We start from the raw sequence: 72089 nt of genomic DNA on the forward strand, positions 1-72089 counted from the left end.
TTTCTGTTGCTGAGGAGGATGAACTGAAGTGCCAAACTCCAAAATTGTGGAGATCTCTCCCTATGTGACCTGTATGCAGCTTATGTATTTTTCTTTCACTCCAAAAGGCATAATTTTTTAATCTTTGACCTAAACATAGCATTGTTTAATTTAAGTTTAATTAGGACCCTTTTTGGCAGTAGTTAGCAGATAATATATAATATCCTGGCCCAGGACCGTATAAAATACAGAAGTAGTTACACTGTTAAACTACAGCACATCCATTTTAAAATATTGCCTGTTCTCTAATCACCACAGGGAACAGGATACAGGAACAGAAATTTTCTCTCTCCTATTGACTACAAGCTGGAGATACAGGCTTGTGTGAACCTCATGAAGTTCACTGGGGCCAAGTGCTGCACCTAGGCCAGGGAAATTCCAAGCACATATCCAGGCTGGGTAGAGAATGGATTGAGACTAGCCCTAAGGAGAAAGAGTTAGAGGTGGTGGTGGATGAGGAGCTCATCATGACCTGGCAAAGTGCACCTGTGGTTCCAGAAAGCCAGCTGCATCCTGGTCTTCACCAAGAGAAGTGTGGCCATCAGGTAGAGGAAATGTGATCCTATCCCTCTGGTCTGCTCTCGTGAGATCCCACCTGCAGTGCTGTGTCCAGCAAGAAAGGCCTCTGTAAGGAATCCAGAGCAAAACCATTAAATCACAGGCCTGAAGCACCTCTGCTGTGAAGACATGCTGAGAGAGCTGGGGCTGTTCAGCCTGGAGCAAAGAAGGTTCCATGGAGACCTCTGAGTACCTTCCAGTACCTAAAGGGCTAAAGGAGGCTGGAGGGGGACTTTTTATAAGGACACGTGCAACAGGACCAGGAGGAATGGCCTTAAGGTGAAGTGCACAGTCCCCGTGTTCAATGTACACACATTCTTTTGGCTCTCTTGGCCTCACCGAATATATTAATTCCTCTTGTGGAAGAAAGGGTCAAAGTTTGGAAGCTGCGCTTGTCAGCTGCCAGCAATGAAAACTTTTAGTTGGAATCTGATAATGATCTTCTGAAGTTCAAGATAAGAAAGACTCTGGCTCAAAGAATCAACATCTACTACCATTTTAATCTGATAGAAAGGCTGCAGAGACCATGAGAGAGTTCAGGGGACTGTTCAGCTGGCAAAGTCAAAAGGAAATTACTGATTTGAAATTGTGGTTGAGCATTCCCCTGTTGCCATTTTTCCTGCCAGAGATGTCTTTCCCACTGCTCAGGGTCCCTTGATCCCTCAAGCCACAAGTTCAGCCTTTGGTCAGGCAGTAGGTCAAGCAGCTCAACAGTAGTGTATCTCTCTTGCTGAATATTAATATCTATCTTGCTGATATTAAGCTTTAGGGTCCAATTACAGCAGCTACAACCTACAGTTCACAAGCCCTGGCATTCATTCTGTGTTTCATGTACCACTACTGGCTTTACTAATTGGCTGAATAGCAGAATTATGCATTCAACACACAAATGCATGCTAGTTTTGCATTTGGCATGTGTATCCTTGCCATTTTTGATCTTTTTTAGTTTACCAAGGATTTATGTGTTTTAAGTGAGTAGAGTATATGTAGCTACATGCAAGTGCTCCTAGCTTCAGCTGAACCTCACTCTTGTTTTCAGTGTCAGAATGAGTAATTCTCCCTATCCCTGAACTCAGCATGAGGCATATGCAGTAGTTAATAATTTTCACTACAATTCTAATATATACTAATTTAAAGAAGTACTATGTGTTCAGGAATTTATGGTTTGGACCCTTTTTTCTCACCTTGCTAAGAAAAGGAGTCCTTTTACCCTGTAATCTTTTCATAGTTTGTTTTGCATAATTTCTCTGACTACCTTGGGTTGGTCTTACATCCTTTCATCCTCAAACCTTTGATTAAACTCAGACTGAAGTGAATATTTTCAAAATTGAGTAAAATACTCAGCTATTATCAGCAATGCACTTGCAGAGGTATCTCACAGTGGCAATATCTTAGTTCTAGCTGGAAAAGCCCCATGTAAAATAACAGGGATGTGGCCTTGATATCACCAGGAAAGGACTCAGAGAAAGATGAGTCTTTTGGGCTACTGATCATCTCAAGAGCTCTGAGGTCTCTCCTGGGCTATGAAATGAGATGATCAGTAACAGCTGAGGGTGAGATAAGGTTTGGGTTGGAGCAGCTTCTTCCACCTTCTCACATATGTGACTTTGCATTCCTGACATGCTTTATTTTGGATCTCACATGTCAGGATCATTCTTCTCTGACTCCAGTTATTCTGAGGTGCATTTGTAAGACTTCATACTATACCTTTGGCTTTATGATTGAGTAACATGTGTGTGTGCATGTGTATTCATGCAACCAGACCTCATCTTGCTTCTGTTTTACCTGGGTGAACGATAGCTACTTAGCATGTGATAGAAGACAGATTTATATTGTACATTATCCTTGCATTTAATTGTAACATAATATACTCCACTTGTAGCTAATCCATGGCATGTAAGAACATGTCACAACTAATAACTAATAGTAAAAGGAGTATTTTAAGTGATAGAAGCCATTTGGCTGCTGCTTGTTGTTCAACCTCAGCATTGCTAATACCCGTCACTTTTCACATAGAAATAAATGCATTTCATGCATTCTTACTGTTGCTATTCTTACCTTCTTCCTCCACTGATGTTATTATCATGTGAGGTCTAATTTTCCAAAAGCCCTTGTCACTTTACTGTCTATTATGTGCCAGTCATACACCTGGGGTGCTATATAAGTGCTAATAATACATCAATATGCTCATTCTTTATGAGTTCTGTAGGTGGAATTCCATCTGGTTTGTGTGTGTCAATTCAGATGCTGGTGTGAAATGTCATTGCTGTTCAGAATTTGTGATGGTTTATGAGCAGTTGGGAAATGACAGGAAAAAAATCACAAGACTGGACCTGCTTATCATTTGAACAAAGACATCCAGCCCTGTGCTGGCTGTGACTGGTGTGGAATACCCAGGTGATGTAATTTTTCCCTGAAAAGCCTTAAAGTAATTAGGACATTAACCAATCTCTTCTGCTTTTTCTGAATATTTTCAGCTCATCATAATGTATTTAAGAAAGTTCTGATACTCAGAGCACTGACATTTCTTTCACAAAATCTATCTACTTTGGACTTTGGGAGTGAGTGATAGGAATTTGAAGCTTGCCCAGGCTCCCAGAAAAGCTTCCCTGCCTTCAGCCATATAAATCAAATGGGCTAGTCCTCAGTTCCAGCAAGATCAGTCTTGGCTTCCATGTAGCCATGATGGAACTCATCAGCAGGGAATGAAGTGCAAGGTCAGAGTAAGTTTGTGCAAAATATGGATGTATATTTTTGACTATTCCCTGGGCTGCAGTTGTTTCCTTTCCCATGAGATACTGATGGATTTGGCTAAATTAGGCTAGGGAAATTTCATCTTAAGAACCCTGTAATCTTAAATGCAAGTAGCTAGAGAAATAAATTTGCAAGTTTTCCTTGTTGCAAATTGGATAATGTCTGGAAGTGTTCTTACTGGCCAATCTAAATTATGTTCTCAGCTTCTCTAAGTATACATTCCTTGCTAAGGATTAATATTACCATGGATTAAAAAGGGAAGCAATTCAGTGTTCCATTAGTAAAGAGGAAACAAGTTTTCCCTTAATTTCGTCTCTTGGCCACTTCCACTGGAACAGGCTAAAACAGGAACTTTCAAAACCAGAAAGTTGTAATAATTAGTAGATATTAGCATCTTAAATAGTACACGTACATTGCTTGGTGCACAGCCTGGATGCATATTTGTTATAGAGATACACACCCAGCTACACAGGGGCTGCCTGGTGGGGTGAGACTGAGAAATGGGAGAGTTTTACTGCGCTCGGAAAATCGTTTTATCGCCATCACCCAGGGATTAAGGCTGGTTAGGCAGCGTGAGAACCGAGCAACAAAGAATGCAGGAGGAGCAGGAGCAGGAGGAGGAGGAGAGGAGGAGGAGGAGGAAGAGGGGGAGGAAGGCAGCTGCTTGCCATCCCCCAGAGCCTGCCAAGCTCCGGCCCGAGCTGACCGCATGGCCGGGGGCAGGAGCAGGATCGGGAGCAGGAGCAGGAGCAGGATCGGGAGCAGGGCCACCCTCCGTGCGTGGCTCCTGTGCCCTGCGCTGCTCGGCTGCTTCGTGCTGGGCTTCCTTACAGGTGAGTCCAGAGCCGGGGCTCAGCCCCGCTGCCTTCCCCTGCGGGGATTGACTCACCGGCAGGAGATGATACTGCTTCTAGGGGAATGGCAAAGTACTCGTCCCACTGCGTAGATAAGCTTTTCTGTCTGGCAATTCCAGGCTTCAGGGAGTGAGGAACAGAACAGCTCTCTGCTTCAGCTCAGGACAAGCCCTGGTGAGCTGACAGCTTCCCAAAACAGGCAGCCAGCATTCAAAGAGAAAGGATTCATACAAGAGTTTGAGACTTCAGTCATTGCAAGATCTCCAAGATTTTTTTTTAATCTTTATTTCCTGTTTTTTACTGAAGATATTTTTAAATGCTCCTGTTCAGTTGCTATTTTAGAAATTAAGGGTGGATTGTGGAGGAGTTTGACTGACAGCCAAGTAACTGAAGTTTTCATATGCACACGAACTTTACTAGAGATTCTTTTCTGAAGTCACAGCATTTGATTTGAAATTAAAATTGCATGTCCTTTTTAAACTTGTGTTGTAGAACAAACCTAAGACTAAAGCACGAAAGAAAAATCCATGAGGACTATTAAATATATCAAATATTAATTTAAGAGATCCCTGAGCTGCTAATTTCTGGTGCTTGTGCTATGCTTGTACATCTCCCTGAACATCATCTTTTGGCCCTGCTCCAAAGCAGGATACTGGGCAAGATAACTTTTGATCTGATCAAGCACCGTTGTTCAATTCAGAGTGTTACTACAATTGTATTTAAGTGTAACAGGTCATATATAGTGTGCATGTGACAGCACATGCATTTCTCTTTCTTATGAAAACTTCCCAGTTTGGGATTGTCTAACTATAAAAACAAAAGGATGGTTTTGTTGTTGTTTTTCTTAAGACAAATTCATATAGTTGATATACCCTCTCCTGCTGCTATTTGTGGCTACTGAATAAACATGTTAAAACTGCTTTGGGTGACAGTTAACTTTATTCTTTTAATTATTAAATCGACTAACACCTCCCTTTCCCAAGTCTGTAACTATTACAATGCTGGCAGGGTGGCTGTTGAGTCCTAGACCTTCACTTTAAATATATTTACACATCTATTTTAAAATATATGCATAAATTAAATAAATTTCATTGTGATTATCAGTAGTTCAAACCTCACACTACAAACAGTTAATTGAGAATTTAAACTGTAGTTTAAAATTAATGAGAGATGAGTCTGCCTTAACAAGGGGATTTACCAGGCATTTAGGGTTTACTCTTTTTATTGTATCACTTTTAGGCATTTCAGTCTATTAAATATATTTCACTTTTCTGCTTGAGCCCTCAGACACTGACAGAGGGTGCTCTAAGCCCTGTTCATCCTTGTGGTTTTAACTGTTTAGTACCACCTGTGCTAAAACATGTGAGGACACTCTTGCTAAGTAGGAAATTTTTCAAATGTGTTTCAGGATGGTTTACAAAAGTGACTGAGAAAAACCCCAACTCTTCAGATGTCCATCAAAATGTGAGACAGAAACTTGTGGCAGAGATGAAAGCAGAGAATATCAGGAACTTTCTTCGGTAAGCCTTGAGCACCATTTTTTGAACAACTTTATCAGTCAAAAAAGCCAGAAAGTGATATAACATCAGCTCCAAGGACAGGCCTCTGAAAGCAGAGCTTTTAAGATGCTTTGGAAGTATTTAGCTTGTACAGAATGTCTGAGGGAAGAAGGGAGAGGCTTGCAACTCTTCTGTCCCCCCCTCCCCATTTTTGAAGCTGCATGACTGCTTGTGCTTACCAGTCTTCATGATTTCCCATCTTCATGGTTTAATGAAGTGTGCTTTTTCTTTTTCTTCTCAAGTATCTGAAGCTCTAACCTCAGATAACTTTGTTTTGAGATGGTTTTACTGTGTTTGGGATGTGATGATTGACATGAATTCCATCTGATCGTATCGTTCAGTCTCTTTAAACTTTCAGTTTGAGCAGCTAGCCTAAGTAGAAAATTAATCTGTTAAAAATAATGCTACAAATTTGCATGGCACTGAGTTACATGTAGACTTAAAACTTATAATTCCTTTAGTGTGGCTATACTGGATAATGTGCTGTTAATTGGGAGCTCTGACATCTGAATTTATTCTGTCTTCTGTTTCAGACATAAAGAGATCTGTCCATGTATGGTTGGTTAAGACTTGCATGATGTAACTGTTTGTAAATATACTTTCTTGCATTGTAATGCATCCATGCAGTTCTTTCAAAACATCTAAAATGCTATGAATATAAAAAAAATTTTTTTTTTTTTTTTGATACCACTCCACCAAAAATGGAAAAAAAACCCCACATTATGCTGTATATTTATATTTTCTATAGAGGAACAAATATATTCACGTGATAAGTAAATAAATACTAACTCTGGTAAGAAAAATGTTTGTATTCAGCATGTAAGTCAGCAGCTGCATCAAGAACATCAAAGGATTACTGACAAATTTGATTCTATACATTTACTCTATACCCAAAAGGTTTTTTACCTAACACCAATTAGCTTTTTAAGTCTGCAGGCCTAATCTTATTTTGTATTTGTTGCTTTCAGTAAATTGGAGAGTTCTTGAAAATGATGTTTGAATGAGAATCTAGGCAACATGGCATGAAAGAGCTCTGTAATTATGCCAAAGTCTCTTGGCCATGGGATATTAATGGTTTCTCATTTGTCTGCTTGCCTTGGTGATGGGCCAAATGCTTCATGCTGGTTGGGTTTTTTTTTTTTGCTAAATTCAAATAAAAATCAGGAAATGCAGAGAAAGTGTATTAGCACACTTTCAAAAAAAGGTTTGTCAAAAGAATAAAAAATGTGAACTTGGGAATTTTCCTCCATATTCTTCCTTTTTCAGACTACTACATCTGCTTTTATCATGTGAGAAAAAAAACCAACTGTGAGTCTCAGAAAATGCAGATGCTTTGCCTCAGCATTGTATCATAGCTCTGGAAAATATTCAACTGTTTGGAAGGGAAAGTTTGAAAAAAAAATCATGTGTGTTTTTCCTGGTGGGATATGTGGTATTTAGTATACTTAAAGAATTAAAAGGTTCTTAAAATACTAGTGAGAATTAAAGTGGAAGAAGCAAACAAGCGACAGGGTTTGGCAAAGTTTCCTTCCAGACTTTGGTGCATACCCTCACTGTTTGAAGAGAGGGAATGACACCAGCAGAGAACAAAAGGTTGTGAACTACTTAGAGAATCTGGATGCATTCAAATCCTGGGCCAGCTGGGACTCATGTGAAAGAACTTTATGTTAAGATTGCAGTGTTCCTGTAGATGAGAAGTTCTGATGATTGAAAGAGGCCCCAGGTGGCTGGAAAAGGCTGATATTGTGCCCTCTATTAGTAAGGACAGCCTGGAGGGACTCTGAGCTGGTCAGCTTCAGGTCTGGAAGGGTGACAAAATATCCTTCTGGAAGCTGTTTTCAAAAACATGAAGGACAGAACTATAGTTTGGCAGAGTCAGCATTTATTTCCTATTTGTTTGCATGGTCAGCATATTGCCTTCTGTAAGGAAATGACTGGCTATGTGCATGGGTGGAGACATTATAGTGGCTCTAACAACCCTGATTTTAACTGGCTTTGGACATCATTCTCCTTTGGAAGCTGAGGAAGTGCACACTGCAGAACAGGGGTTGCCAACAGTCTGAAATGACAGGTTGAAGTGGTATTGATCATGGTATTTGCTGCCACTAATTAATGGTAATTGCTGGTATCTGACATTTATGGAGCAGCCATTGACAAGTAGCCTGTTGGGAATTGGAAGCTGATGCAGAGTCTCTGGTTGACTGATGAGCTTTCACCATTCCTTACTTGTTCAGTGGGCCAAAGAGATTGTACACAGATTTCTGTAGGGTAGCCTGGAGGGACTGGGTTCTGTTTGTGACTATTTATCACATATTTATTTTTATGTCTTATATCTGATTTGGAAGTAAATGTTATTAATAAGGTTTTGTTATTCAGGCTTTTAATTAAGAAAAAAGAGCAAACCTGTGCACATAATTTAATGTAGAGATTTTTAAGTTAAACTTATTAGGACATTAGGACACATTGTGGTAGCAGTACAAAACCATGATCAGATACCAGAATTATCTGGAAGGCTCCTTTCTGCATGCATAGCATTCCTATATTTATTTGTGCTTCTTGCATTCTGCTAATATTCTTTTGCTAAATCTTTGACATTAATTTTCATTGTTTGTATGTAGATGTGGCTATTCCTGTTGTGCAAAGAAAAAAGTTCAGTTGACTTAAGGCCTCAGGAAAGATTCTCTGCTCTGAGTATATTTTGTACATGTCCTGCTGCAGACTCTGATAAACATCCATGTTATACAGCTCAAACTTTAAGACCTTACTCTCCATGTAATGTGTCTTGGAGATCAGCTTTATACACACTGATCCTATTTCACTATTGTATCTTTGCATTTGCTGTTTACCAGTGGTTTTCTGCTTTATTCTAGTTCATTTACCAAGTTGCCTCACCTCGCAGGAACTGAACAGAATCTTCTTCTTGCCAAAAAAATTCAAGGCCAGTGGAAGGAATTTGGATTGGATTCAGCAGAACTTGTTAATTATGATGTGCTTCTTTCATACCCAAATGAAAAGCAGCCAAACTACATTTCAGTAATTGATGATCAAGGGAATGAGGTGATCTTTTCAATGACAAAACTATGTTTATGTAAAACCAAAGAAAACTCCAGTGACCTCCTGTTTAGAAAAGTGTCTTCCTCTGTATTCTCACCTACTCATCTCAGCATGTTGTGCTTTATATTATTAAAAAAAAAAAAAAAATCCAGTGCAAAGGGTATTCACATTTAGAAATGGTTTTCCAGGCCATGCAGAAAGCACAGCAAAGTGGCTGAGATCTCAGTGCCTCATACAGAAGAGTGAGGATGTGTGGGGAGGCTGCAGTTAACACCAGGATACCATAAGGTGTTAGAAGGGTTCAGCTTAAGGATACATCTAGGATAATATCCTGTTTCCATAAACAGCCTTAAGTGGATGCACAGGGATGTTTAAAAACAAAGAAATGTATTTCAGGCATGCAGTTCTTCCAGTGTCTAGCTGTTTTCAGCTCAGGGCCTCTCTGAATGTGCTGCAATTAGTCTTGAAAAATCCTTGTTAGACCTTTTCTGAGTATTTATGCAGTCAGTGACCCTCATTACATCTCTCTTCCAAGTACCTATCCAAACTCTGCTTGGATATCTGTACAGTATTTGCTTCCACAACATGCTGAGGTAAGGAATTGCAGAGATACTATCAATTTTATGTAGTATTGCCTTGTTTCACTTGCTCTGAACCTGATCCCACTGGCTTCCCATGGTGTCTCCTGAGTTAGTTGGGAGTACAAATGAACTAGTCAGTCTATAGACATCTTCAGTCTTTTGAATACCTGGGGAAATAAAGAAGTAGATGTAAACTCTGATAAGGAACCTGAGCAAGGAGAGGAGGTGGTACTGCTAGAGAAGCATCATGACACGTAAGTAAGGATGGAGAGCCAGGGTAGAAAATAAGGAATATGTGCTCAGGGATGATGTGGGCTTAGAGGTGAAAAAAATGAAGAAGTTCTTCCAGAAACCCTGCAGCAGTGTCTCAGCTACAATCTCACAAGGTGACAAAAGGTGGATGTGCACCTTAAATCAACATGAGTGTTGCAGTATATAGTGATAAAAGGCAGCAAGTTTAACTGGAGTATTTCTAGATAAGAGATAAAGAAAATAATAATGCAGGTGGGAGAAACCACAAAAGACACCTGGGATGGCAGGGATGAACCAGATGCCTTTTACTGTCAGCATCTCTTGGCAATTTTCAGCTACTTCTTTCCTCAGGTTCAAGCAGTGACTGCTGAGCATCTTCTATCACTGAATATCTGTCTCTTTGTATTCAAAATTTCAGCTCTGGATACCTACCTGTATTTTTGTTTGTACTTATGTGTACTAGTTAGAACTGTATGGAAACTATAGTTGAAACCATTGACAAAGCTAACTAAGTTGGCAAAAGCCAGGGCTTTTGATACTTTTCATCCATAGGACTGCAGTATTTTGAAATAGTAATTATTTGACAAGGAGTCTGATGTACAGAAAGTGAATAACTGTCTCTTCTGACTTTAGTTTAAGCTATAATTAGTATTTGCTTAGTGTGTGAATTTGAGCCTAGAATGTTTGACCAAAGACTACTGTTATTTTTTATTAGGTTTTCAATACATCATTGTTTGAACCACCCCCACAGGGGTATGAAAATGTTACTGATATACTACCACCATATAATGCTTTTTCAGCACAAGGAGTGCCAGAGGTAAGAAAAGAAATTATGTAATGGTGCTATTACCTACTTTTTGAAACACTTTCTGGGACAGATTGCTCCAACTTCTCAAAATATTTGTTGCAGTAGTTTTAATTACCATTTGTCCTAATTAAAGAGCACAAATAGGCCACATATTGTGCAAAAGTTAGAAATCTTTTATGGCTAAAAAAAGAGCTCTCTCAAATTGTTACAACTCTGAATCACATAGTAAGAGAAAAATTTTTAGCAATATTTATATCAAGTTGGAAGACATTTTAGATTGAATAATGCCTTCAAAGGCCACAAAGGTTCCTCACTTAATCTGCTAATTCATTATGGAGCAGGTCAGGGACAACATTGCATTACATAAATGAGTGAAATTATATAGTGGAGAGTGTTTGTGTATGCAAGGCATACCACTGCTTTGTCACAGCCAGAGAAATTTGTCAGTTTGCCAAAGTACTCTGGCTTATTTTCCAGCCTGTTGTAAGGACTGATGTTAAGTGCAGGATAATGTCCAAACATCAGAAGTTTGAGCCAAAGTTTCCTATAGAATATTGTGGATATCTTTATTGTTTCCGTGGGCACTGGAGCTCATTTGTAAAAATAAAAAAATAAATAAAAAAATTAAAAATCCTCTCTCATACATAGTGAATGAAACTGTGTTTCTGATAAATGAGCATTTTATTTGTTGACTGGCCAGTTGCCACAACACTGCTTTTCTTTTGTGGCCAGGCAGATCTGGTGTATGTGAATTACGGCCGTACTGAAGATTTCTTTAAGCTGGAGCGTGAAATGGGAATTAACTGTACAGGAAAGATTGTCATTGCCAGATATGGGAAGATCTTCAGAGGAAACAAAGTAAGGGTTGTGTTTTAATATTTCCTCTGTGGGTCAGACACTGTTCATGGTAGAATCTGAGGGAATTATTAAGGGCTGTTCATTGGAATATACGAGCAGAAGGAAGCCTGCAATGTATCCATTGTGACTGCATCCTAAGAATAACTTCCAAAACAATAAAACCAGATGAATGTATTAAACTCCTGAGACAGAGATGACTGCAAGCTCCCTAGGCAGTTCTTGCAAGAGAATAGTTTAGGGAACTGAGTAGAGCCAAGTCTTTTGATAGTTGCCATGCATAGAACTGCAGTACTTTGAAATAGCAGCATTTTGACAAGGAGTCTGATGCACAGAAACTGAATAACTATCTCTTCTGACTTTAGACAGCAAATCTGGCAGAATTGGTGATAGTGGAGCAGTGGGGATGGTGGTCAGGTTTGTGCCTCATTTTTATGTTCTGTGCTTTATTTCATAGCCTTGAGCTATGACTAAAGATTTGACACAAATAATGAACATATTGCATTTCACTATGCTTGGTTCTTCTGCTGAATCTGGGGTAATTTTCACTCTTTCACATACTTGTCTTCTAAAACTATGTCCGCATGGAAGCAAATCTCAACATTCAGGTTTTTTTGCTGCATTAAAAATAAAAAAAAGCCTCATCTTAAAAGCAAATAATTTCACAGGTTAAAAATGCCATATTAGCAGGAGCCCAGGGGATCATACTTTACTCAGACCCTGCTGACTACTGTGCCCCAGGAGTAGATGCTTATCCAGCTGGCTGGAACCTTCCAGGTGGAGGAGTCCAGCGTGGGAATGTTTTAAATCTGAATGGAGCTGGGGACCCCCTAACACCAGGTTACCCTGCAAAAGGTGAGTGCAAGTTCTGTAGCCTGGGCCTGCTGCTGAAAGTATGGCACTAGAAATAATTTGTTTTCAGTACAGATGCACAGAAAAAAGCTGTTTGAAATTCTTATTGACAGTAGTTAATTTTCTGTATCAGACTCAGGTTCTATCTGTGTCATTCTAACTGGGTTTAGTTAGATGGGGAATAGAGTTTATAGGAAACTCTGTATGGTCCCACCCTTCTGACATTTACAAAAGCAGGCTGTGTAGGCTTACAGACTGTGAAGCAGCACAAAATGACTGAGAACTTTTTTTTAAACATTATTTTAAAGTATCTGTGTTTCTCAAGAGGACCAGTTTAAACTAGGTAATACTTTGCCCTCAAAAAGGACTAATAGCTTTACTTGGGGGTATGTTTCTTTGCTAATCATAAGTTCTAGGCAGAAAAAAGTTTTAAATCCTTTTTAAGGGGAATAAAAATAGCAAAAATAAGAGCAGCCCAGACTCTTTCAAAAGTTGGCACCACGTGCTTCCTTGTCCTTGTTGGCATTCTAAACTCAGTCTGAGCTGAGATGCCTGCCAGTGCTGGTGCTGATGGGATGGCTGTACAGGGATGCTTCTGGAAAACTCTTGGGCTTGTGTGGCCACTGCTGGGGCATAAGACAACCTAAAACCAGGAGAGATTGTGTGTGCCAAGCCCAGCAGACTGAGAGAGACACTGGCTGTCTTCAGCCCAGGTGAATGCATCAGTGGATGTCCTCTGCAGCTTGTCCACTGGCAGCACCAGTGCCATCTTCACCTCACACACCAGCTTGGCTTCCCCAGGGCCAGCCTGGAGGAGATATTAAGCAAATCTAACTTTGCATCAAGTGTGGGGACATCTTTTGTACTGCTGTGCATTCCTGGGTTTGTGGTTCTGTCATTACAGTTTGGTTTTCTAGAAGCAGTGTGTGAGAAATGATGGAAAAATTAAAAATAATCATGCATGCTGATGGCTGCTCAGCTCAAAAGTGTTTCCAGTTTGGTAAAAGATGCTAAGAATGCTATAAACTTGACATTTTCTTCTGGTTTCTCAGAGTACACTTTCAGGTATAAAGGTAATGATGGTGTAGGGATTCCCAAAATCCCAGTTCATCCCATTGGATATCATGATGCAGAAGTATTACTGCGGTGAGTATGCATCAGTCCTCCTCCCCAGAAGTCACTATTGACAAATGTGCAGACAAATTTTTCATATTAAGATGGCAAATGCATTTGCTATTCTTTTGTAGTCTAAATTTTGCTTCAGAAAATGTGGAAAATCCAAAGCAATCTGTTTCTGCAATGATGCTTTTACGAATTTTGTAAAACCCCCTGGGTTTTGCTGCAATAATTATTAAGAGAATTTAAGGTTTCAGCCTGATGCATTTGTCTTGGTTTTCACTTGACAGTGCAATGGGAGGACCTGCAGCTCCAGACAGCAGCTGGAAGGGAAGTCTCAATGTGCCTTATAACATAGGGCCAGGATTCACAGGCAACTCTTCTACAAGGTGAGTTTTAATACTTGCCTGTTTATACAATATTGGAAAAAAGAAAAAAAAAAATCCCTCTGAGGAAAAGACTCTGAAACAATACATCTAGAGATACTCTGGAGATATTTACTTTCTTCTGCTAGGGTTACTTTTGGAGATAATTATTAGAATTTGAAAATAAATTGCATTAAAAAAAGATCATAAATTAGCAGATCAGGCCACATGACAATGACATTTGGCAATAAATTACAATAAATTGCAAAAAAGCTAAAGATCACTTTTCTGTGACTTTTCCACATAAAAATAGCTTCAGTTTACATGAGGTATTATTCAATGAGGACTGCCGGTGGACCCCATTGAACAGTGTAAAAATGGTGTTTCATTATCACTATCCATCTCCTGGATAACAAGAGTTTGTCTGAATATGTAATTTTATAGAGACTTCATTTGTCATTGTTCTTTTCTGCTCTGCTCTAACACTAGCTTAAAATGAATAAAGTAGGAATAACAGAACAAGAAAGTGTATTTCACATGATTACAGTGCTGTTTGGAATATCTTGAAGAACAACTGTGAGAAAACAGTATGATTCATCCACAAAACTTGTATTTTGAGTGGACTTTTTAGCATCTTCCTACTTGGTAGAGCAACATTTTTTTTTTTCTGTAGATATCAATGTATTGTAAATATATTAATTCTATACTTCTTTCTCAGAGTGGTTCTGTATCAAAATGAACCTCTTGATTCTAGGTAGAAAGTCACTTGTACATGGAAAATGTGCACGTTCAAGGCACTGGTGTCAGTTATTTTCTGGGCAAAGATCCAGTGGCTGTCCTGAAGTAGGTTTTGATTTTGACAGCTATGCAGATTTGCTGCTGAAAAGATAAATTCAAATGTGGAACTCCTGAGGTTTTGCCAGACACACAACCCTCCTCCCCCAACCCCATTGTTTGGTGCTTTGTTTCTTCCACAGGTTAAGGGGCTTGTGTTGTTTTTATCTCTCCAAATACCTGGATTCCCTTTGTTTTTATAAAATTTCACAAGTGGATTTACTGGTGGGGGACAGGGAAGAAAAAACTGTGCTTCTAGTAGAAGGTTTTCTGTCTGCCCATGACAGGAGGTTGGTACTAGATGATCTTTAAGGTCCCTGCCAACCCAAACCATTTGTGATTCTTTGACTGGCAAATCTTGATCACTTAGATTTGCTGTCCTAAACAGAGATTTCAGTTTATTCTTGGATGGATATTCCTAATGACCTTTCCTCCAAGTTCTTTATTATTACATGGACTTATGCTAGAAAACCAAAGTGTGTTCTTTATAAACATCTGCATATCCACAATTATAATTTTGGTCAAAATGTAGATGTATTTTTTAACTACTGTGCATGTTTTTCAGTTTATTCCTCTAGTACACAATTATCTGATTGGTTCCTTTAAATAAAATTTCAATAAATTCTGTAAATCTTTGCAAATTTATAGACTGGCCCAGCTCATAGGCTTTTTTCTAAGGCATCAGCAGCAGACTAAACTGAAATAAAAAATGGGACTCCAAGACAGTGTGACAGTGATGAACACGCATTGGGTCAGTGCTGAACACACAAAGCAGAATAGAAACACAAATTCTCTGGTTTCTGTGTTATTAGCATTTTATTGGCTTATTACTCAGAAATGGTTACTCCACACTCCTTTTCATTTCAGAAAAGTCAGAATGCATGTTCATACAAGCAATAAAATAACACGAATTTACAATGTCATTGGCATCCTCAGAGGAGCTCTGGAACCAGGTGAGCATCAAAGGCTTGATGATTTGAATTCCTTCTTTCTTTTGTATTTGCTGAAATTGTACTTGTGTTGTAAGAAACTTAAAGTTTTTTAGATAACCAGATATTATAGAGTCTTGAGAAATTCTTAACAGCTTTTCTGTCTTTCCCATCACACTATTTGTCATTGGCATTCCCAAGAAGGGCATTCCCATTAAAATACAATAGAATCAGAGAATGTTTTTTTATAATGCCTGTTATTTTACAGTAGGCTTCCCCTTACATCAGTCAGGGGAACATTTTGCCTTTTTACATTTTGCCTTTTAGTTGCATACCTTAGTAGAGAAAGTGAATGATTGCAGATTCCCTTAAAAAAAAACCAACTTGTAACACTGGTACTGAACTTCATATTTGATTTGATACAAGTAAAGATGCAGTCAAAGGAAATCACAGGTAATCCAAGTGCATTTTAAATTATAAAATGATACTGTATGTTTGTTTCCAGACAGATATATTATTTTGGGTGGTCATAGAGACTCTTGGGTGTTTGGTGGTATTGATCCAACGACTGGTGCTGCTGTTCTGCAAGAAATTGTGCGGAGCTTTGGTAAAATGAAGATGGCAGGTAACTTACTACAGATATAAAATTATGGATATGGAAAACAGCAGCTTGGAGGATCAGTGCTTCTATAAGCTGTTGTATTGATTTAACTTTTCACCTCTTCAGAAAGTTTTATTTCTCATTATGAAAGATGTAAATTCATTGAGGAGATGGATATGTAGCATTGAGTGGTAGTTGGCTGAATTTATTCCCTTGTGGGTATAATGGTACCCTCTTAGCTATGCAGAATGAAAATATTGCATTAAGAAGAAATGCCTCTGCAATAATATGTTCCTCTAAGGATTTTAGAGAGGGTCTTCTTTACAGTTATATCAGTTAAGTGCTGTTTTTAAAGCAATTTCAATTAACTGTGGTCAGCAGTCTTCTAAAGTAAAAGCTGAATTTTCAAGTTTAACTATGTAATTGCAGGTTGGAGACCTAGGCGAACTATTATTTTTGCTAGCTGGGATGCAGAAGAATTTGGATTATTGGGTTCCACAGAGTGGGCTGAGGTAAATAAAAAACCTGTGTAAAGCAGAGCAAAACTTGGAAGTGTGTTGCAGGTGACTGCAGTACCCAGGATCTACTCCTAGACTGCAATCAAAAACTTTATGGTAAAATAGGAGCACAACAGACTCCTTCAGGTGTTTTGAGGCACTCATGTAGTTATGTAAATTACCTACCTACCTTCTTACAGCATAAGTGAACTAATCCTTCTAAGATTTAAAAATCTACTTTGGTTCAAAGTAATATCCCACAGTGGTCTCTATGTGGAAATCTATCCCATGATTTAACAGAATGATAGGATTTTATTTAACCCAGATTGGTCTAACTTTCTATTTCAGAAATTCCTTAGTGTCTATGAATTTAAGTCCAGATCCTGAACCTCTGATCCATAAACATGCCAAGGCTTTGTATGAAAATCAATCCTACTAAGCCAATGGAAGAATAAGTAATGTATGAGTGAGTAGTTCAAAATTCCTGTGAATTCCAGCATTGTAAAGCCTCAGGGGCAGGACAGTCAATTAATTCTGTAGGAGGATCCCTGACTATATACCTGCCTGAAAGAAGAATGTTGGGAAATTCAAAAGTTCAAAAGTGAGGTTCTGGGTATTTTTATCTTCCTTTTCCTGCCTGAGAGAAGAATGTTGGGAAATTCAGAAGTGAGGTTCTAAATACTTTTATCTTGCTTTTCCTGTTGGGCATGTTCAGTTCTTAGTGGATTTGTTCAACCCCAATAAAAATATAGGTCTTACAAGAATTTTCATTGCTTTGTCTGTAAAATCCAAATTAGAGCAGGAAGAAAATTGCCTGATGAAACACATTTCTGCTGAACTGTGCCAATTTATTAGTGCTGAATGGTTTAACAGAAATGTGTTGTTTTGTTCTTCTATTAGAATTTAATTTACAAGTTAATCTTTAGCTATGTGGATAGAGCTTTCAGAATCTGTAAAATAAAAAAAATAATAATCTTTTTAGTTTAGTTTATTGGCATGGATTTCAGCAAATCACAAAATTGCATAGCAAAATGGCACATGTCAGAGGAAATAAAAAAAAAAAAAGTAAATTCAAATACCAAAGAGATTCTATCATTCTTCTGTTAACAAAACTGAGATTTCTATTCCTTTAGATTTGCACTATTTTTTTCACCCATAAACTGTTTGGCTTCCAGCTGTAACAGAAAGTCTTCATCTTTCTGCTGGTTTATGAAACATTAGATGAAGAAAAAGTAATTTAAATTATCTTAAATGATTTACTGAGAAATTTTAAATAGTTAGCATTAAAGTTTCACCACCTGAACTCCACTAGTGGCAGAAACATACTGTATGTAAAACTTTATTTGTGATTTCTTTGTCTATGCATCTCTGCATACATATAGGTGCTGTCAAGAAAAAAAACCACACAGTTGTTTTAATTTTGAGGAATATGAAACAATGATACTTAAAAGATCAATTTCTCTTGAGCAAGTAATTAATAAATTAGGGAGTTTTCTTATGTTCTATTTGTTAAATAGTAACTGCTTTTCTGTAATGGGTTTTGTTTAATAATTTGATATCTAGTAATCTATCACTCATTATTTAATGAAATGGCAGCTAATAATATTTTCTAATAAGGTTAGAAAACCATAAGCACAGTTCATATTCGAACATGAGTTTTAATATTATTTTTTCCTCCTTCATCTTGGTGGTGTGCATTACTACTCTTTTAGACTTAAATTAGATTCAGTTTCTCTAGAGACATTCCTCACAGCTTACATTCCTCTTCTCTGCAGCTGCCAGATCTGTCATGTGTTAAATCTCAAGGAAAATTAACCCCTGATATTCACCATTTCTGTGTAACAGAAAGAATTCAACTGTGGCAGCATCTTTTTGCTACACAGATGCTCTCCATTTCTCATAAACAAAGGAATTTCTTTGTGTTGCAAATATGATTTTTGCATACATGCAAGGCCCCATACAGGCAAGTACAGTCTTGCTCCCTCCCATCATATTCATTTGCAGGATCTCCTCTCCTGTTTTTTTTTTTTTCTTCTTTTTTACTATATTAATTTCATTATGTAGTTATGAATTACCAATTAAATTTTTAGTTCACATGACTTAAAAATTATTGGTTGGGTTATAAATTGAATTACTCCAGTAACAATTGCTTAATCTAATTAAATATCTGTCACAAAACCAAAATCTCATGAAATACCACTTGCTGATTAGAATATCAATTTCAAATATAATTACCAGTTTGCAAAAAAAAAAAAAAAACAAAAAAAAACCAAGATGCCTGTATATATTTAACATGAAGGCAATGCTTAGTGGACTCAAAATAGTCAGTCAACTGCATTTTAGCAGAGAATTTCTTGGCTTTGACTTATCCCTTTTTGAAATGGAAGATTGTAGATATGACAGGAGTGCAAGGTTTATCAGTGTTAAAATTGAGTTCAGTGCTGGGGGCATGTATGAAAAAACTAGAGGTTGAAAGAATGGAGGAATTCTGGCTGCCCTCACAGTCACATGTTGCATGTTCAGAAAGTCCTGAAGTGCAGAGCTAAAATACTTGTAATGACCTTATTTCACTACATTACAATTCTATTCAATAATTTCCCTGCTCTGTCTTGCTCCTGTGTGGTGCAGCAGGCAGCACCTACATTTTGAGGATGTTTCCCACAGCAAATTAAGTCCCAGAAAGGATTGATGAATTTCATGTGCCCAGATCATTTACTCATCTTCAAACAATATCATTAGTAAGGTACACAGTAGTAATTATCCTGAGTGAGATCTTAAAGGTAATGCTTTAAAAAACGGTGCACTTGACATGTTTTTGACTAAATGCCACTAACTGGAAGTAAGAATTGCACATTTGCAACCCTAGGAAAATGCCAAAGTCCTTCAGGAACGGGCAGTCGCTTACATCAACACAGACTCTTCTATAGAAGGTGGGTCTTTTACTTCAAACCTTACCTGACTTTACAGGTGTAACTTCCATTAGTTCTCAGTGAATTATTTACTGCATGAGATGGGTATTTTGGTGTACAGAATAAGTGTAGCAAATACAGAATTAAGTGGAGAGAGAAAAAAAAATTTAAATCTTCATGTTGCTTTATTTTGCAAATATCCATGAGCTGCAGTCCACATGTCTGAGTCCAGAATGTCTCCTTAGGAGGAGTTTATTATTCTGTGCTAATGAACTGAGCATTCTGAATGTTAAACTGTCTCTTAACTGCATTTGCTTTAGTTTACAATTGTAGTTTTAATATATGACAGTCTGCTCCTTGTTCTGGTCACAGCTCCAGCTCCTTTCCCTGTGGAACTATAATATTTTGAGACAATAAATTATTATGATTATAAGACCTCAGGCTTATATTTTGTGGGGGTGGGAGGTGCTGAGGTGCTTTGGTGCTTTGAGCTAGTGTGCTCACCTTTGTTGCTTGCCAGGAGCAGGGGCTTATATATTTTTAAAAAAATAAGCACTGAAAAGTATTTCACAAAAACCTTATCCATCATTATCCAATTTACTGTGTCCTTCAGATTATGAGAATATGCATTCAGGAATGCTGCTTAGAAACTGGCCTTTTTTTTTGAGAGGGCTCAACACTATGATCTATATCACAAAATTCTTCTGAAATTATGCTGCAATTTATTACAGAGAGACCTCTTTACTGATTTCTGTGCTGAAATAATAGTCAAAAGAGCCCTGTGAAACTGCTCTGCCTCATAACCTGGGTTACTCAGGGCATTACTCTTCCCATGTCAAATCCAACTTATTTGGGCTTCCTGTGTGTGAATAAAATGGTTATCTACAGGCATATTTAGGAACTCTTTCTATTCCTGTCTAAAATTTTTGTCTATCACAAAAGGATTGGAAAGAAAGGAAAGCCAAACCCAGTTTCTAAATGCTCAGTTGGAGTTGGGGAATAAGGAGGGTTAGAGCTGTTCTTCATTTGTGCTGCCTACATGCTGTGTAAAAAGTAGAGCAGAATTTCACACCTAGAAAATCTCACAAATGAAATAATAGCTTTACAACTGCTTCATATTCTCACCATGGATTGTAACACATATTTTTTAGTTGGTCTGCAGCCAACATGCTGCTGTCTTGACAATTTTCTTCTAAATCTTGATTATTCAAACATGTCTCTTGCTTTATGCATTAAAGAAAATATGAAAACAAAACAACTGGAAAAGAAGTGTATAATAAGGACAAGAACACCATGTTCAGTGCACTGGTTTAAGTATCTTGGACATCTCTCACCTGAGCAGTAAAATCCCCTGTAGACTCATAGCATCCAGGTACTCTGAAAATTATTTTGTATCATCATATGTTCTCCACAACACTTCCTATGCCACTTTTTGGAAAGAAAAATTATTTCTATTTATAGTCCTATAGCAATGAAAAGAAGCAAAGCCAGTCATTGTTTTGAGCACTTTTTTGACTTTGATTTCAAGTTTTCAAATACAGACCCTCCTTGGAAACATCATTAACATTATCTGGTATTTTTTCCATCATCTTATTCTTTGCCTTCTGTTCAACAAAAGCTTTGGGAAGGGTATGAGTGACAAGGGCTTGTAGCTAATGAGGGGTAATTAGGCATACTTTAGAGCCATGGGAAGGCTTAATTACATTACAGTGGATATACTATAACCAATATATTATTGTCTTGTAGTGGTTGTAGCTCACAAAGTGAGACCATGCTGTATATTTCTGTATATATTCTGAGGCAAGATCTAAATTCTTGCCTTAATCAAAAAAAGTTTATCTAAGAAAGGACTGTAGGATTTATCTAATCCATTAAGTAGATAATGCCCCTAATACATGAAGGTAAAATTTCCATGTCTTTGTTTTGTTTTCAGGTAACTACACATTAAGGGTTGACTGTACCCCTCTTCTCTACAAACTGGTGTATAATCTGACAAAAGAGGTACAGAAACAATTTTTTTCTGCCTTTCTAAGAATAAGTAGTACTCCAGGTTTATTTGATAAAATTGGACTATTGAATAATATCAGTTTTATTTTATTGCTTTGCTGGAAGAATCTTGATCCCACCAAAATCAGTAGCAAAGCATCCCAACAACAGTACACAATCTGTGCTCACAGTTCCTCTGTATTCTTAAAAAGGATTGAAATGTGTCACTGACATAAGTGGAATCTTATTTGCAATATACAGGAAAACTAATAATAATAAAAGCAAGATGGTAAAATGCTTGAGCAAGATCAATTCTCTAAATTTATTCTCTAAACATTGAAGGAAAACGTTTTTGACACTAGCTAGCTACCATTTCTCTCTCTGTTACCCCAAATCTCCTCCATATCTCACTGAGACCCTGAAATACATGATAAATATTGAAGGATTAAGAAGGTTTATTGACAGGTCTGATGTATGGATTTGCATTATTTCAAATTGTCTAACCATGACTCCCTCACTTTCACCTCCCAGGATACATTATCATAAGGCTGAAAGGTTGTGAGCCATTAAAGCATGGAACTTTATTTGCCATATGAGGAGTTGCCCAGATTAGGCACTGTCATGAGCCACTGCCACCATCCTCAGATGAGGATTCCTCTCAATTAGCAGAAGACAGCTCTGCCTGATTTAAGCAATATATACTCCCTTTAAAGGCATTGGGTAGAAAGAGGTGCCTTTAGGATGAGACTGATTTGACCAAATGTGGTTGTCTAACTTTGTGTGTACTGAACTCAAACTATTTCCCCTCTGATCTTAAGGGAACTCAGGTCCAGTGTAAAAATGTGCCCTGTAATGGCACGTGGTAGGATGACTCCAGCACCAATCTCCCATTCTGATAGATGCATTCATCCCAAGTTATTTTCAAACACAGTACACTTTTACCACCTGAAATGTCATGGTTTAGATAATGGGAAAGTTTATCTATGCTATTCCCATTATTTCTTTTCTTTTCTACATTTTATTTTCCTATCAATTCTTTCTATCTTCTAAATCCTTCATCCTTGCAGAGGGAAGAAGCTGTGCTGTTCAAATATTAGCTCTCATACTTGGCACACTGAGGAGCATTCTCTTTTGTCTATAAAAATTTTTGAGTCTTTAGTGCTGCAGGGCCCTTGATAAAATAATTTACTTTCTGTCTGCAGAAAGCCAGGAAGCCAGGAACTCAGGAAGACATTTTACTGCAAAAGATAAGTTACAAAAAAGTGCTCTGGGCTAAAAATAGTACCTCACTCTTGATCTTAAGTCAACTATTGCTGGTTTAAGTAGAAAACTTCCATTAAAGTACCATGCAAAGTACTTGAGACTGACTTGAAAAAATAAATGTCATATTCACTGTTATTTTAGCTTTTAACAGTAGAAGCATGGTGTAAATAATAGAAAACCTGGCAGTCTGACCCCTGATTATGCATGTCCAAAGGAAAGTTATTCTGTTAAGACATCCAACATCCAGTTACCCAAAGATCTCTTTGCTCTTCTTGTATTTTGGTGAGCCAGTTCTCACCAGAAAGAAGTGTAGTGTACACATGAAGTGCTTTCTTTCAGGGAGTTCTGCATTTAAGAGTGGTCCAGCAAACAGATGGGACATTAAGCTGTTGACTGTCTTTTTGGCCCTGCTTTGCTGCCAGGGTTTAGACATTTGGCCACCACCAAATGGTGTCTGCAACACCAAATGGTGTTCAACTCCAATTCCTCTGTGATGATCACTGCTTCTTTTGCATTTAAACTTAAAGAACTCTTCATCTTCTCTTGAGTTAGCAGGAATCTTATGCTGACCCTAGATTTGGATCTAAGTCAGGGCAAATACTATATTTTACTATGCTCTCAGTGTTGTATGAAAAAGCTGACCAATGTTTTTTATATGACCAGAGCTGTTAGAATAGCATCTTTGCCAGAGCATAGAGTGCTTTTGCTCCCATATGTCAGAGTTCAGCTTGCTCTTATTAATGTGCAGTTTTCACTTTAGCCCCAGGACTTGACCAGAGTACTCTGAAAATGACAGCAGCCAAGCAGTTATTTCACAAAGTTGTTATTTTCCTGCTAGCTGCTGACAGAACCTCAGAGGTCAGAACTCCTTGGAATTTCAATTTGGAGTCTGTATGTTTTTCAAGGCTGAATTTAAGTCTCAACAATATGGTGGGGCCATGTAAGTGTCCATGAACATTCATGATTTGTATTTCAGAAAAACAAATTTCCAATCCTCTGCACATCATAACTATCTTTATGTTTAAAGGACTGTGTCTATTAAAGGTTGTTTAAATGTAGGTGGAGACCAGGGCTGGAGTCTTGATTTATTTCTACTCTGCCACAGATTTTCTAAGATTTTTGGTCAACTTGTTTTATACTTTTTCCTAGTTTTTGCTGGCAGCATGATGGCAGCACTAATACTTACCTTTTCCATCCTGGATACAGAGATTTGGGGGTTTTTTTGAGGCAAGGGTGAGACCCACATTTGTACAAACAGTGTCTTGCACAATGATTCTCTGATTTGGTTGAGTCCCCCTGGAGCTGCTATAATATGACTGGTTTGGACCCTTCCTTCTGGCACAATTCTTTTGTACCTTTCCTACAGAACAAGCAGTCAAATTTTAGGCTTAGCCCTGCAGAGAGAATATTGCTGCTGTGCAGGGCAAACCTCAGGGCAAACAGGCTCATGGTGCCATTTCCCCATTCCTGCTGGGAGCAAAGCAGGTTCTAGTTTCTGGATGAGTCCCACAGTATTATATATGCTGTGATATGTGTACATTCACATGCCCCCTGTAGGAGATGAGCTCCAGGCAGCATTCTTAAGCTTTTAACCTGCTCTTTCCTACTGTCTGTAGTTGGTTCCAGGTAGCTGTGAGATTGTTTTCTTGTTTGAGAATGCATAAATGTGTGTAACAAATGTCAATATTCACTTCTCTGCATGCAGCAGCACTGCTGGTTAAGAACAATGCAGGGAGCTGTGAAGATCTCCTTTGATAATGAATCAAAGTAGAGCTACTTCCAATGAGATTATAATATTTCCCTCCCCAGATTTTAAGCCCTGATGAGGGTTATGAAAATAAATCTCTATATGAGAGCTGGCTTGAGAAAGATCCCTCACCTGAAAATAATACCTATCCCAGGTAAGTTGTTAATATCTTTGGGGATTTTTTTACCCCATTATTTTAATCATATCAGGGCATGGCTACTCACCAGAATTTTTTGAGATGTGCTATTTATGGCAGCAATACAAAACCTTTTAGCACAAGGTGACTCTCTGGCAATATATTTTATAGTAAAATAAAATTTTATTATTTTTATTTAATGATTCTGACATTATTTCTGCAGTGAAGTGAAACCTCACACTTTCTAAAGACCTTTTTATTAGTAGAAAAGCAATTTGAAAAGCATTCAGAAAAAAGCAGGGTGGAGAAAGAGTTCAAAACAGTTTAGTCACCTACTAGATGAGATAAAATCAAAATTGTTAGCACACCATTGAAAGAAGCTGCCTAGAGCAGTAATTAAAAAGCAATAATTTAAATGCTTGAGATAATTATTCCTTGTTTTTACAATAGATATAAATGTATTACATTACAAATATATATATGAATGCATTAAGACTTCATATTTGAAGGTACTCCAAAGCACTTTTTCTGCCTGTGACTTAGAAAGCCTAAATGTTATTCACAGCATGAGATTACTGCCATAAGGTAAAGTGCCGCTTTTTGTGATTTGACAAAAATTTTCTGCATGTTTCTGGCCCTGCTAAGAAGAGTTCCATTCGACTCGCTAAGATTTTTTTCCTTTTGAAAAATCTGCCAGATCTGATCTTTCTTAGTTGATGCTCATAGTTCGTTGCAGAAATAGAAAGCTGGAACAGAAGAAACGAAGAAACTTCGCTTTTGGTGGTTTTTTTTGGTTTTTTTTTTTTTTTCCCCCTGAGAAACAGTAATTATTCACCAGGCCAGACACATAAACTTCAAATGAAATATCTGAGACCCCTGAGGCTGCTCGGTCCGTGCCCTGCCACGCCCCAGCTCCCCATCAGATGGCAGCAGCCGCCCGTGCCTTCCCTTCCCACTGGGCATTATCTGTGTGTGCCGAGCACACAAACACATCTGTCTCTACACACACTGCTGCCCAATTCGGATTAGTTCGGAAACACCACTGATGTTTTAAGGCGGCAGAGACGTGCCTGATACAATTTTATGGTTCCTGTGCATAAAGCGTTTGTTTGTATTTTTAATGTCATCGCTGCCATAATTAGGATTGCTACGATTAAAAGATCTTCCTAGCACCATTGTATACTGAATCAGAGTGTTGGAATAAAATCAGTTAAGTAATTAAGCTTGCCACTCATCTAGTCTTTGATCTCACTGGTGTCCCTGATGTGCCCGTCAGAAGAACTGACCTTGATTTCTCTGAAAAATCTGCATTTTGCATAAATTACTACCATCCTGCTCAGTAAGTGCTCTCACTAAGATGTTGTCTTTTCTGCATGCAGAATAAATAAACTGGGGTCAGGCAGTGATTTTGAAGCTTACTTCCAGCGACTGGGAATTGCATCAGGCAGAGCTCGTTACACCAAGAACAGGGTAAGTCTGACATTGCTTGAAGAAGTTTGATAGTGCTGAGCAGTCATCCTGCTAAAAGCATTTATTCATAATTAATAAAAAGCCTTCAAAGCATCTTTGACTGGTTTGTATATCAGTGACATTGCTTAATTTAGCAAGGAACTTAAATATTTAGAGAATAAAACGTATTACAGTGATGTGTATATTCTATAGGATTTCAAGTTCAAGGAAAGATATTTATAGAGCCTGATTGAAGGTGGATAGTTTGTTCCACCATGCTATTAATAGTCCCCTTAATATACAAATCTTCCATAGTTGTGTTCAGAAACAGCTGCACAAGGTAAAAAGGGGATGATCGAGGACTTTTGCTATCCAAACTCCAAACTGTTTTCAGTCTTGGAGAAGGCAACCTCTGTGCAATGAAAAAGGCAGGTCTGTGTGGGTGGAGAGAAAGAAGCCTCCTCACTTAATCCTGTGCAACAGTCCATGGATTCATATTGGTTTGATTTTTTAATGGGAACACACAAAAATGCAGGATAGTAAATTGTGTTTTGTAGCAAATAGCTTTTTTGATTAGGAAACCAAACAAACCATCAGAGTCGTAAAGGGATCAATACATCTTTTAACTGCAGGCAGAACACAGGGCATTGACAGATTTGCTTGCTCTTTTCCAGAAAACAGACAAATTCAGCAATTATCCTGTTTATCACACTGTGTATGAGACATTTGAGCTAGTGGAAAAATTCTACGACCCCACCTTCAAGAAACAGCTAACAATTGCCCAGTTACGAGGCAAACTGATTTATGAACTGGCAGATTCCCAGGTCATTCCCTTCGACTCCAGGGACTACGGAGAAGCCTTAAAAGGATACAGCAACAGAATTTATAAATTGGCCAGGAAGCATGAAGAACAGCTGAAACTTTACAAAGTATCATTTGGTGAGTAACAGCCACAGGACTGTTTCTTACTTGCATTAATTAGATCATGCAGGGACAGGTTACATCTGTCATAGCTCTGCAAATTAATTACTATTTTTCCTGTTTGAATTTTGCCATCACAGTAAAGAGCCTCTATTTTTTTTTTCTTCCTAAACACAACACAGGTTTAACACATTATTGCCTTGATAAGAGGGTTATAACAATTTTCATGCATATTATTAATTACAGGTGTTATTACAGTGCCCATGGGCAGTCCAGAACCTCAAATGTAGGACAAAGAGGGATCTCAGCCTGCTTCTCACTCCCTTGCTTAAAAAAGAAGACAAGTCAAGTGCTTATGGCAACTGCTTGGAAATTGAGGGACATAGGTGTCCATTCCTCCTCATCCAAAACTTCATCTGGCCCTGGGGAGGGAGCTTCACCATCTCCCCTAGTGCCTGGTTGCCAGTTTTAAGCCACAGGAGCACTTTTCCAGCTCTCCTGCATGAACACATCCTGATCACATTGCTCTGGAGCCCATAAAACAGCAGAGTGCTCTGGATCTAGGCTGGCACAGCTTCCACAAACATTTTTTGTCTCCCCTTTTTTTCTTTTTTTTTTTTTTTTTTTTTTTTCCCTTCTTGCCTACATCACTCCTTGTGTTTCTGCACCAAGGAGATTTTTCAGTCAGTCCTAATACACTTAGGATGAACCCATGATTTAGAGATATAAACCACCTTTTGAGATGCAGTTGTCATTTGGGGTATGTGAAACAATCAAATTGAACCAACACTTGGGACAAATTAAAAATTACATTTGAAATGTCATGTAATGGTTTAGGTGAAAAACTGTTGGCTGTTTTGAAAAGACACCCTTTTTTGTAAAAAGACCTCTTGAGACAGAGGAAGCCTTGTGTGATGGATCATCTGGTCTGAGATTCTGTAAAACACCAAGAGTTATTTCAATATGTTCTAGTGTTCACTGCAGCATGTCTTGTAAGATCAAATCTATTTTTTTGCAGTAGTAGAACATCCATCAAAATATCTGTGAAAGAATTTATTTTCATTGTTTGATTTTTCTATCTACTTTCAGATTGAAAGTTGCACAAACTACCTCCTGACCAATGCATCTATTCTTGTTCCTAGAATCTAGAAGCAATCTTCTATTTTTAGCTTTTTTTCTACCCAAATAACACTGAAACATCTCCTTAATAACTTTATAAATGTGTCATTTCAACTATTTTTTTCAGTCTTATCATTATTTTCATGGTTCTTCTCTGATACCTGATGGATTTTAAATTGTTTCTTGAATGAAGCTATATTTTTAAATCTTTTATTTATTCTATTGCACCAGAGTGTGTTAAATAACATAGGTTTTACAATACTGTGAAAATTAATTAATTAAAATTTATTTCACTCAGCATTTTCATAGAATTGCTCATTGACAACACTGAATGTCAGAAAATTGTTGATTAAGCCTGACTAAATCATATACTTGTCCTTTAAAATAATAGATTAAGGTTCTTATTTGCATTTGGCTTCACATTTTAGCTGTTCATCTACAACAATGAAGGCTGGAATATTTTTTTTTTTTTTCATAAAATATGTGCTTGTAGTCATATGCTATCAGGAAATAATGTTTTCAAGAGGGGGAAAAAAGACACGTGATGTTTTCTAAAATAGCCAACATTGACAATAGCTAGTGAAAATGAACATAAAATTTCTTATAAAGATGTCAGATGATCTTTTGTTTTTGTTTGGTTTTTTTTTTTTTTTTTTTGGTTTTTTTTGGTTTTGTTTTGTTTGTTTTTTGTTTTTTTGGGGTTTTTTTCTCTTTTAATTCCCTCCTACTGCTTCTGAAATATAATTTGTTGCTGTGATGTGGCCATGCTGTGAGCAGGGCAGAACTCTGCCCCCTTGCAAACTCAGAGTTCTTGACACAGGGTTGTGGACAAGTGCAAATTCTCACCCTCACAAGGTGACGTGTCCCTCTGAGCTGCAGCCTGTAAACAGCTTGCATACACAAAATCTGTGCCTCAACTGCACCAACTAAACAACAGCAATAAGGCAAAAAAGAGGCAAGTGTAGGCTTGTGGTGAATAAATAAGTTTGCTAGAAATAGAAGAGCAAGTGAGTCTGAGGAACAGCTTTCAATAGGAGTGCTGGGAACAGAGAGCCTGTCACATGGAGTTGGGTGATAAATCTATAAACAGTGAAGGGATAATAGTTACCAACAGAGGACTGGATTTAGGAGATGATCTAATCAAATGTCCCATCTTCCTACACAACTGAAGAGAGGGTACTCTGGTTTAGCCAGAGTTTTCTGAAACTTGTGGGCAAACTTTACAAGTTTTAAATTGTCTTTCTCTCTACTTGAGTTGAGTTTTGGTGGGGGAAGATGTTAACCTCTTAAAATCACCTGTGATTTATTCTGCAAAAATTACTTGCATACATCAGTACTTTTCCCAGGTCTGTATTAAATGGAGCCGTTCATCCACAGCCTTCTGGAACAGCTGGTATTTCTGATGGGAGTCAAGCTTTTTATACCTGAGCACTGCAGTGCATTTGTTAAACAGGTAACTGCAGAGCTCTCAGTTTGCAAAGACAGCCAATTTTTTGCTTGCAAGGCAGAGGGAAGATGTATGGTTGTGAAAGCTTTCTCAAGCACTCTGCTTTACTGTTGGTCTCATTGCAAAAGGTACTTGCCAATAGTGCAGCTCTTTAAAGTCTGCACTAGGGAAACCAATCAATTATGGAAAGACAACAAAATTAATGCTATATTAACATCAAGACAAATGTAATTCTTCCCCCACTGGGCAAATGAAAGCTGTATTTGGCTTAGTGAATACTTTAAATTTGTTCATGAACTCCTTCCATTCTTAGATCCTCTTTTTTCTGCTGTGGCAAACTTCTCAAAGGCTGCTGCTGAATTTCATAGGAGACTTGACCAGGTTGACAAGAAAGAGTAAGTAAAAAAAAAATAAAATTATATATATGCATATGTATATATTTATGTCCAGGTTTGCCTTAGGTACCCAGAGTGGCAGTTCTTTATTTCTTCTAGTACAGAAGGATTCTCTCTGATTAGTGTAGAAGAGAGCTCTGAACCTTGAGGCAGGCAGTATCTTTTAAGATGGATTAAGAGATACAATAATGTTTCCTGTGATTGATACTATGAGCTGTAAGCTTATTACTAGTATCAGGTTGTCATTAAAATTACTGTAACATATGGAAAGGCAAGTAGCAATGAAAGAGTTGGACTGAGATCTCTATTTAGACACCTACACTTGAGTGTTGTAGGTGATGCAGAACCTGTACTTTCAGAACACTTCAAAGACAGAGGATGATGCTTCAGAGTACCTGAGATATCCATATGATGCTGGAAAGCCTAAGGCCCCAGCAGGACCCCTGTGCCCTCTGAGTGCAGTGACTGCAGACCACATATGGTACCAGTTGTGTTTGGGCAGCTGAATCCCATCCTTACTATGTTACTGTATAGATTAGAACAGGGCCATAGACATTTAGCTTATGGGTAGACACCAAAATTTAGCTATCTTCATCTATGTAAATCTCAGCCTTCCTCTCCCCTCTGTTAAGTGGCATCTTTCCAGTGCCATTTAATACTAAGCAAGTATCTGACACTCTCAGAAAGTTTCCCATTTTATTTTGCATAGTGTGAAATGTTGTTTTCTAACACAGAAATATCAGTTCATTAATATAACATGGATTCAGCATCTCCATTTGCAAAACCTCATCTTTTTTTGTGTACTGTAGACCACACTTGTCTTTTTTCTTTTTTTTTGTCAGAAAAAAGAAAGAGAAGTGTTTTAAATGAAACTGGGAAGTCATGTTTCCCTGCTGTGTGACATTTCTCTGTCTCCCTCTCCTGCAGTCCAGTTGCAGTGCGCATCGTGAACGATCAGCTGATGTTGACAGAAAGAGCTTTCACTGATCCTCTGGGTCTGCCAGGAAGGAGGTTTTACAGGTGAGGCTGAAAGTTTCTTGACCTGCTGTCTAAGGCACTTTATATTTGGAGCTGACTGATCAGGTGAATTGCTGTATAGGTCTTGCAGGAATTGCAGAGTTCAACACATTGCTTTAAGTATAATCCAGTGAGTAGTGGACTTGGTTTATAACCCCTAAGGTGAACTCCTTGGCTACACCAGTCTTGTGGAGCCAAATTCCTCTCTTTTGGCTGTCTTTTCATCAGCTGTGGTTAAACCACAACACCATTATATTCTGACTTTTGCCTTTACATATGCAATATACTGCTGTTACAACTTGCTCTTGTGATTGTCTGCAAAGTTAGGCTTGAGTGGAGAATGAATGAACTGTATTGAAAAGACAGGTGAAACAGGGAGACAAGAATGAGAACAGATGTGTGGTGAGGGTCAGTTGAAGGGAGAAGCTGAGAAGGGAGAGTTGGGAGAGACCTTTCAGCACAGGATAAAGGCCTGTGAGCTGTGCTACAGAGCCCCATCTGTCCCAGCTTTGGCTGCTTCTGTGGGTGCTCCAAAAAGCTTAAACCACTAACTACTCTATCCTTTCTAGAAGCCCAGTGCTTTTGTTAGGAATGCCTGACAAGAATCCAGCTCTCAGTCTCAGGGGTGTATCTCACTTTGCTCTCAATATCCCCCTTTTCCTAACCACTGGATATATCTGACTCACTGATGGATGGCTTTCAGACCATGCCAGAAGCCTTTCAGGTAGAACTGAGAATCACATTTCCATCCTCCTAGGATAAACTGTCATTCACACTTTGAGAAGGGTGAAGTAATTTCTTTCCAGAAATTTTCTTGTTGGGTGTCATTTGGAGCTGTCTGTTTTTTTGGTTTTTTTGTTTTTTGTTGTTTTTTTTTTTAATTATTAGTTCTTACTTGCTTGCATTTGTAATGTAATTTTAATGTTTCTTTTCATTTAGGTGGACTCTTTCACATAGTGTAAACGTGCTTTGATACTTCATAGTAAAAATCAATTTAAGAACAGATCTACAGCTATTTTTATGAAAAAAAAAAACTATACCAAAAAATAAGATCAACATTTTGTGCAGTTCTAATCCAATATGATACTTATTTTCTGAAGAATTAATGCTTTTCTCAAGAATTCACCCACAGATTTTTTTTCCCTTCCTTTTAAATTACTTTCCCAGGAAAGTAATCTGCTGACCATCATGCAGCTGCTTAGTTGTTTTTGAGGTTTCTATTCCATTTCTCACAACAAACCTGTAACTAGCTGTATTCCCTGTTCCAGACTGCCAAATTACTTTGACAGGTTTGTTGAACTCCCATTTTCAAAAAGTGTAACATGGTTTTGCTCCAAATTAGACAAATGTGTGATCTCTTTCCAAGGAGAAGGCCACCTGACCTAAAACTGTGCCTCTTCCAACAGATTTTGCTCTTGGGACTGTTCCTGTCCTTTTAAAGATCAATTTCCTGTGTATTTAGTAAGTTCTGATCTTCCTGAGATTCATAGCTGCTTAATATAGTACACATACAATGAATGCACACCCCATTAATAGTTTCTTTTATTTGGAATAATTGTCTTTTTCTTCCTTCCCTACAGACATGTTGTCTTTGCTCCAAGCAGCCACAACAAATATGCAGGAGAGTCCTTCCCAGGAATCTATGATGCCATGTTTGATATTGAAAGCAAAGCTGATCAACATGCAGCCTGGGAAGAAGTGAAGAGGCAGATTTCCATTGCAGCCTTCACTGTGCAGGCAGCAGCAGAAACACTGAAGGAAGTAGCATAAGATGCTGGCTCTGAAAACTCACACAGTGGAGAGTGGCACACAGAGCTGCTGCAGTGGCTCAGTGTCCCTGACTGCCTGCCCTGCCTGTCTCCAGCCTCCCAAACTGCATGGTAGGGGAGCAGAGCTCTGTGTGTCAGAGAATTGCTGCATCTCTGGTGCTGACACAACAGCTTTATGAACTGCCCAGGATGGAAGCAAATTTGGGTGTGGGGAAAAGTGGGAAGGGGGAGAAGCAGGAACAATCAGTTGCTGATTAGAATTTTCTGAGAGATCTGCCAACTTTGAGGACCCATTGGATGTACAGTTGTGAAAACAATTATTTGCCAAGCTACCTGAAAAGTTTGTCCACAGCAGTGATCAACAACACACATTTTGACAGAAGAAATGTAATATTCAACCTATTTTTCTATTATCTATTGTCTATTTTTCTTGTTCTAATAATTACTTTTATAATAGAAGACACCAAAGGCATCTCTGCATTTCAGAATCTAGTCTGCAGGACTGGGGAATGCTCTTTACACTGATTTATTTTCCTTAAAAAAATTAAAAAGTGACTCTCCTACTGTTTAGCACAGCAGTACTGCCCATTCTCGATAATCAGGGAAAACAGCTGCTAATATGCAAAAATCCAAAAGCAAGTTCTCAGTGGAGTGCACATCCATCCCTCTGAAAGCCACTATGAATCTCCCAGCTTTATTTGCTCTTTGGAAAATAATGATTTTGGGTGGGTACCAAAAGCTGACCTCCCTGTTCTTTTTGGCACTTTCTATAGTTCCAAATCCATGGCAGCTTTTGTTCCTGTTTTTTCCCAGGAGATCTCTTTCATATTTTTTCCATCTGAAGGAGTTGGAGGACATTGTTACTATTAGCATGGAGCTTGAGATAATTCTGTCTTCAAATAAGACCTGAAGAATGTTTCCCATTAGGAGCTGATTTTACATTCAAAGAGGAACTGAAATGCATGAGAAGGCCAGTTGCACAAAACTGTTTAATTTGTATAAAAAGATTTAAAAAAAATTAAAACTTCTTGCTTTATTTGCCCTTTAGATGTAATTCTCATCCACATGCTTTAAAACTATTAAAATTGCTAATTGTGGGAACTGACACTAACCAATTTCTTCTCCTATGTAAAATACACTACAGGTTTTCTCAATACCATAAATTGCACCAGATTGTGGGAATAAAATCTTTTTTGTTTTATGGGGAATAGAACAGATGTGTTCCTAAAAAGAACAGAATTAGAGAAGTAGGACAGAAGAGTTGTTCTTAACTCAGATGCCTTGAATTCAAACAAGGGAACCAGAAATAACTTGTGGGAAGTTGTTCTAGGGGATATATGCCACCAAGAAGAGAGGCTTTCACCAGCATCACTTCCAACAAGCCTCCATGAAATATGAAGAATTGTGTACTTGTGGATGTTGTTCTCAAAATGGGATTGGTATATAACTGCACTGGGTTGTTTTTTTTTTTTTCATTTCTTCAAACTGTGCCCTTCCTGCTCCATCATGGCTACATTAACTGCAACAGGCAGTACTGAATGTGCTCCCAAGGGAGGGTTAGGATATCTAGATGGTAGAAAAAAGCCATTAGTGCATCTTCCTTATGAGCAGCAACCAAATTCGGATCTATCAGTAGCTGCTGCTGTAGGATCATCAGAGTATAAGGCAAACAAGGAGTCTCCACATTGAAAGGAAATATTTGATGAAAACTTCATTTACAGAAATGTATGAACCAGTGAACAAATGTTTCACTGGTAAACATAACTCTTTCAGTGGCAGCTAGCCTTTGAGGTTTTGTACTGGTGCTGGTGCAAAAGAACATAGTCTCTCCTTGCTTCCCTGTGCAGTGTGAAGCTGTAAGAATAAATTACAGCTCACAGCAGGCTGAATGCACAGCTGGCATTGATCGCTTTGTTCTTCTTGTCAACTTAATTGATAACGGTGTGAATGTGAGATTCATCATGACCAGCTACATCCTGAGAAGTATACAAAATAGATTAAATCTATTTCCACTCCTGTCCATAAAGTTCTACTGAGGGACAGTAACATCCAAACCCTTATAAATAAGGAAACCAAACCACTTATAAATGGCTTATACTAATTTCCACAAAATCCCTTATTCTTGGTATTGAAAGGATCAGTCACTCAGAGTTCCAATCACCTTTCCTTCCTCAATGAGTAAAATCTTATGTTCTATAGATAAGCAAACAAGCCTCTGTTGCTGTCCCCCTGTCCAAACTGTAGCTCTGCCTTCCCATAATTTTAAAGTGTGGCAAGGGAATTTTTCACACTCTCTTTACAAATGGATAACACTGGATTACCTACTCTGTCCTTCCTCAATTCCATCTGCCCAGTTCCTTCACTCAGCCTGGCTGAAGCAATTAGTGAATCTTAAAACTGGGAGAAACCAATCCTTCAGCTGAGTTGCAAAACAACCTGGCAAAATTAAACCTGGATGGATCAAGTATCACTTGGATATCTGAGTTGTCAATTGCTTCTTTAGAAAATCAGTTCCAAAGGGACAGCGCCTCGAAGTTTATTTCAGCTTGGAAACAATTTTAACAGGGCCTGTTGCATTAGTTTAAGAGGTAATAGTTTTAAACTGGAGTGGGGTCAATTTAGATTAGATATACAAGTATGATTTTTACAATGCAGGTGAGGAAACACTGGAACAAGTTGCCCAGATTGATGGTAGATGCCCCATCCCTGGAAACATTCAGGGTGAGAGTTCTGAATAACCTGATCTAGTTGAAGATGGCAATGGGATTGGACTGGATGGCCTTTTAAGGTCCCAAACCTTTGTTTGATCCTATGATTCAGATTCTCTTATGGTTGCAATACCTTTGGTGTGCCTTTGGAAAGAAATCTGTAACCCTAGGTGCTAAATCTCCAGGTGATATTGTGTCAAACTCATGTGGGGACCTCTCTCTGCAGCTGCTAGAAATTGGATATACTCAGCATTACCTGGCTTTTTTTCCTCTCTAAATTCCTCTAGTTTAATTCATGAGATTTCAGTGTACATTTAACAGTGCCTTTTGAAAAAGCTGAATGTTCATCATGGTGAACATCATGAACTTCCCTATGGCAGAGCAGAGAAGACAACACTAATTAAATGAAATACACAGATATCTTGCTTCTGCTGTTCGGAGCAGAACCAAAGTGCTCTGTTCCTCACTGCACAGCAGCTGCTCACAGAAAGTGTCCTTAGAGAAATTCAGGAGCTGAATTGAGCAAGCAGTCATTGTCAAGTTAAAACGTTGCTCCCATTACACCACTGAGATTTGTGCCAGTTAGAATCTATGAAGTCAAGGATGCTCCTCTCAGCATCAACAGTGTTTCTGCTGATGGATGCTGCACCCTTAAACATCTTCTTCAGCTTGGGGGGTTCAATGAATTGAGGAGGAGGAGGGGTAAGAGTTAGTTAGGGACCTCATGCAGGAGGGGCTGGACCTGGTTCAAATAAACTCCAAACATGTTCCAGCCTTTCATTAAGGGAAAGAATGGGAGAGGCAATAATAGAAAAGCATTTCACAGGAGGGTATTGGATAAGAATAGACTTGCTAAGTTTACATGGCACCTTCCCCAGATGTGTTTTGCTAGCTTGCTGACAGTGCAGCTGACGTGTTCCTGATGCTGCCATCCACATTACTTCCAAACTTGGCTGTACTTTCCGAAGGGAACCCAAGTCACAGTTGCTGGACTGTTGTGACAACACACCCTTATGTAACCCCTAAGCAGCAGGAGTTCAGGCAGAGGAAACATGGCCAGCTGTGAACAATGAGCACTGAAAGATTTAGATCTCTCTGAGGTCCTCATTCCTTCAGGTATTTCTGTAACCAACACTCTCCTACTGAAACATTGCTTTTGTTTTCTCAACTTCTAAGTCTCCTAAGCCATATTTCCATACTCTCTGCTGGAGCCTGCATGCCTGGACACCTCCTGCCTGCACTAAAGCTCTCTTCAGTCTGCAGCACACACATTATCCTGGCACTACCCTTACAGGACCTGTGGCTACTGACAGCAGTGATAGTGCTGTCCACTGCCATGGCAGAGGAGCCAAAATTAACATCCTGCCAGTCTTATTACAGGCAGAAAGAAACACTGTTTGTAAGTAAAGACAGGTGCATTGTCGGTATGCTCAAAATCTTAACTGTGTGATCAAAGAATGTTCAGTCTCTATTACTAAAGAAAAAGAAGAAAGGATAGTACAAACCTTTCAGTAGAAAGGCAGTTACAGCATTTATGAGGTGTGTCTCTTCCTGGGATCTCTGTTATCCAGAAGTGTCCCTTCTCCAATCATCCCATGTCAGTAGTCCTCTACACCATATCCCATGCCTCTGTGTTTTCAAGGCCCCTGCATGTATCCCTCTGTGACACAGCACTAGAATCAGAAGTATGTTGCTCTACACAGTAAACTTGCTTTAGTTTTAGTAGTTATATTAAAAAAATGTCTTCACTAAGCAACTACAGAATGAGAAACAAGGTAAACCAAGTAAGACAATAGTCACCTGGACATGAGAAAAGTTTTAACATCCAAACAAGCCAGAACAAAGCTGCAGGCAGGTTAAAAGAAGTTCAGACAAAGCAAGCCTGGCAGGTTCCAGGACCCTGCAGAGATGGAATGAAGCTTCTGCCACACTACCAGCCACAGGAATCCTGTGCTCATTGAACTGTCAGCAGAGATTGGCACCTGGGGACTACATGGGGGAGGTTTAAAGAAAAATCATTAAGGACAGCTATTTATCCATAGTTATATGCAGTTAGTGTCCAGTCCTGGTAAACTTGAGAAATGGATAAAATTAACCCTGCTTTTCTTTCTGTATTTTCAAACCACCCCTGCTGACCTAATTCAGCCTGACTGGACTTTGGCTTTGCAAATATCATTCTTGTCATCTGCAGTCTGATAAAGACAACCTACCTGAGGACCAGGAATTTTATAGGACTCGGAGTGTGATTGCAGGTCTTGGCACTTGCCTCTCAGGCAGCATTACACTCTGTTTTGTACTAAAACACTATTAGCAGAATACGGAGAAGCTCTGGCAAAATCCATCAGCCCTCTCACAGCTACTGGTGAGTCTGCACTAAACTATACTTACAATTTCAGTGAAGAACACCTGCAGTGCATGGAGGAAAAGCGAGCACATACAATGCTGCAAGTTGCAATATACTCCTCCATAGTTATGCTTATTGAAGTACCCAGTTTAAGTTAAAACACATGTGCATTATATAAGAAATACAAAAACTCATTAAAATTACACACGGTTTAGCTTAAGAATTATGCACTCAGCATTTGGGTACTGCCACTAAATCACACTGAATTTTTGGCTACTTTTCATTGTACAAGTCCCAACCATACCCAAGTCTTCGAGCAATGTGTGCCAATACAACTGTTTAATAATAAATGCTACAAATTTAACTGGCTGTTTTGTAAAGTAAAATGTTGAGAAAAAATAACAGTGAAAGAAGCACTGACCAATGACACTGTGCTCACACAGCAAGGAGGTGAACTCTTGCAAAGATATGAGAGAAGTATAAAACACTGTCAAGTTTAGCAGATGTTGTTGATTTATATTATTATTATTATTAAGCAGGAGTTGTTGCTTTATATTATCCTTAGCATGTCTTCTCTGAATTATTTTTTCAACAAATATGTGACAATCTTTCTCTTAAAAGCTTATTTTCAACTATATTTCAATAGCCTCCATTCATTTTACCAACCTTTTCTTCTTTACAGCTGTAAATTTGTCTTGGAAAGCACAAGCATCCCACCTAAGTTATCCAGTGAAGTAAACCTGGTAACAGAAGAGCCAACAAGCTTCCAGTTCACAAACCTGCAGTTAAAGAACTTAAACTACTTCTTTATGGTAGGTTTACCTCTTTATAGTAGATTTTGCTCATGAGTAGACACTCCAAATGTTAACTGCTTTCACTGTGGGTAGAACATTTAAAATCTGGGTTGTTTACGTACAAAAAGATATAACCTGATAACAAGGCATTCCCTTGGAAAAAACCTAAATTAAGTCCCTTGGGGTAGAGAAGTGCACAGTATCAATTCTGCCTCCTTATACACAAGCCTGATTTGCAATTAAGGAAGAACAAATTAGGTTAAGCACATTAGATTAGAAGCACATTAGGTTAGTTTTCTCCCAAGCATGGAATTCAGCAATAATATTGCAGTATCAATATTTATCATAGGTTTAAATCGTATTTCAGACAACAAGGTTTCTAGACTAAAACTATTTCATAGGTCATTGTAAGGTAAGAGATCTGCCTTCAGGTAGCTTTAAATGAATTTTGTTGCAATGCAGCTTTCATTAAAATTTATCAAGGAACTAAAGCTTCAAACACTTGTTTCCAGTACGTAACAAAAATATTTTATTCAAAAGGATGCTTCTTTTTTTGCTTAATACCCATCTAACTGTAGATTAGTTTGTAATGTCTGTGACAAGACCTCGGTTACCCTTTGATTAAAACATCTACCCAAACTTTGGGAAAACACTAAGTATTTATTATCATAGAAGATATAAGGCTTCAAGAGGTGAACCCTTTTCTACACTGAGCTAGAGGTTTTGGAAAGTATCTTCTTTTACCAAGAAACCAGAAACAAACATCTAAGCAAGAGTATCCTCAGCAACTTTACGAACTGTATCTGGAATTATTCCATTTCCACTAAGTTTGTGGCAACTCAAAATTCTTGGGACTGATGTATTTCTGTGAATAAGACAGGCCCCCGTATCAGTAACCACACTCAGATTTCTGCAAAACTCACCTATCCTGACTGGGCTGTAGCATTAGAAAGCAACAAACAAAGAAATGAACTACAGGTGGGGAAAAATCCCTTGGCAATGCAGTTTCCCTTCTATATAGACTCACGTGTGAGAAATGTCCACATACATTTTCCTTGAACAGCTATGTTGCAAACTAACAGGGAAGTTCTCACCCACAACAAAAGGAGTCAAAAACCAACCCCAAATGCAACCAGCATGTAGTAAGAATTTTATTGAATACATTTAGAAAAAAACTAGAGCATGAAGACATGAGATTAATTTCTGTGTGTAAGTTTTAGGAATGCACAGAATTAAACAGCCATGCGAAAAGTCATCTCCTCTTCAAGACTCTCAGAATGGCAAAATTATTACCACCCTAAAACAGTGTTCCAGACACATAACTCATTACTTTAAAAAGGATCTTCCTCCTGACAGAAGTAAAAAAATTTAGTAGCAGACTGGGAAAGACTGATCATTAACAGGTACAGTATTTAATCAATACTCATGCCATATTTAAAGAATGCAAGCCAAGAATGCATCATTATGTAGAATAGGTACATTTTTTTCCAAGGCAAAATTCCTAATAAAACTAATTCCTAAACTACCGAAATGGTGACTTGATAATGTACACAATCCAGAATACCATCCAATGGAAGATTTTTTTGTCAAGTTGTATCAGTTCCATGTATGACCTAAGAGTCAGAGTAGCTGATCAGCCCTGTGCTTCGTGGTGTATTAACATTCACATAAATTCCAGTTCCTCCAAGAAATGTTGTTACAGACGATAGAATTGTTAAGATTGGAAAAACCTCTAAGATCACCAACACCAAGGCAGCACCACCACCCTGTTCACCATTAAGCCATGTCCTTAAGTGCCATATCCATGTTTTTTTTTAACACCTCCAGGCATGACGACTACACTATGTTCTTGGGCAGCTTGTCCTAATGCCTGACAACCCTTTCCATGAAAATAATTTTTCCCAACATTCAATCTAAACTTCTCCTGGCACACCTTGAGGCCATTTCCTCTCATTCTATCACTTGCTACCTGGGACGTAACGTTTGGTGTGAAATATGTTATGTTAGACAAGAAAATGGGCTAATACATGAGGGAAAATATTAAGATTTCTGTCATAAACTTGTACACCCATGCAACTTTTAATATTAAAAATGGATGATGAAGATGAAGTTTTATATGCACCTGGACAGTCGGTTCTGACTCATGTAACATGCTTGTCTACATGTTTAACATGTAAACCCATACTGAAACACATTACAGCTCTTAAATACCTATTTAAAAAAATACAGTTAGACTGCTTCAACTTAATCAATTTGATAAATAAGAGCACAACATCCAAAAGCATGACAAAAGGATAAGTTCAACACCAGGTATTCTTGTTCAATTCTTGCAATTTAGTGTCATGTTATTAGACAGGTGAAAGCCTGTGATCAAAAATCACTTTACTTGACAAATCTTCCTTCTGGGAAAGTATCAATCATGATTGGTTTAGTACACTACAGTTGGCCTCACCTTCTCTCCACATTTACTAATAAAAGCTACAGCCAAGCCAATAGTAAATAATCAAAGTGTCTTCTAACAACTATGCATGTCAAGATGTCATTGCATGGAACACCAGGATCAACCTTTGGCGTGTTGAAGCCTGCTGTGAGCAACTGCTCAAAACACACTAATTCAGTGAGTGATACAGCTCTTGCAGCTTCAGGATAGACGCAGACATATGGTTATAAAAAACTGCTAAGAATTACTGCGGTTAAACAGACGGTTTATGGCAGTCTAGGCCATCTGAAGGTTTATCTTTTTATTTTGAAAAGCATCCCAGGCCACAGAAACTATGCTGTTATAGCAAAATCTATATATTCTTGCCTGACCAAAGCTGGTGGCATTTTTATGGGTTGTTTTCTTGCTTTTTAAAATAGGTAAGTTTTAAAAGTAGTTGTATTGCCACTGATGGGGAGAGTCATTATAGAACACCTGAAGTATCTTTAGTTTTGTGCTGAAAGTATGAACAGAAAAGCAGGAAGAATGACTAAAAAGTAAAAGCAAAACTGGGGACTATGTTTACAGGAGCTTTCTCCCAACTTCTGGCCAAGGTGACAAAGCTACGAGCAGAACACAGCTTGAAAGAGTGTAACGAGTAGTAACAGGATCCCAAAGCCTGCATCATTCACACAGATGGCCCCTTCATCCACGTTTCTCTCCATTTAGGGTTTAGTGCACTAAGGCAAAAGACGACTTATTTAAAAACAGAAATTCTGTTTTCAAAGGAATTCCATTTTCCATGTAGTTCCTTAAAATGGATTTTACATTATGTAAACCTCCTGCACATGAGGATGCAAATTGAGTGAATATATGTTTTCCACAGTTTTTAGACATATATCCATATGGATAGACACATTTGAACTTGCTTGTTAAACAAGAACTTTATCCTGGCATTTAAGCACTACTAATTTTGCTGTCCAAGTTCAGAGTTCTGCACACACAAACACAGATGGCATGCTAGTAGCTACAGCTATCTAGAAATTTTTAATCCACTAATGTTCTCAGTGTCATACTAATAAGTACTCCACTTGTTGGTTCAGAACACAAAGAACATCTGTTCAGTTTTCAGAGGACCACGTGACAGGCACACGTTTTATAAGCTTGTACTCTATCACTTTACAGTACTTGATATTTTCAAATTTAAAAAGGAAAAGAAAGGCATTATTAGAAGTTAACAGAATCTATACAGTGGAACTTAAGAGCTGAAAATTTTTAGAAGGGCCCAAGGGAGTATACAATCATGCTCAAACTAAGTAATCAAGGACAAAGGATCTTAAAATGAAGGTAGAGAAGCACCAAAACAATTTTATATATGTATACATATATATGTTTGTATCACCAGTGTTACTTTCTTGGTGTTCAGGGATGGTTTCTTTGGTACTGTATTTCCTATTACTTTCAGCATGAAGTAGGACTTCAAGTACTGTTAGAGACAGAAGTCTGAGCTCAAGTCAAATCATACCTATCGGAAAACAGCAAGATTCTTAGAAATCTCTATTTCACTTCAGAATGCCTTTACTACACCCTGTGCTTCTCCTGACACTACTCCAGTTCTGCCAAGGCTGGCAGCTGAGCATCCTTGCATTTTAACATGGTTCTCTTTTCACCTCATTCAAACAAGACCTTGTTTACATATATAGGATTAGGCACAATCAATAACGGTGTGCATTTTTTATTACTTTTATATGAAAACATTTTTATTTCAGCTGCAAGCCAAAATTAAGAAACTACTCCAAGCAAAAATAGAAAGCAACATTACTCTGTGTGCTGCTGCTTGGATAAAAGATAAAAAATCTCATTTTTACAGCTATCCTATTTTTAGCCACATACCTTTACCGATGGTCTGAAAACAAAACTAAGGTCTTGATTTCTAATTACAGTCTCTTGCAAAGACACAGTATCCTTTTAAAGTATTTTGATTCAAAGGTACAATTACAATTTGAGACAGACATTTCAAAGCATGTTGTTTCTCCGAAGATTTGTCCTGTATATAACTACAGGTCTTAGATGACCATCAGAGTCAAGAGATACACACATCTATGTGAAAATTGTTTTACCAAGACACCTGCAGTATGCCCTGGCTTCTCCTACTACACATATCCACCTACTTTGAGAAGAGTCTTGAGATTTTCAATTTTGTAAAATAGGACAGACTATACATTCTAAAGGCTGTCAAATATATACAGCACTTTGGTAATTTTACAATAGTTTGCTGTTTGCATACTCTTCAGAGCTGAAATGCTAATTTATACAACCATTTTGCTGTCCATTTGCTTTTGTATTTAACTATTCAAATAGCAAATGTAAAGCAGTAAAAAAATTCCCTTCTTGCCACCTTTTTTTAAAATTTTAACCTGATCTGCTTTGATACATGAAAGACAGCAGGAATCAGCATGTACTGAAATCCTTGGAATACTATTCATTTCATCCCTCTATAGCCAACAGGTATTGAAACAGACTTTCGTTTCAGAACACGGAAGTCTACATGTGCACAACTTCATATTTCTCTTTATGCAACATTTTACTCTAGATGTGGAACTGCATGCTAATCAGTTCAAACTCAGATTTTTCTATCTGCATTACTGTATGCTTCATAACAGTGTTGAATTTAACACAGGTTACCAAATGCATCCAGTCTAAACAGAACAGCTGAAAAACAAAGACACCCACTGTGAACAGAGAGCACATCTACTGGGATAGTCAGTGCACGGCAGGGAAGGTTGCAAGCAAAGGGCAATAGCTGTTTTACTCTAAATTCCCATGGAGACATTTCATCTAGCACAAACACACCCATGGGAGCAAGAGCAGAAATAACTGTAACCCTTTCAAGTTTATACCCCCATTTACTGTGCGTCAAATTTCTTTCTAGAAGGGAACAGATGAACTAGCATTAAAAAAAAAAAAAAAAAAAAAAAGGAATCAATATAAAAGTTAAATATTTGATTACAGTAGCAAGTCACCACTTCATCATGGGAAATAAGTTGTCTCTTGAAATTGTTATTTATCTGAACTCTCCTGTTTTGGTTGTGTGTTGGATACTGGTAACTCCAGACTTGCCCATAGCAGGGGCTCTGCTTTTCTCATAGTGAGCTCGATCTTTGTAGCAGTCATGTTCACGTAACTCCTCTTTACATCGATCACCTGGAACAGAAAAGGGATTTCACACTTCAATTTAACAGATTGACAGACACTGGGGAATTAAGTTCGGAGGCACCTCACCACTGAATTTCAGTAGATGTTTAGGTAGATAGAGATCTCTCTGGTATCTTGAAAAATCAGCTGTTTCCCATTCCCAAGTTATGGAATGTTTATGGCATAAACATATGCCTATGCATATCTAATATACATTGGCTAACACACGTAGGCAAGGGCTTTCTGCAACACCACTACCATGGTGCTGGGATCAGAAAGGAAGGTGGAAGGACACTTTCTGTACAAAGCAGTGCCCACATGATGTCACACTGGATCTCCTGGGTAAATTTATTCAGATTTAAATGCAATTACTCAATGCTATGCAATAGAAATTCATTCAAAAAACAGTAATGAGGAAAACCAAACCATTCTGAAAGTGAAGAAGCTAAAAGCTTATGCTTTGTTTTCTTTCTGGGGTTTTTGTTTATTTCTCTTTAATAGAAAAAGTATTTTTACACTTACTCCCCATAATTTCACGCTGCGATGAAACTCCTTTTCTCCTTCAAATACAATATGGATATTTACCTTAACAAGAAAAACAACAGAAAATAAGAAAATTTTATCATGTGACACCTTAAGCATGTATAAACAGAATATGCCATGTTAGCACCTGGATCCTACAATGACCAAAGTGATAAAATTGTCCCTCAGAAACAGAAGTGAGTATCTATTTTAATAGATTCTGATACAGTTGCAGTCAACAGTGACCACTGGTAGCTTACCATTTTAGATAAAGAAATCAGAGAAGCATTTTAACACTTGTTTAATATTAGCAGCTGTGAAATAGCACACGATGAAGAATGGTATCAAATTACATCAAGTCATGCAACTAAATGCTGAATCTGTAATTATTTATACATACACTGATGCAAACCCATCACATTTGGGTTTTAATTATGGAAGTCAAATTAATTTTTTTTTTCGCATACTGTATTTGCTGCTTTTAAAAAACCCCACACATGAAAGTGCAGATGTCCAAACAGAAGGCAGAGAAAAAGCTATACATACTTGAACAAACACAAATGCCAAGGGAAAGCAGTTACTCAAAAAAGAGTCTTATGCTATCTCTGCCTTGTAAATAAAGCTGAGCATATTTTCCTAAGTTCAAGTTGCTGATCTTAAGGTAGGGGCTCACCATTGTGCTATTAGCTTCTACGTAGCTCAGATCAGGGACAGAGTTTTTAGCATATACAGAAATAGTCACTTCTCCTCCAGTCTGGTGCCAATCATGTCTGCATGGAACTACTTTTGTACCCTATATAAGGAAAAAGGTACAGGAAAAGAAAAATCTTAGAATTACATTAGAACATTTTTTTACAAGATTAACAGCATAAACGTCCAGGACTTTTTTTAACAGCCAATTAGCATATCTAATAAAGGACTATATTTCATCTTCACAGGAGACTGCAAGACTCCACTTGCAACTCCTTCTATTAAGTATTTCAGTATCTCCCTCTCAAACTACAACAAAAAAAGTTACTTTGTGGATCAGCTTCCTTTCCAAGATCACAGTTAGCCAGCAGGTTACAGAAAGGAACTGACTGAAGAGAAAGAATGCCATGACACCAAGAATGCTTCATATTCCTGCAAAAAATATTTATTACCCTCTGTTCTCTGATGCAGAAAATGAAAACTGTGAAAAAACCCTCAAAATAAAAACAAAAAGCTTAAGTAAAGAACCCCCTTGCTGGATAGAAACCCATTATCTCAATACACAATTAATATACACATGGTTTCTTTAAATGCAGGTAAATTCTTTACTTTCTTTATACACTTTAAAAAAAAAAATCAAGTCATGAGCCTAATCTCTACTTTCTGCACTTGCAAATAATTATTGAACAAAAATACAAATCTTCAAAGCAAGCAGCAATTATAGGATTTAGAGGAAGTAAAGGATTTGAGAAGTAATTGCTCTAGAAAGAGGTAACAAAACTACACTTTTCATATCTTTATTTTCTTCTGTTAAACAGTCCTGATGTTTCCAGAGTCAAACACATTTTGCCTCAGCAACAGACGATATATTCGTAACAAGAACTTTGTGTTCACCTATGTCCATGGTGTGACCAAATAATGTTTTTCAAGTGTTTTGGCTCATTATTATATTCTATAATTTTCTTAGAGAGTCAAGTACACCTGTACCACAGACTACTTCACTCCATTTCTCAGTTGTCCAGCTGTGCATAGTATCCTCCACCTTATGTCAGAGGGAGTGATCTGTAACAGCTCAGCTACAGTAATAATCAAGCCACAAGCTACATTTCAGTATTCAAAATTCAGAATGCAATCTTAATGCTACTTACTGCATCCTTTTTAGTCCATACGTGTGTTCCTCTTGTGCAGCCTTCTTGAGCTAAGAACGTATTGAAGTCAGAAGTTTTTCTTTTACAACAGCTCCAATACTTCATCCTTGAAAGTTTGCAAAGTAATTAACAATCAATATTTAGGACACTATTTATTGTGAACATTTAAGATCTTTCCTTTATGCAATATTACTGTTACTTTAGTATATCCCCTTTAAGCACTGCCATTTTTGATTGAAGAGGGAATACAGAATAAATCAAGGCAACATCTACAAAGAAAGCATGAATGCACAACAGACTAGTTAAAAAAACCTGAAGTTAACTGAATACTAACCCTTCACAGAAAATAGGTACAAAAAATGGAAATTAGCTGAATACTAACCCTTCATGGAATATAGGTACACCAGAATGGTATATACATACTTCTTCTGCGCTGTGTGGTCCTTCGTATGTCTGGTGGGACAAAGCATTTAACGTGCATTACTGTTACAGGACTTGGAGTAAGGAAAAAAATAAAATAAAACAACAAAACCCAGAAATAATGGCCAAAGTTTGACAAAGTTTTTGGGTAAATAATCTAGATCTAATGCTTGTCCTTCCTTCACAGAAGGTTCTCTGGCACAGGTAAGAACCTCTACTCTGTTTTAGTTCAATGGCACACATCAACGGTGACACCATCTGTGCTCATAAAGGTCACAGCAGATCCTCGGATTTCTGTCTTTAAAATGCTCTGAGCATTCAGAGAAAACAAGAACTTAACTTGAAAATCATTTAAATTCATCATTCATAAAACACATGGATTCTCAAAAGAAAGAAAAATAAGCAATATACAACTTAGCCACTGAATATCAGGTCAGTTCTTCCCAACACAAAGACTGCCAAAGTTCTCCTCCCACCAGAGCTTCAGTAGATAATTCAAATCTGTCAGGTAAAATAGCTATTTAAATCTTACTGTCTCATTTTGCACAATGCAAATGTGTCACCTTTCACTTTAAATGACTATGTAATACAATGACTAATTTTGGTGCTAGAAGCGTTAAAACACCGACTTTTAAAATTTTCTTGCAGGAAGCATTAACTAAGATCTGTAGATGCTTCTATCTGTACACAGATTATCAAGAGCAACTCAAGTGTTATCAATAAGCCATCTCTCACCAATATTATATTTAATATGTTAAGTTAAAATACATTAGAACCATGGATTTCACAAGCTTACTAATAAGAAGTTCATGATAGGTTTAAAAAAAAAAAAACAACTTTGACTTTCTGCACACAACTCACATTTGTCTATACAAAAGCGTGTTATCTGTATTTGTAAAACCCAACGGACCTTGTGCCTTTTGCAAATAAACTTGTAGTACATAAAGAACAAAAACTGCTCACTTAAGAGATGAGCAGCTGGATTTAGAGTACAACTGAACCACTTACTTTCGAACAGCCTGCATTTTTACATGCCGTCCCAATCTTGATTTCATCACTATCTTCATCTGAAAACAAAATATTATGAAAATAGCAAATGAATTGTATAATCTACTGAACATTTTGCTTTTATTAAGAATTAAAATGAGCCAAGGAGGAGTTTAGAAAAACCTCCCTCTTCAAGCTTCTATTTTCTGCCTGACATTGAAATCTGCCAGAGAGGTACAATGAAACATTCAAAAAGCTGTATTACCTACGCATCAAATTCTAGGCTCTATATCTTTACACATTTTAAGTGGGGTAAATAAAAAAAGATGAAGAATATCATTACAATCAAAGGAGAAGTGAACAATCATTCAACTTGTTCACTTTTGTAAAACTACGAATGTAAAAGGCTTCAACTGTTGTCTATAAATACACATAAGGAAATAATTTGGATACCATGGAGAAAGAAGTGCTAAATTAGTTTGGCACAAGAACAAAAGAGCATAAAATAGCCCTAAGCGTAGGTTGAAGTTATAAAGTTTCTTAAGGATCAGCGTAGTTCTGGAACCAAATTCCAAATAATATGTGGGAAGGAAAAAGAGAAAAACGACAAGGGAGAACCAACTAGTTTTTGGAGGAATTTCTAAGATTTATGAAGGCTTTATATGATACTGTCTCTGCAACAATAGGGAGTAAAGTTCATTTCTTGGTAACTCTGCCAGTTACATATTCAGAAATAGGTATTTCCCATTATGTCCACTCTAACTAGGAAATCTCAGAAAAGACACAGTTCAAATAATGCTAAGGACAATGTACTGCTCCTGACAACCAAGTCTCCCTGTTATCCACATCTGAACTTCAATCATCACTCCCTGGACTGGAAGGCATTTCCCAGATTATTAAGAAAAAGAACAATTACATGAAACTATCACTTCAGAAATGACAAGATCAGCATTTCATTTATTTGTGTGACACTTAGCATCACATACCTACTTAATTTCCCTGCCTCCTTACCTTTTCTCCCTTCGTTTTCTGATGACAGTTTCAGTTTATCGAGAGCTTGCTTCAAGGAAGCTGACACTTTCAGCTGCAGATTTGTCATTGGCTCATCTGGGCTAAAAAAGTCCATGTATTAGTGTCAGCCTACTTTATGAAAAAGAATTAACAGAAGACAAAGTAGTAACTTTTAATCTTCCTACAAGCCTCTTCCTTTTAAACCTGCCTTCAACAAACAAACTACATTTGTAAATGCCAATCCTTACTGTTTATGAAAAAAACAGACTAGAAACTTAGAAGGCAGTCTTGGCTTTCAACTAGAAATCCTAAATACAAAAAATAAATCAGAGATACTAAGGCATCTAAATACAAGCACCCCCAAATTATTTTTATTGCTGTTTAAAACACTTAACACAGCTTCTAGTGGCATTTTAAGCTATAGGGTTATAGACTTCAATTTTTGTTTCTTGTGGATCCAAGTGCTGAAAGATCAAGTACTTCTTTGTCATAACCAGAATTCTCTTCTTATATTTTGAAGCTCATCACTGCTACCAAAACCAAGGTCCTCTCTAAGGTTAATTTCAGAATTTTTACACTATATGAAATGCACAACACTGAATAACCAAGCAAGTTTTAACTTGGCCAACTGACTACAAATTTGGAAAACCTTAAGTTTCATATACTGTACCTTGGCCTCTTAATTGTTTCCAATGGTTTTGGTGCCTGAATTATGTGTTCTTGAAATTTGGGTTTCAGTTCAGCTAGCTCCTTTCGTTCAGAGGTAGTTTTGACTTCTGGTTTAACAGGTTCAGGAGGTTTCTCGCTGTTATGGAGACCCTTTGTGCAGCCCTATTGTGGAAAGCATACATTGTTATTGATATATAAATGCAGTGTAGTTTGTATGAATTAACAATTCACAAAAACTGCAACAAATTTTCTTGAATCATTTCTTAAGCACCATCTTCTTCTTTAGCCCATTCTAAACACTGGCTGCAAAGAAACCCTGCCACTAAATTGGAAAATACTCTCATTTTGGATGTAAGTTAAAAGAAAAATGCATACTTTTTTTGTAGTCATGCAAAGCAGCAATAAATATTGACCACCCTTATTTATTAGCAAGTAGCTCTATCAAAACTTATTTTCATAATTTTAATAATTAAAGCTTGAAAATGAGCCTTGACTTCAGCATTGTATGAAGAAAAATAGAGTACACAATAATTATGACAGTTTTAACAGAAGCAGGCAAATTTAAAACATGTAAGAACATGCAGCATTTAATATTAATCACTTTCACTAGACAAGTATAAAAATTGTAAATAATCATGAGTACATACCGCAATGCTTAAGAAGTCAGAAAAGTCTGTTGTTCTCCTCTTACAACATGACCAGCCCTATAAGCATTTGGAATAGAAATAACACAGGCATGACTACCAGACTTGACAACAGCTTAAAAAAAAGCAAAATATTTATTATATTCCTTTAAAAGATGTGGCACATCAAAATTAGCAATTGCTTTCTTCCCTTCTGTGGACAATATTATCATCAGCATTTTTAAAAGCCAGAGAAGTCCTCTAGTTTGCTGATGCTGCCTTAATCAGAAAGTTCAGTAAATGTGAGGCAATACTTCCATGACAAGTTAGATGTCAACTCTGTACAGCAGAAAATAGAAATGTTACTTCATCTCAAAGTAACATGTAAGCAAAACAAACAAATACTACACCTGAGACCAGGCTCACCTGTGGCCCAATGCACAGGCCCTCTTCCAAAAATGACAGGGATTTTTTCTTTTTCTTGAGAACCACTAAAATGTTTCAATTGCTTATTTCCCACCAACAGAGCTGAATGTGTGCATTGCACAGCTATCCAACTACATCAATCAAGAGCACTTTTTATTATATAAACCAGAAATTCAATTTTAGAGCAAATTGCCTTGCCACTGTGAATAATATATCTTAGAACTCAAAGAACCTTATTAGTGGCAACAGTTTGACTAATGCACCACCGCTTTCAAAGCTTAAGTGGTGCAATACAATGGGTGCTAGGTAGGTGGTTCTAAAATACCCTCAAAATATTAACCATTTCCACAAAGAGAGGAGACAAAAGGTTCATCCTGCCAACCTAGATTATCTAGAACTTACAGCAGGAAGAATACTGCTTATTTGCAATTATGATCATTTTTTAATTAGGTCAAGAGGAAGAATAAGAAGAAGAGGGAAAGTGGTATTGTTTATAAACAGTGAATATGAAAGGGAGTAAACGTAAGTTTTTTTGATTTTGTACTGTGCTCTGAGTACAGCTATAGTTTTGTACAAAAAACAGTTACCATATTCTAAGGAACTGTACAGTATTTGATCTAAGAGTATTTGTCCCAATTTGACCATAGCATACAATGGCCAATTCCAGAGTCAGGTACTGCAATATAAACAACAGCTCACAGCAAACACACTGCCCAGCAGAAATGCAGAAGCTTTCACAAGGCCAAAAGACATCACATTGCTGGGATGAGATGCATTTCCAGTAGAAGTAGTTCCTAAGTACCAAAAAAAAAACCTCAAAACACTCACACCCCCCAAAGCTCAGCTAAACAGCAGTCTAGTGTTCTAAGAAAAGGCACTTAGGCTACATTGATATTAATAAAGTGCCAGGCTCCATTTTTGGACACCAGATTTCTGACTACACACAATTAAATTATTAGAATGATTTCCAGTACTGTTTCAGCAGTTGTGTCTCAAATGATTCCATGTCAGCACTTTGTATGCATCCAGTAGACCCTGAAGAGGGCAAACAGTTTAGCACAGAACCAAGGACGGGCTGTGCAGTTGGCCTAAGCACTGGAGGGAGACCTGTCACAGGTATATTTAATTGATCACTGAAGATGGAGCCCAAGAATCCTGGACAGCTGCATAAGAGGCATGGGTGACCAGCCCCAATTTAACCAACATCTTCATTTGGCAGATTAAATGAACATGACTGTTTTTTACAGCAGACAAATGTCACATACACATTAGTGCCCTGGTCACATTAGACCACAAGCAGCTGCTCTAAATTCCAAACAGGTTAATTAACTGAAAGAGTATGAAACCTCTGAATGGCTCCATAGTCCTATTTAGAGGACCTGATTAAACTGCTGAGAGACCTAAAGTCAGTCAATCAACAGGAAAAAAAAAGTCATCTAGACCTGCATGGCATTTAGACCATATGAGTGGAGTTTTTAATTTCTTTTTCAGGAAATGAGTAACTGTGCTTTTCTAATTTCATGGGGTTGTTCATGATAGGCTGAACATCAGTCTTCAACACTGAAAAATCTAGAATTAAAAAGATGAAAAAACAAAAAGATAATACTTAAAAGGACAGCTGCATACTTACTTTCAGAGCATCATGAAAAACAGGCACACCTGGATGGTATGTGCATGAACCTAGAAGACAAATGATTATTATTAATATTAAGGCATACCAAGAATCTTTATTCATATGTTTACAAACCCAGCAAAAATGTCACGTTTGCAATTCATGTATGCCATGAGCTGCCCCACTTCCCCAAGTACACATAATTACTCAGAAAAATCCAGATTCCACAAAAAAAGCTGAGTGCATATATTAGACATAAATAATCAGGTCTTTCTTCTTAAGTATTATACAACACAAACTAGAAAGAAGATATCTAAGACAAACTACTACTTTCACGTGGAGCAAGTAAACTTTGTATGGACCATCCCCAGCCTTCATCAGTAATCAGGTCTTAGAGGTAATAATGATTATACTTATTATAATGATAATAAGGACAATAATAGTAGTTTTGCAGAAGTTAGGAAGTGTGCCCATGGCTACTTGACAGATAGAAAATACTGATTTGCAACTTCAAATACTTCTATTTGAACCTGATCAGAGCTTTCTATCAAGAAGTATTCTGTTAAAAAAAGTCTCTTAATGCAAATCATGACTTCATGATTTTAACCATAATTACAATGTTCTTTTTTCAATGTTTGTAGTACCCTAAACCACCTAAGGACCTGAACCCAAAGGTTAGTCTTCCACATGCACATTCTATTCTATTGACATTCTAACATGTCAATACTCTTTATTACTAATAGATTCTGTACAAACATTACACTGGAACACAACCTCCACTAATGAAAGTGTTTGTACTCACAGATGTTTATCAGCACTACACAGCTGTTCTCTTTTACTTGTATTCCTTTCACGTGATAAAACTGCTGATTATAAAACTTCTCACTGACATTTACTGCATGAACAGTATTTTACTGACTTGACTCTAAACACTATTTTCTACCCTTTAAAACAAAATTAGAAACATTTAAAATTAAAAGTGACACAAACAGTAACAATTCACGGAATAGGAAGCAAAAGAAAAAAGTGATAAATAACTTCATTAGCAATCTTCCTATAGATATTTAATAGGCAAAAACCCAACCCAAACTTGCTTGTTGTAATCATCTTTATAAATATGTAGATTTTTTTAAAGAAACCTTGCATTATACGCTTTTATTTTATATTCAGTGCCTAAGTAAAGTACTAATACAGTCTAAGAGATATCAGTTCCCATCTTAACTCAAAATGCACATATTTTGGGACATAAGTCCTTCAGCAAGACTTACAAATATATCTATAAACCTCTATCAATTCCTTCAGCTTCAGGATGAAAAGCTAATGCTGCTAAAACTCACAGGAAAATTAAAAAGGAAAAAAAATTGTTATTTTGCATAGAGATCAGGATTTCACTGTTAAATCAAATAGAAAATAAAAGTAGAGGTTATTCTTTCCCAGAAGTATGAAAGTATGTCATTAGAAGCATCGTGAGAGTAAAAATAAACTCTGTTTTGTATCAAAGATTATTTCTGAGTCAGAAGACTTAAATGAGTATTTGTAATCCTCCACTAGAGAGATGCTGTCAGTAACAGCAACCGTTCTAGAGACCAGAACCATCTCACAATCAACCAGCTCAGGGGTGGCTGCACTCCAGCCCAAGGCAGGCACAGACAAGTGCCTGCTCCTCCATCTGCCCAAGGGCAATCCTTTTTCCTTGCTCCCTGGAGCCTGCTCTGCAGCAGGCCCACCGTGGAGCAAATGACATCCCACTTGGCTGCTGCCTCCTGAGGGCCCCGTGTGCTCCAGGAGAGAGGATGCCAGGAGAACCATCTCTGCAGTGCCTCAGCACAGCCAGCAGGATCTGTCCCCTGAGCAGCCTGACCACTGTCCCTGCCAGAGGACAGGCAAACAGCAGCTCCTCTGCACTCACACCGAGTCCAACAGCTCCTGTCTGACACGAGGGACCTCTTCTCACACTGGGCAGGGAAAACTGGGAAATTAGCATACAAGCAGATAGAAGCATATTCTAGCTCTGATTTGTATGAGATCAGGTTGCTGCAGCCTTTGGTTGCTATTCTATGTTTTCACTTTTTCAAGTTACCTCTTCACTGCAGTTAATTCCTTTCCTATACCAGGAAGGCCAAAGTATTTCAAAGCTATTTTCTCTAACCCTCAGATAATTTTTGGAGACATAAATACCACAATTTGTCAGGTTTTGTTTGTTTGGAGCTTTTTTGATGTCAATTTCATTGCCAAACTGATCCTACTGAGGACACACTTTATCACCTTACAGCTACATCTTTAAAGCACTTTATTAGTCCTTTTATTAAATTGTCAAAGTAGAAATTTGTAGAGGTTACCCAAATGCAAAACCTGGTTCTTTGTAGTGATCTGTGAATAATTACACTTACCTTCAGAACTGCTTAGTCTAGGACACAGTGATTCCACTACATGTACCAGCCACTTACTGAAACAAATTTCACATCATGAATTGTTTTCCCCAATCCAAGCACCACAGAGTCAGCATATGGCCATGCCAACCTGACCTAGTTTACTACAGCTTGATCACACAAACCATAAAGAAGTGTTACTTTTATAATGAGTACTGGTCACAAATCCTAATAGGATTTCTCTCTCTATTTTCTTTTTTTTTTTTTTTTTTTTTTTAACTAACAATAAATGCCCTTCTCTGCTTTGCCATTTGGGCAAAGGGGTGTAGGGGATGGGGGTGGAAGAGATCACTAAATGTAAGTATTCCACAAATGTGCCTGCTTCTGATGTCACTAACATCATCAAATCCTACAATATGTTGCCCCTGTCTATGCACAAACACGTAGCTCAGAAAAACAAACACTCTTTATTGCAATGGAAAAGGCACAGGCTAGAACATGTTACTACTTCTAACCCTGGGGGTTGCTAAAAACTACATTAACACAAAGAGGGCATGCTAGAAATGCAACCAACAGAGTTACTTTATGAACCAGGTGAGAGCGAGCTTTCTGAAAACTCAGATCACCCTTCAGCAGTCCCTGCGGAATTACCAAACCCCAAACGACCGAGCTCTAAATACGTTTCACCAGGAATCCCAGCACACACAGGAGGAGCACTGCAAGCGCTCCGGCACCTGGAAAAGCAGACACACGTGTGCCATTCGGGCACATTTGATTATCTGCTGCAAGTCCACACACTTGAAGTAAAAAAAAAAAAAAAAAAAAAAGGAAAAACAAACTAACACCCAAAAAGCCGCTGGTAACTGCCATGAACGCAGCACCCCCAGAGGCCCTCAGCAGACAAGCCAGTGCCGGCCCTGCGAACCTCCGGCACCATGACAGCGCCGGCCCCTCACGCGTGTCCCGGGTGACACCGCCCCGCAAGCCCCGGCCCCTCCGCCGCTCTCACCCTCCGTGTTGTTCTCGGGGTCGAAGCGCTGCCCGCAGCCCCGGTTGTAGCACAGCAGCGACATGGCCCCGGCACCCCTTGGCCGCCGCACGGGAGAGCGGAGCCCGGCGGAAGGAAGAGGGAAGGAAGGAAGGAAGCCGGGCAGCAGCTCCGGGGCGGGGCAGTCCCGCGGCGGAAAGGGCCGGGCCGGGCCTGCCGGAATCTTCACGAAGCTTCGGGCAACGGCCCGGGCGGGCGGGCGGCGCGCAGGCGCGTAGCGCTTCAGCGCTTTTTATTTTATTTTATTTTATTTTATTTTATTTTATTTTATTTTATTTTATTTTATTTTATTTTATTTTATTTTATTTTATTTTATTTTATTTTATTTATTTTTATTTATTTTATTTTATTTATTTTTATTTATTTTATTTTATTTTAATTTTATTTATTTTTATTTATTTTATTTTTATTTTATTTATTTTTATTTATTTTATTTTATTTTATTTTTATTTTATTGTTTTATTTTATTTTATTTTATTTTATTTATTTTTATTTATTTTATTTTATTTATTTTTATTTATTTTATTTTATTTTAATTTTATTTATTTTTATTTATTTTATTTTTATTTTATTTATTTTTATTTATTTTATTTTATTTTATTTTTATTTTATTGTTTTATTTTATTTTATATTTTTTATTTTATTTTATTTTTTATTTTTATTTTTATTTTTTATTTTATTGTTTTATTTTTTATTTAATTTTATTTAATTTTATTTTTTATTTTTTTATTTTATATTTTATTTTATTTCGAAATCAGTGCTTGTGTGTATGTATTGCACTAATTTATGTTATCTTAGTTCCCTTAAAATTTTTCTGGCTGCTCCTGGCAGCTGGCCAACTTATATATGCTTATATATATATATTGTGCATTGCAGGGGGTGTATTTAAAATAATATAATAGTTTCCAGTGGAAGGGACGTTCAAGATGTTACAAATATCTGGATATTCAGCAAAATTTAGATTGCTTTATTTTATGTAGACAGAGCAGCGCTGGGGAAAACGTGAGGGGTCACCGTCCACACTTCCACCGAACTTGGTTTACAGCTCCCTTTTTATAGGATGGTTTTCTTGTAGTGATCAATAATTGTTATTGTTTTGTTGTAATAATTCTTCAAGGTAAGCGGTGGTGGTCAAAGAAACTTCCAAACTTCCGTGGGACAGCTCTTCAGACACTTGGTCATGTAACCGTGTGGTCTTGGTAGATTAAAAAAAAGAAGTAGGAAGCCTGATCTTTAGCAGATAGTTTGTGATTGATTACACAAAGGCAGGAAATCTGATTCTGCAAAAAAACCTTTCAGACTATGAAAACCGTTTTTTTTCCCTTTACAAACTGGTATACACAATATTCATAATAGGGGGATTTAAACAGAGTGGGTTTAATACTATATTTCCTTTTATCTAGGCCCATGTTCTTTTCCTATTTTAAGTATTTTGGTTTATGCAAACTGCAGAACTTCTATGATTAACACGAATCATTTGTCAGTTCTCACAAAGACCATCTAATTCCAGCCCCACTTTGATAGGCAGGGACACTTCCCTGGACCATGGTGCTCCAAGCCCATCCAGCCTGGCCTTGAGCACGTCCAGGGATGGGGCATCCACTGCCCCACTGCCTCACCATCCTCACAATGAAGAATGTTTCTAATACTGAGTCTAAAACTTCCAGTTCAGAAGCCTCTTGTCACTACATGCTTTTCTAAATACATAACAGACATCTGCAGACATTTCTGCAGGCACTTACAAACTGATTCCTCCTAGTTAAACATCTTTTGCACAGCTTTTAAAACAGAATTGCCTAGCTGTTTTTGCAGCATGTGACAAATCCTGAGGCATACGTGCACAGAATGAACAAAAAAAAGTACTTCTTAAAAGGGGGTTTCAGGATGCAAAAAGAACAATCAGGAGACTGCTTTCAATGTAGCACTGAACTTTTGCAAACTTGTGAATTGATGCCTGACGTATGCTGGCATCTTTTTATATGTGTTTCACATAAAGATACATATTTGATTGAGCCACTGAATATCGAGTGCTTCCTTCTGATCTGCAGTTCCCATTGAGGCCTCTTGTAATCTAAAGCAGAAAAAAACCCATTTTCTTGCTATTTACTGGAAACATTTTAATGTATAAATACGAGTGGTAATAAGAGTTTGGTAAGAAAGGGGAGATGTAAGAATGCTTCTCTTTCTATATAAAATAATTTAATTATTTCTTTTTGTTTGATGCCTTATAAAATAAGATGGACAGAAATGTTGTGTATAGGTGTGTCATTAGCATAAGATGAAGAATTGTTATTGAAACATAAAATTCTTTGCCTGTCAGTGAAAGTGCCAGATGAAAATAAAATGTGATTTACATCCATAAAATAAGTTTTGTGATATTTCTGTGAGCGTGGTTGCACTTCAGCCATAGCGTGCAAGCATACATCCGTTTTAGAAGGAGCAAGCATTTTGTTGGCTTTATGCAATGCAAAAAAAGTTATGCTTCTGCAGAGGTGGCATCATTTTCTGTTCAAAGAATATTTTTTTTTAATTCAGGAGGAGTTATTTTAGCAGTGTGGCATTTACTGGATTAAACAGTACCATTCCTGTGACGCTAGTAATGGAGTTTGGTTCTAACACTCAGAGGAGACCTGTGAAAAGAAAAACACAATCCATGTGTTCCCAGAAAGTATCGTGTATATTCCCCACCTAATTGCTGTCTCACTGATATGGAGACATACCTTTATATCTTCCAGATAGAAATCAAAAAAGAATGTATTTGCTTCATAATTCAAAATTCTACAGTGTATGGCATTGAAGAAGATTCATCTGAAAACCCAATTTATTGTTAATTTTAACACACACAGATCTCTGATAGTTACTGAGCTATATCCATTGGCTTTGTATGTGATGTTAAATAGAATGAGGTTTTTGTTCCAAAGAGCACTATAGAAGCAAATAATGGTTTGTAATTGAATGTATTCGGCCTGCACAAAACACTACAAATAATCCTTATCTCACAAAAGTCTGCATGGCTTCAGAAGGGCATTTTCTGTGCTTGATAGGAAGGCATGAGAGGCTTTCAACCCAGTTTTGGAAAGGTGGAAAGTAACATGTTCAAATACGATTTAGATAATCATCTTGTGGGCATGATAGACTTAAATCTAATTTATTCCTGTATATTTTGTTTAGGAACCTTTCCTTTGAGATTCAGAGTGATAAGGAATGATGATCTAATAGATGGTTACTGGGTTTTGGTTCCCTAGAACTTAAAACGTGAAAAGTATGTAGATAATTTTTTATGTGTTTTGTCCTTTATTTTCAGTTTCAAAATCTTCCACAGTGTTGGATTCCAGAGTATTAGACAAGCTTTTATGGTGCCTTTAGTGATTGGTATTAGGTATTATAAGACATCTTGTTTGAGAAATAGTGAAAGATTTGTGAGTGTACGCCCTTTATTTTAATTACATCTGCTCTATTTTTCTCATGTTAGAAATGTTATGGTTGAAAAATTTTGGAAGCAGTATTCTACATCGAACAGACATAACACAGGAGAATGTATGCTCTGGGTTTTATGTATGTATGATAGCAGAGGGATTTATATCCCTATATCCCCTCCCCCCTATTTGCTTGCCAGTTTGTTGGGTGAGGAATCTTTCATCCTGGAGTCTTCAAATCAAGACATTGTTCGTGCAGAACTGCTGAACACGGGATTGCGAAAAAGCTCCCAACTAAACCAGCTTTCAATAAATCTGAAGGAGGGTGAGGAAAAGGTTTTCAAGACTCAAGTTTCAGGCTGGAGCTGTTGCATCACACCAGAAAATTTTTGCTTCTTGTCAGAGGCAGAGAGCATTTTGGGCTCCTTCAACTTCCTTGGAACAGAGAGTGAGTCTTTGAAATTTAAGTGAATTATGAGGACTCATTTAAAATCAAGGCAGGTAGCTCTGTTTCAGATCTGAAAATATCAAAATGTGAAATAATTAAACAAATCCTTTCTTCAGGAAGCTTAGCAGACGTTTAAAATACAAATGTAAATCCTTGTAAAGCTAAAAGCCAAAAGCCTGCAGAGTTTGCAAGAAACTGTCCTGTTCGACTGGATATGTTCAGATTTGATGAGCAGAACATCTTAAGATTTCATACCTCATGGAGAAGCAGAACAACTGACTTTTTGGGAGAGAGAGCACTTTTCTCCCCCTTCTGTGATTTTTTAAATGCCAGGTTTTTCCCAGGAGGTAAGAGAGATTAAACAGCATCCGCTTCTAATAATCCACGAGTGCTTGCTGCTAAAGCATGACCTGAATTTAAGCAGATGCTTCATTAAGGCTCACCACCTCCTTTGGTATCAGACTTTAGCACAGGCTTGCTGTGCAATTGTTGGAATTCATTTAAGGCAGAATTTTCAGAGGTAATTTTCTAAGTAACCTGGGTGCCTGCAATATCTAGAAAACATTATCATATTTTAGGCAGTTTTCAGAACTGTGCTTTCAGGTGCTGCTAAGGAGACTGGAAATTTTGTTGCTTAGTCCAATAGGATATGGGATAATATGTTGATGTTCCCCATTTAAATTTTTCTATGCCTTTGACCTTGCTGCAGAAAGTAAAACCTGTTTGATACAATATGCACAGCCATTCTCCAGAGGGCTGCTTTGTCATAACTTGTAGTGATGCATGTTTTATAATGACCTTTTTCGTCTTTCCTGCAGCTGAAACAAGATTGAAATACTACACAATCTGTGAATTATTAAACATAAATGCTATGTTGAAATTTAAAGAATTCAACTCCCTAGATGACATAAAATAGAAAGAAAATTTGCGTAGCTACATAGAGCACACTAATGCTGTGACCCAAAGCAATTCAAACACAAAGTTGATGGATTACAGGAATACTGGTGGGAGAGGAACTGAAGCTAAATATGCCATCCAGAGGGACTTTAGCAGACTTGAGAGGTGAGCCTGCATAAACCTTTTGAAGTACAGCAAGGCAAAGTGCAAGGTCCTGCACGTGGATCAGGGTAGTCCCAAGCACAAGCCCAGTCTGGGCAGAGAATGGAATAAGAGCAGCTCTGAAGACTTGGGTGTGTTGGTGGATAAGAAACTCAACACAACCTGGCAATGTGCACTCCCAGCCCAGAAAGCCAGCCGTGTCCTGGGCTGCATCAAAAGCAGCGTGGCCAGCAAGGTGAGGGAGGCAATTCTGTCCCTCTGTTCCACTCTGATGACATCTCACCTGCTGTGTTCAGCTCTGGGGCACCCAGCACAAGAAAGATGTTGGCCTGTTGGAACAAGTCCAGAGGAGAGCCGTGAAGATGCCAGAGGGCTGGAACACCTCTTTTGTGAAGACAGGCTGAGAGAGCTGGGGTTGTTCAGCCTAGAGAAGAGAGGACTGAAGGGAGAGACCCTAGAGCATCCTTCCAGTATACAAGCAGGGCTGCAAGGGAACTGGAGAGGGACTTTTCACACAGACATGTAGTGAGGGGACAAGACATAATGGCTTTAAACTGAAAGAAGTTAGGTTTAGATTAGGTATTAGGGAGTTCTTTACTGTGAGGGTGGTGAGGCACTGGAACAGGTTGCTCAGAGAATGGAAGTGTTCGAGTCCAGGTTGGATAGGGCTTTGAACAACTTTGTCCAAGTTGAACAACAATGTCCAGTGGCGTTAGTGGGTAGCATCACTTCCCATGGCAGGGGGTTTGGAACTAGGTGTTGTTTAGGGCCCTTTCTCCAACTTAATGGTTCTATGAGTCTCTAGATCAGATATTTAAGAGTTACGGTATAGTCACATGTTCACTTTAATTTGGTAGATATTTTCATGGAGTGTTTGACCTTCCATTTCCAGGTTTTTGTCCTTTCTTCTTCTTTTCCCTTGCAAGAGACTAACACAGCTAAATCTGGTTGAAGTTCTTAGCACCAGTTTCAGCAACAGAAAGGTCTTACATTCAAAGTGACCTGGCCTTAGTTCTGGTAAATAATGGTGACCTTTGCTCCTCTATACTTTCCTTATGATTACTCTCACTTGGTCAGTATTACCAAACTCATTCAAGGTGGGGACAGTTCCCCACATCTGATGTTTTTTCAAAATAAGGGTATTTTAAATGCCTAAATACACAATGTAAATTTGTTTGTCATAAGGCTTCTCAAACTTGAACTTAATGGCTTCAGGCTTTTCTGGAGCTGACATCTGGCTACTTACTTAAGAGCAAAAGATTTTGTGTGCTGATTTTGTTTGGTAACTAGAGAAGTTTTAAGAATAAATTGTGGCAACAGTAGAAAAGGTCATAACACGGTTAGGGAGGCTATGATCTGGTTATGGACTTTTTTTCATTCAGTTTACTGCAAGCAAGTGTATTCAAGTAAAAGCAGCTATCCAACATACTGATTGCATTTGTTTCTGAGGCTGTGAAGTTAGTGGGACTGATTGCACATGCAATGGGAGAAGTGTGCTAAAGAATTTGCAGGACCACTTTTTGTGAAGCATTTTCATAGTGGTGTTAATAATGGATTTCTCGATTCATTGATAATGAAATAAATTGGATTGAATCACAACACTTTTGTGAGCAGGATAAGATGTGGAAAAAACCCACTTAGCTTTATGTCAAGAAGGGTAATTTTGGTTATGAAAAATTTAAATCTTCCCAATTATAAAACAGAAGGGTTTGTAAAACGACAGTTTGAGTTTTTGTGTGTAGCTCCTATTTATGTATTAAAGAAGATGGGGCAGTAACATGTGAAGAGTGCAGACTGAAAAACAGCAAACGCATCATGAACTCAGTGTGTGCTGGGTAAATAAGTGATAAGAATTTCTGTCAGCCAGAAGGTGGTAGCAGAATTCTCCAGTAACAGCTCTGGATTGTGTTCCAGAAGGCATTCTCAATACAAAATGATTTTGAAACGCAGTTCAGAAAACATAAATTTTTTTAGTAGCAGGAAAAAATAGCACTGACTTTTTTTTTTTTTTTTTCATTTGGCAGCATCTTTGAGTAGAAAAGTGTCTGCACTTATGCCTGAGATGTCATGCATTGGGAATGCATTTAGGATCTGTTACTTGGGTTTTGCCTCTATTTTTTTTGCAATTGTAATTATGATTTTTACAGACTTTTTAATGCCAAAGGGAGCCATTTATGGGCTGAAATGACAAGAGATTTATTTTTCTCATAGTATCACAAGACTGGAAGATGTCAGTACCATGAGAAGCCCAGATAACACATTATTTCCATCCAGAGGAACTCTGTCATTCTTTCACAGATACAAACAAATGCAAAGAGCAATATCCATCGGCTGGGACTGATGCAGCACCCCTGTCATACTCTTATCAAGTGTAACAACTTGGAGATGCAAAGGGATAGGTTTTATTACTCTGTTTTATTGTTTTGTGATGGACTTGTGTGACCCTCTGTGCACATAGCCATTCCTATTTCAACACAAGCACTCTTCATCACTGCAAGAAACTTGTGAGAAATTTAGGCTCTGGAGCATAACTTGTCCTTCATTTTTTTCTTAACCATTGTGTCACAGCTCTGATGATACACAGTACTCCTCTGCAGACTTCTTTAGGAAATTGTTCTGTACCTAAGAGATAGTTTCTATGGTAACTATGATTATGATTTTTTTGGTTTTTGAAGGCTTTTTGTTTTGTGAGGTTTTTAAAAAAAAAACTTCCTGGATAGTTTGGAAATGGATGGAGCAAGGCTTTAGTGTGACATTAGGAAGAGTCATCACAATAAAATAAGCTAGAAAAATTAAAAATTCTGTGCTTGATCTAGGTACCAGTAAACTGAAACAGCAACAGCAGTTCAAAAGAGCATCAGTCTCTTGGTTATAAGCTGCATGGCTTATAAGTAAGCAGGCTGGAGCTGCTGGAGCTATGCAGGAAAGAAAAAAAAAACAACCAAAAACAGGAGAAGGCCCAGAGCAAGCTCTACCACTCTTACAATTTTGCACCTGATGGTCTTTTTAAAATTGGCTATTTACAGTGACTGCAGCTTTCATAATCTCCTCTTACTGAAGTTCTGATTGGGAAAAACATTCACCCAGAAGACTACAACAACAGACTATTTTGTCATATATGCTTCTCTTCCCATTTACTGTTCTTTATAGTATAAATATGAAGTTGTTTGGGGCACTGTGTGCAGAATATCTAGTGGATCCACAATGACAGTGATGAAGATATGAAATGAGCTGGTTTGTGAACTCAGCAAAAGATGGAAGGAAACACAAATTGTAAGTAGATACAGATAATAATAGATATATGAATATTAGAATACAGATATAGAAAGCATGGTAAAGACCAGTGGGTATGTACTGTGTGAAAAATATGCCAAGATAGTGAGATAATCACAAAATTCATGCATCCATTTTGCACACATGCTGGCAAAGCATATTTGTAGGAAAGGTCTGTTTTAGGCAAAGATGTAGGTGTTGTAAAGATGCCAGGGGTAAGATTGTAGAATACATAGTAACAGCTGGGCATTTGAAAAACCAGGTTTTGCCAACAGCCCTGTTTTCTCTTGAGGCAGAAGGTAGGAGAGGGTTAACCCAAAATTAGCTTATTCAATGAAAATTCAAATGTTTATGTAATAAATAATATATGTCCTAAAATTGTATTTAGAGGTCATTGCTGTAATGCTTACCAGTTCTCTGTCTGTATTTAATTGTTTCATCTCCAAAAAAGGAGACAAAGTGCTTATTTTGTGGAACCAAAACAATGACATGAAATCAAAGGGAGCTGATGAAGAAAAAGATACTCTTAGTGGAATGCTTTGATATTTTGTCAGTACTGTTAAAAAAATACATTATCCTTCTGTTTTGTTGCAAAATGGGGAAAAAGGACCACATTATTCAGAAATTATTTGCAGATATGGAGTTCAGTTCAGTGCAGTTCTGAAGTGTACAGTGACTGCAATTTCAAATGTGAAGGGTGCAAAAGTGTAATTTCTAGATAGGCACAGTGAATCTTTTAGAAATAATATATGATTTTTCAATCTCAAAATCTGAGAAGTCTTAATGAAACCCAAAGATGTTCCCATTTACTTTAAATTGGTACTTGGCATCTCCTTTGAGATTATTGAATGTCTTCATATAATGCTGAATGACTATTAGCTGAAAAATTGAGGTTCTTTTAAGGTGCCTTATGTTGGACACTAAATTAATTGAGTTATGAACTCTATTAGTCATCTGAAACAACTTGTTCTCTATTTCCTGCTCTTAGTGACTTATTAATGTGGCTGTGGCAGGAGAGGAAAAGAGCAAAGGAGAAAATGTCAGTGCAGTTATTTGTGTATAATGCTTCCATCTGGAGAGCAATAACCACCACAATTCTTGCAAAGAGCCTGGATTCTACAAAATTCTGGAGTGTTGCTTTCCTAGAACTGAATAAAAATCCTATAGCAGTAAAAAGTGGAAAAGACCACATTCTTGTAGAGTGTCCTTTTTTGACCCCTTTGAAATTTTCCATTGAGACCAAGTGAGGAATGAGGACACCCACCTGCCACTTGTCCTTCACACAGCTCATATTTCCCTTTATCCTATTGCAATGATGTAAGTGAAGTCTGCAGCCTGTGTCTATTAAGCTGTAAATAAATGGATGTGTCAATCAGTGAGAAATTTTAAAAAGAGGAAGACTGTGCATTTGATCATATGTAACCACTAGGAGAAGCTTAAGCACTGAAACTGCTGACACTGATCATGTTCTCAGGAGTGAGTAATTAGAAGTAGGACCAGCAAAACCAGGGCATATATTTGTAATTTCAGCTGCTGGCTGATCTCAGAATTCTCCAAAGTAGCATGTAAATAGTCCTGTGACCAGCTGTTTTAGCCTAAATCCATGATAAAACTAATGAGTTATTTCAAAATATATGTGAACAGGCAATTAGTTACTAGAGGTCTTAAAAAAAGAAAAATCCATATTTATTGTGCAAGGGAAGCTGGAGGTCCTTGTATTCAGACTTCTGTGGTTGTAGACTAGGTCACAGTGGATTTTGTTACTTTGGACACTGAACTTGTGCTGGCCATAGAAGAGCACAGAGGCTTTGGAACAGGCCTTCTGAGAGGATGCTCAGCTGCAGAGCAAATGATATGATGGCCAGATCTGCCTTAGATGGTCTCAGCACCATCAAAGCCTCCAATGTAAAAAGTGTGACATTATGTGATACTAGACTGACCATAGATTTTACTAATTTTGAGCTTATTGGTGAAATTATCTGTTTTGGTTTTTATTTTCCCCCAGATTGTTGCTCAGATCTCTACAGTTGATGGCACTTTCCTTTCTGTGTCATTTTGCCTTTATTACAGTGTGTCATAATCCTATCTTAGCATCTCCATAGAAAAATGTATTAGCAAGCAAAATATTTATCTGCATGCTAGAGCCTGTTTCAGAGCTTAAGGTGATGAGGTGGGTGTTTTCCTTATGATCTTCTAGGTATTTGCATTGCTATTCCACATTGGAAAAAACAATCTCATCAGTAAGAACTGTGAGATTTCCCTGTTTTCACAGTTATGTGAATGCCACCTTTCCTCAAGTAATAATCACTTGCTATCCTTGCATTTGTTGCTCTTTCAGATTTCACAGCCAGAACTGACACTGCTGACAGCTTGATAAACTGTTGGCCACTTATGATGGCTTTGCCTCTTCCAGGAACATTCTTTCCTGTGTATACTCATTTTGAAGAGCCACCCTGATTTTTACCTGAAGCCTCTGCACCAATTAGGCAGCCTTTGCTCCTGCACAATTATCCAGGGTGAAAAATGTGAAATTGTAGCTCAAGGAAACATTGCCTATAATAAAATAACAAGTTTATGTGGAAGAAGAGTTCTGTGGCACTAATAATGTGGGTACCCCTTGATGTGGGTCATAGTTTAACATGGATCTTGACAGTAGGATGATACAGTTGAATTTTACAGGTTATATCTTGCATTTCATTTCATGGTCTGCCTTGGTAATTTTCTGTTTGCTTTTTAGGTAATTTGATGACAAATTTACCAATAGGTGGTGCTGCTGCTCTAAATCCTCCTCTCTGTTCAGTCTTGATTTGAGAAGGGAATGCTGGCATTTGTATTTCAACATTCTGGTGATTTCTCAGGCTCTAAAGAAAAAAATGATAAAATATTACTCAGGTATAATCTTTTCTGTGTATTCCTGGGAAGATAATTACAATAAGGAATCAGGCTCTTTTATTGCAACCATGTTATTGTGCTTGTATTTAACATCTCTCAAAACAATTAGACTAATCCCACATGTGAAAGATCTTGGACTGTCTGATTCTGCTTGCCATAGTGTCAAGTAATATGCAACGGACATTTTCTTAATACACACTGAAGTAATTATTTTCATACATAATGCTTGGGAACAGAGAGGGAGATATGGAAAATGACTTGTCTGAGTCATGTGGGAAGTCTTTATCAAGACAATAAAATCCAGGTAACTTGTGTCATACCTAATTACTTGCTGTTGGTCAGCCACTCCTTCATTAAGAAATAATTTGAGAAAGGATGTCTGTCTTGTCTGGCACTGACAGAAAAATGACTGTAACATCAGAACAGCAGGAATGTGGTTTGCTACCCCTCTCCTCTTTTCTGGAGGCAAAGAGGCGTAGCTGTTTTATTACGTTTGTTGTCATTAGTCAAGACTACTGCTTGTTTGTCTGGGGCTACCAATAACCACAGTGTGATTCATGCAGAACTGCTTGAGGGATGGCTTGGCTCCAAAAGCACAGTTTAGCCTTTATTTGGCAGTTGTTTGCTTAATGCAGAAAAATGTGTATGAAAGCTATGAAAAATGAATCTGTGCTGTAACACCCAGCTTGTAAAATCCACTTGATTTATCCCGCAGAAGATATTGCAATATAAAGGAATAATGAAGACAATGCCTGCCTTCATTTTCTCTTGTTTTTTTGGTTATGCTGTCATCTTTGATATTATTGCAATGGATTCAGGCCTATATGGAGTCATCATGACTAATAAAATGTCTTTAAAATCAAAGATGATCTGTGATGCTGAGCTTTGAAAGGGCATTTTTTAAAATCTAATTGCAACGTATGTGGAATTTTCTTTCGCTTGTATGATTACTCTGATTTAATCATGAACTGTAAGGGAGTTCCATGCAGTGGAACAGAGTAGTAGAGCGTTTGAAGAGGCATTGTTGCCTCTCCAGAAGTAGGTCATCCTCCAAAAGTGCTGTGTTACTGTTGTAGGCTGATTATTGCCTTTCTCTTTTCCTCTGTAAAACAGTGGTTTTCCTCTTGTGGCATTTGAATCTCTGGAAATCTTTGGGCCACTTCCTTTGGGGTCCTTGGTCTTGGAGGAGCAAGCATATTTCTTAATTGCAATATGCAGGGACTGTCATTTCCAATGAAAAAAATAAAAATATCGGGGACAAAGGAGAAAAAAATGAACTAGCAAACTTTGAAGTCATCGATATAAACAATGGTCTCTGCAGAAACTGGGCACATGAGGGTGAGGAATGCAAAAGTAAAAATGCAAAAACAAAAGAGATCCATGCTGGGAATAAAGCCCAGATTTTTCTACACCCAGGTGAAGAGGGCTAAGAAGGCAATTGCCTGGAAACTCTGAGTAATTGGATTAATTTCCATTAGCATTTAAATTTGGATCGAGGGTGCACTTTTGAATTGAACTCCCACCATCTGCATTTTCTCTGCTTTTGTTCAGAGTGGTCTCAGAGCAGCTAAACTAGAAAGATCCCAGGTGAAATCAGGATGGAAGAGGTACTCCAGGAGCACACCTTCCATTTTAGATGGTGATGAGCATGCAGGAGATAGGAATAGACTAGAAATAATCTAGTCCAGTAATCTGAAAGAAAACCCCTGAAATTGTGTAATGCAGGCATCGTATGGCAGTGATGGTATGAAAGCCCTTGATGGCAGACAGGCTTTTGGTCTGCTGATGTGCTGAGGACAGTGCAGCTTGGTGGGTGGTGTGAGTGGGGTTCCATGGTGACCATGGTCCTTGGGATGAGATGCTTCACAGTCTTCATGCTTTCAAAGCAGCCTTCTCAGGAACAGGCTGGCTCTCTGTGTCTGTCACAGGGGAGACTGACCCTGTCCTTGTGGGGAAAGGGGAGCACAGAGCTCCAGCTGGCCAAGGAGATTAGAGGGTGAGCACCCCACTGGGAGAGGGGACAGCTGCAGGGCCACAGCTGACCTGCAGGGGAGCAAAGGTTTGAAGAAGAATGTGGCAGTCTCCCTGCTGCAGTCCTAGTTGTGCAGTACTGTTCCCCTAAAATATTCATATTGTCTTGCAAAGTAGTATTTATTTATTTATTTATTTATTTATTTATTTATTTATTTATTTATTTTAATTTGCAGGTCCTGTTAAACACAAATTGGTTTAGCTCTACTACACAGTGTGAATAACTTTCTTCATTCCTTGATATTGCTTCCTTCAGGGTATTTAAACTGTGTTATCATCTCCCTTCAGGCTCCTTTTATCTGACAGTATATATTAGACTCCTGTTTTCTCTATTTTTTATGTCACAGTCTCAAATCTTGTCTTCATTTATTTGCCTGTTTCTGTCCTTAAATATGTGGGATAAGCTAGCATACTGAATAGAAAATTTATTATAATTCTAGAAAGATCACTACTGCATTATATAAAGCTTCTCAGGATTTGACTTAGGCTTTTAAATATATCTACTGTTCCACCTTGTATTATTACCCACCCAGCTTTGTTAAATTAGGGATGTTATTATATATCTCCAATGGAAGGGATTTTAGGGTGTTGTTTTGACTTCCTTTTTTTTTTTTTTTTTTTTTTTTGTGTTTGGGTTTTGTTTGTTCAGCAAATGAAATCTACAGAAAATGTGTTTGTTTAAAAGCAAGTTAGAATTCTATGAATATGTTTTTTAAAGATGGTATTTGTTCTCCTTCACTTGTATAGAAAGTCTGCAGTCCTGCCCCAGGAATGGATGCCTTTGTACTTGGGCATAATCTCATTAGTATCACCAGGACTTTCTACAGGTAGTAAGGTACATCAATATAAATCCAGTTGGATTAGAACAGCTATGCCAACACAGAAAGGAAAAGAAAAGCCTTAGCTAAGGAAGAGATGCATGGTTGGAGGATGAGGGACAGTGGGAATCCATGAAAACAGAGGCATTGTGCAGCTTCTGTGTCTGGAGGTTTCCCAGAGCAGACCAGATAAAGGATACAATGGGGTGTGACCTTAGATGTGGCCCTTCTTTGGGCAGAAGATTGGACTAGAGACCTTCTGAAGTTCCTTCCAACCTGAATTTCCTATGAAAAAGAATGATGATGTATGAGAAAATAGAAATAACGCACAGGAGTAAATCACTGTTTACTGATCTTCCTTCTATAGTTGATAATATATTAGATTTGAAAAACCTCAAGAAAGAATATATTTGCATTTCTTTAACAGTTAGAATCATCTAATTGCTCCCAAAATACACACGTGGAATATTTTCTGGTCTTATCTTCAAGATGGCAGAATCAAGTTTACAAACATCTGTAGATATTTCTGTTTGACAGTAGAGCCTTATTTTGGAACCACAGCATATTTTATAAGCAGTTTGCTGAAGCAAATACCCTTTTACGTGACCATTTTAATCTATCATGATTTGTCATCCTGAAAGGGTCAGGACCTTGAAATATAACAGTATATGGACTCCCTATTAAAGAATCTTCCAATCTACTTTAAAGTCTTTTAACCTTTTATAATCCTATAGTGAATTCTTTAGCATCTTTTTGTAAAGGTTCAAAATGCCTACTCACAGAACCTTGTGTTCTGAGCTACCAAAATGTATTTTTCATTATTATTATTGTTATAGATATATTCTTCAGAAGTTCTTCCATCTAAGTATAAATTTAGTCCAAGGTTGCTTGGGATATGAAGTCAGAGGAGATCATGACACTAGACAGCATAGGGCAGGTTTGTGACATAATTCTAAATGTGCTTTAAATTAGGGGGAGGTCAAGTATTTACCCACATTGGGTATTACACTGTGGTTGAATGATATGAAGGGTATTGGTGTATTCAGTATGAAGCCACTGAAAAAAAACCAACAGCCTGTTAACTGAACACAAGGCAGATTTATCAGGGAAAAAAAAAATTTAGATGTAAACATGCTTATTAAGTACAAGTGCTTCCACAGAGATCTGACTGAAGAAAATATCTCATGACTTGTGCTTTGACCTCAAGAATTCACTCAGCATTTCACAGTGCAGTCAGATGTGTTGATTCCTGTAGCCATGGGGTAGCTGTCCATTCTCTTCCCTTCCTCCTTCCCTTGCCCACTTCTGCCTCTCAATTTTCCTTTACTTCCTTCCTGCTTTTTGCTCTCTGTTCCCCTTCCTTTCCCCATGTCTCACATCTGGACACTAACAGCCTATAGACATGATTTTCCTAGACATCCAGTGTGTTGCTACTCTAATAATGCAGAAGGAAAGGGAATGAACTTTAAAGTCATTGGCAGATGAAGGAAATACCTGGTCTGTATCACATGGGAGCACAGGACTCAGAATAGTGCAGGGGTTTTTATTTCTAAGGAAGAATTGTAATGATATGTAAATTGAAGGCAGAAGAATGGAGGCCCAGACTGCTGCCTGAATAATACTTCTGTAGCTCTGAACAATGAGGATAAGAGTTTTTTCAGATGGCTCTTACAGGCACTTCTACACCAGTTACATAGAAAACCACATCCAGTTTTGTCCAGACATTTAAAGTGTCCATTTGGGGGTTTCTGTTCAGGAGGTGTTCCTGATGACCCAACTGGAAGGAAAAATAGAACATTGAACACAGGCAACACTGTTGAGTCCACCTGAATGAGTGTCAGAGACTGTAGTTTTTTTTCAAGACAAGTCAACTGTGAACATCAAACCTAATATTCTTCAAATTATGGAAAGAATTATTGTCTTATGGCTAAAGAATATTTATTGGTATATTCAACTGCAGGGCTTTTTGTTTCCTTTTTATGTGTAGTGCAAAAATAATTGAGGAGTGGAAAATTCTTTTTAGGACCGTAATAATTAATCAAAATGGAGCATATTATAAAATATGGTTTGGATGTTCATCTGATGCAAATAAGCTCTTGTTTGAAATCAATAGAGCCGTGGCAGTTTATGCCAGCAAAGGGCTTGGCTCTTTTTCTTTTGGATGAGTAATATACCCAAGCAATAATTTTTCTTTCTCATAGTTAAGTGCCAGGTTTCAACCTGTTCATTCACAAAGCCGTGGAACATAATCAGTTGTAAGCTACCCTGTTTCCCATAATTCAGTGTTTTCTAGGATAGGATTTGTCACTGTCCGTTTTTCTCTTCGGTGTCAGCCAGGTGAAATAATGTAATTGTGAGTTTAGTCATGCTGCTAGGCTGAAATTAAAATCTGAACAGGACTGGAATTTCTTCTTAACCATGCCTCCAAAAATCTGGCGTAATACTCATGAAGTCTGCAGTGTTACAGCAGTGTCAAATATTTCCTGCCCTTGGATGTTTAC

The 72089-nt window shown here is 37.8% G+C and overlaps 2 protein-coding genes across 3 annotated transcripts; one reads left to right on the top strand and one right to left on the bottom strand.

The window, feature by feature from the left end:
• Positions 1–4008: 4008 nt before the first annotated feature.
• Positions 4009–33773, top strand: LOC130250048 (N-acetylated-alpha-linked acidic dipeptidase 2-like). Of its 2 annotated transcripts, XM_056485365.1 has the most exons (19): positions 4009–4184; positions 5614–5725; positions 8635–8821; positions 10367–10468; positions 11192–11317; positions 11983–12169; positions 13219–13312; positions 13573–13671; positions 15349–15434; positions 15916–16035; positions 16441–16523; positions 19375–19438; positions 21351–21418; positions 24476–24567; positions 25929–26019; positions 26673–26937; positions 29799–29880; positions 30808–30900; positions 32478–33773. In XM_056485365.1, the coding sequence occupies exons 1-19, from the start codon at positions 4061–4063 to the stop codon at positions 32665–32667; spliced, it is 2265 nt and encodes a 754-aa protein (XP_056341340.1). In that variant the 5' UTR covers positions 4009–4060; the 3' UTR covers positions 32668–33773. The 2 variants fall into 2 exon arrangements, with proteins under 2 accessions (XP_056341340.1, XP_056341348.1); XM_056485373.1 differs by lacking the exon at positions 15916–16035 and having other exon boundaries at positions 4013–4184.
• Positions 33774–39639: 5866 nt separating this feature from the next.
• CHORDC1 (cysteine and histidine rich domain containing 1) lies at positions 39640–55843 on the bottom strand. The gene is made up of 11 exons (XM_056487403.1): positions 55613–55843; positions 52253–52302; positions 50221–50277; positions 49575–49735; positions 48905–49005; positions 47915–47973; positions 46869–46939; positions 46487–46592; positions 45322–45441; positions 44649–44711; positions 39640–44135 (listed from the first exon to the last, which is right to left on the bottom strand). The coding sequence occupies exons 1-11, from the start codon at positions 55674–55676 to the stop codon at positions 43992–43994; spliced, it is 996 nt and encodes a 331-aa protein (XP_056343378.1). The 5' UTR covers positions 55677–55843; the 3' UTR covers positions 39640–43991.
• Positions 55844–72089: the final 16246 nt, after the last annotated feature.

Source organism: Oenanthe melanoleuca, chromosome 1, assembly GCF_029582105.1.
Source record: "Oenanthe melanoleuca isolate GR-GAL-2019-014 chromosome 1, OMel1.0, whole genome shotgun sequence".
Taxonomy (NCBI): domain Eukaryota; kingdom Metazoa; phylum Chordata; class Aves; order Passeriformes; family Muscicapidae; genus Oenanthe; species Oenanthe melanoleuca.

Excerpts from the sequence above, each read along its gene's own strand:
- LOC130250048 (XM_056485365.1), top strand. The coding sequence starts at position 4,061 with ATGGCCGGGGGCAGGAGCAGGATCGGGAGCAGGAGCAGGAGCAGGATC. Across the intron at positions 4,185-5,613 it reads CGTGCTGGGCTTCCTTACAG|GATGGTTTACAAAAGTGACT; the intron begins GTGAGTCCAGAG and ends AATGTGTTTCAG. Across the intron at positions 26,020-26,672 it reads CTCGTTACACCAAGAACAGG|AAAACAGACAAATTCAGCAA; the intron begins GTAAGTCTGACA and ends GCTCTTTTCCAG.
- CHORDC1 (XM_056487403.1), bottom strand. The coding sequence starts at position 55,676 with ATGTCGCTGCTGTGCTACAACCGGGGCTGCGGGCAGCGCTTCGACCCC. Across the intron at positions 46,940-47,914 it reads AAAATGCAGGCTGTTCGAAA|ACATACGAAGGACCACACAG; the intron begins GTAAGTGGTTCA and ends TTGTCCCACCAG. Across the intron at positions 44,136-44,648 it reads GCAGCGTGAAATTATGGGGA|GTGATCGATGTAAAGAGGAG; the intron begins GTAAGTGTAAAA and ends TTTCTGTTCCAG.